At 41.6% G+C, this 72,089-nt stretch overlaps 1 protein-coding gene across 1 annotated transcript; it reads right to left on the reverse strand.

Moving 5' to 3' along the window:
• Positions 1-1,039: 1,039 nt before the first annotated feature.
• LOC104686235 (amine oxidase [flavin-containing] B-like) lies at positions 1,040-54,424 on the reverse strand. Its single transcript, XM_039552469.1, has 16 exons — positions 53,977-54,424; positions 33,894-33,988; positions 32,886-33,023; positions 21,788-21,892; positions 20,995-21,086; positions 17,637-17,778; positions 16,222-16,371; positions 15,417-15,576; positions 14,576-14,672; positions 13,772-13,825; positions 9,646-9,703; positions 8,639-8,736; positions 7,463-7,574; positions 5,813-5,875; positions 5,242-5,397; positions 1,040-2,564 (listed from the first exon to the last, which is right to left on the reverse strand). The coding sequence occupies exons 1-15, from the start codon at positions 54,020-54,022 to the stop codon at positions 5,248-5,250; spliced, it is 1,560 nt and encodes a 519-aa protein (XP_039408403.1). The 5' UTR covers positions 54,023-54,424; the 3' UTR covers positions 1,040-2,564; positions 5,242-5,247.
• Between the last annotated feature and the right edge of the window lie 17,665 nt (positions 54,425-72,089).

Below are 72,089 nucleotides of genomic sequence, written 5' to 3' on the forward strand. Positions count from 1 at the left end.
CTCTCACATATTCTCACCTTGCTCTTCTCTGGCTGCAATTACATCTGCACAATAACTTTTTTCCCTTCTTGAATTTGTTAGCACAGAGGTGTCACCATTTCTGATTGGCCCGGCCGTGCCCAGCGGTGGGTCTGTCCTGGAGCTGTCAGGGATTGGCTCTGCTGGACACAGGGGAAGCTTCCAGCAGCTCCTCACAGAAACCACCCCTGTAGCACCAAAATTGGCAGCACTCCTCTACCAAAATCAGGCCATGCAAACCCAGTACAGCAGCAATGTTTTAGAGTCATAACCACTTGCTGGCTGCTTTGAGGGCTGTGAAATGCATTGCTGGTTCTGACACATTTCTTAGGGGACAGATGCTTTATAGAGCGTGTGAAGGATTAGTTGTGGGTATTTGCTTTCATTGTATTTGTGCTCCTTTGTAACTTGTAATGCTGAAAGTTAAGCCTATACAAAGAGCACTGCACACTTTAGATGGTTTTCACATGGATGGTTACACTTTCTCCAGTATTCACGGCCAACAGTTTTGTGCAACACAGGTCCCTTCCCAGGAGCAAATTTGTTCTTCAGTTGCATTATCTTGCTAGCACTGACACTGAGCCAGTGGGTGAAATTAAGTGATTTTTGTCTCCCTTTTCTTCCAGGGTTTTTATGTTTACATCCCACAGGATTTGGTATAAGGTCTGCTTCTTCTTATGTTCAGTTTGAGCCACTTGCCCTACCGTAATAAAAACTAATTCTTAAGTGTAAGACAGTCAGTCATCTATACTACTACCAATTGTGGTTTGATTTTTTTTTAATTGTGTATTGGAGGGGTTGACTGGGATTTTTTGCACTGTTTCGGGAGGTTGCTTGAGTGGTTTTGTGTTATATTTTCTTTTATCCTCTCCTTTTCTTTACAGAGCTTTCTTTACTAAGAAAAGCTGAAGTTATCTCACAGGTTTCAGTATGAAATACAAAATGCTCTGTCAGTTAAGTAATACCACTACAACCAAGTCAAAAGGGGCTTCCACGAAAGAAAAACCTCAAACAACACATGTGACATGACAATATTTATTGATTCTAATTAAGGTTAAAAAAATTTCACAGCTGTCAGATAAAAATATCTGCAGAGCCTATTGAAAAGGGAGCTGAAGAAGGAAACCAAGGGAGACAGTCACCACAGAGGCACTTTAGAAAATGCTACGGTTATAAAAGGCACAAATTCATCACACACACAGCATATATATTCCTGCAAAGTGAAGTCACTCTTTTTTTTTTTCCCAAAACACAGAGGCAGGCACCACTGAGCACTGACCTGCACATGAGCACAGCAGACACGCTATAAGCGGCAGTCTATGACAACGCCTAAACGAATTCACTGGAGAGACACTTGGAAAGCAAGGCTGCTTTGGCTGTCTCATTTTTACAACCTGTTCTTCAACAGAAGGAAGATCAAGGTGATCTTAAGGTGGTGGAGATGGGAGAGGGAATGTTAGTTCATTTGAACACAGGTCAGGTTTATTTGTGAGCATTTGTAATCTGTGATTTGACGGGGTTTGCTTCTTGCCCAAGTGGCAGATCTGCAACTTAATCTTGACTCCCTAGTACTTCTGGGGGTCATACAATTCCTTCTTCCTCAAAAATATTTCTTTTTCATGTCTCAAAAAAGGGGAAAAATCTTAAAATTTCTGCACATCTGTAAAGCCTACTTCAGTGAAACAACAGTCCCACTGTGGACACAGAAAGATTTCTTTAAGCCCCATAGCTTCTTGTCCAGGCCATGGGTTCCAGTGATGGATAATGCTCAGACATGTACTTAATTACTTGATTAATGTCTTCATATTGAGAGCAGATGTGCTATTTGGAATCAAGATCTGCACCGGGTAAAAAAATGCACAAATTAAAGGGAAGACAAGGGGGCTGCCTCAGGTTGTTCACATCCTTGTTATTGTTGAGTAGTTTACACAATTAGATTTCAAGTACTTTGGTTAACACAGATTTTTATGCCATGACCTGTCATTCCTTGCAATGTACGGTGGCTATCAGGACAGAGTATAAGAAAGTAAATCTCTTTTTTTTTTTTTTTGTAAACTCTTAAGAGCATTACAAAATATGCATGGTAACACAGTTCAGTTCGTAAGAGACAAATACAATTATTTCCATAGTTGTTCCTATAGTACATTTTACAAAGCTGGTAAACTGGTGGAACTTTCATGATAGCAGTTGTCTCATCAAGTGTGTTAATAAATTGAGAATACAGCACGACTGGTTATCCATTAAAACAGACTTCATTCCTCTCTTCAAAGGGTTAGCATGAATTTTAGTTTCAAAAACATAAGCCAGTGCTAACAGTTCCCTCTACCCATAGGGAAGCAGCTTGATTCTCTACCTACATTTGTCAATTCACTCATCCTGCTGGCATCCACGCACACAAGGTGCCATGTATTCCTTTTGTGTTGAAAATGTTGAGAAAACAGCAGCAAATCCTTTTTTTAATCCCATAGTGGTGGTAAGGTCCACAGCACAATCATAGCAAGACACGGCTTTAAAGACAAAGAGAGCTTTCCTAAAGCTTTGGCAGTCTGAAAGGAAGAACACAGAGACTTTAGAGTGCTAATACAGATGTTACAATTCAGATCTCCCAGCTCCAACCAGACTTGATTAGAAAATTTCAGGGAATCCAAATTTAATTTGACATTCCAAGTCTCACCTACTTCAGTTGTGGCAGAATAAGATGAGAAATGCTTTGTGGGATTGCTTTATTTTTTTTTCCATTTTTTTTTTTTCACTTTGAAATGAAGAATATAGAAGGTTTGTAAGTATAGAAACTTTTCAATATTTTTTTAATTGGTCAATCTCATGAAAAGGTTAGGTTATAAATCAGTTCAGTTCTAACTACCTAATTTCTGGTTTTGATTGGAATTTCTGCCCCTGTGGCACACAGCAAGATCTTGTTAAATGGGGAAAAACTTCTGCCAGATTCAGGAGTAAAGAAGAGAGAAATACATTTTGGATGTGAATAAAACTGATTTATCCTCATTAATTTCATGAATCTGCTCCTCTTTAGAGAATGTGGAGTATTTCTAGGGCAGAAGCAGGACCCGAATTCCAAATAGTTCTGGCAGAAAAATCATCTGCAAATGCAGTAGTTCTTTATATGTAAAGTATGTATTCACTGTCTAGCACTTACAAATATTGGGGCCAAGACTTTAAAAATGTCTTCCCAAATTTAGGTTCCTGTGTTTATTTCTGGCCTGAGAATTGTGTGAGTTGCAAAAACTCTGAACTTCCCATTCAGCTTTCAGTTCCTAATTCATTTAGTAAATAAATCACAGGGACAGAAAGCCATGTAGAAGCTCTCTGCAGTAGGCAAATGTCCCAGCAAATTAGAGCTCGATGTGATACAACGAGAGAGGCCATATGTACACTGCTGCACTCTTCTTCTGCCTTAAAGATCTTTATGCCTGAAAAGTTCCCCCATGCATTTTAAAAGGCTGTTATGAGGATATTCATTTGTGATAAAATCCAAGCTGCTGCTACAAGATGATGTTTAACTGGCACATCAAGTTAAAAAGAACAAAACCTAAGGGCCGGAAAGCGAGGTGCTGCTCACAAATATTACAGCTTTCCAAGCAGTTTGGTAAATTTCCATGGGACTATTTGGAGAACAAAGTACTGCTCTACACAAGCAAGATCAGATGCTAGCCAAAAAAGTCTGCCTGAGACTGGTGATACAGTTCCTCCACCTTCTGCTCGCACCAGTTGCTGGATTTATTATTATACTTCCTTCCATGGCTCTTTACTGCAATCCATTTTTTTTACATATAAATTGGTACTCAGTGAAGGGAGAAGTGCAGCAAACAGACTCTGAAAAATTCCAGACATCTCCAGCTTCATGTGCACCAGATCTTGTTCTCAGCCATACCTATGTCTTCCTGTTTTGTCTTGTGCACAGGTAACACAGCAGAAATATCTAGAACAAGGTACCAACAGGCTGACAAGTAGGCACTGAGATCTTGGTGAGTGGATTTTCTTTTTACTTCCCCCCCACCCCTGCATCCTGCCTTCTTTATATCTTCTTTTTCTCCACTGTTTGAACAGCACTAACCTGTGAAGGGCAGAAGCACTTGCATGTGACTCTCCTATCCACGGCTGTCTTTGAGCTCACTATCATTTACATCATTAGTTACCAAAAGTGTATAATCAGTACAACACAGCACAGCAGGCAGAAGTGAAGTGCTAATCCCATGAATATGGTTGTTAGGAGAGACCAAAGCTCTGGATCAGCAAATCTGTGCTCAGCATGAAGCAAGAGTTTGGGCGCAGATAAGTTGGTGGGTTTTGTTGGTGGTTTTTTTAGTTTTTTGTTTGTTTTGGGGGGGTTTTGTCTTGGTTTTGGGGTTTTTTTTTGGGGGGGTGGGGTTTTTGTTTGTTTGGGTTTTTTGTTGTTATTGGGTGGGGGGTGCTGTTGTTGTTGTTGTTGTTATATTTTGCTTGTTTAATGCTAACACTACATTTTCAAGCCCATTTTGCCCTACCAGGCAAGAGACAGCCTCAAGGCACCCACAGGGACAGACTGGACTGGACCACATGAGCTCTGCTGTGCCAGGCAGTCACGAACACAGCTGGGGAGCCTGAAATCAACCACACTGCCAAACACAGCAAAATATTGTCCTTTAACTCACTGTAGGACACATAAGCCACTGGAAATGCCAGCATCCTATGGCTGTACTTGCATAGTTCAGGTGGATAAATTCAGCCTGACTTGTCCCTTAGATGCTCCCTGGGCTCTGGACATCTGGGTAAAAAATAAAAATACTAACAGTTTTTTACCAGTAATTTGCATGAACTATTTAATTATCCTGTAAGTTGTGGATTTCTTTTCTCAGTCTACCACACAGAAAGGCAGAAATCCTTTGTTTACAGCTAGAGATTTTGTTGTACAATACAAATAGGGCCTGTGGAGACTTGGAGTTCAGGGTCTGGTACAGATGTAAGAGTAAAACCAACTAGAAACCTCAAGGTGATAACACCTGATACCTCAGAAATTCAACAACCAGACAGTTACTGCTAGAAATAGGCCTGGACTCTAGGGGCTCTTTTTCAATATGGGTCCCCTTTCTATATCCCTTCCCTCCAACCTATTTCTCTACTGTTTTCACCTCTTCCTCAGATTTTGGAGACAGGAAAGTACATGACAAAAGAAAACCTCTGAATAAAAAAAGAAAATCCCTCAGTTGGGAGGCTTTGAGTTGGCACCTTTTTTCAGTTTCGAAGTCCCTTTTTGTAGGCAAATAACCCAGCTGCAGCCACAGAGGCGAAGAAAGTGGAAAATCCAATCAGCTTTAGCAGTCCTGGCACAGATGGCAAGTTCCTCTCCCAGAAGGTTGTAGTGATGGGCAAAGCTGGCACATCCTGTGGGGAGAGCATCCATTATCCACAGAACATCTCCACTGTGAGAGGCAGGATATAAATGGAGAGATTCTTGCAGCAGGAACAGAACTGGGTTGAAGCAGTTATATCTTATCAAGAAGCAGTATATCCAGATTTTCTCTCAGTTAAAGGGAAGAACACACACATGGAAAGGATTCACAGCCCAGTTAAAAAGTGCAGCTCTTTCCAATCCTGCCTTACAGACTTGTCAGATGGGTGCCCTCTCTGAGTTTCTATCCTCTTCCTTTTTTAGGGAAGGGCAATTTTGGTGAGTAAGGGAAAGTTTATTGTGGCTTTGATTTAGTGAACTTATATAAAAACAGCCAACAAAATTTTATCTCATCAGCAAAACAGCAGGAAAAAAAACCCAATCCATTTTATCTACATAAATACTTACAACTGATTCAGGTTCTGGCTTCCAAATTTCACTGTCTGGGATTTTCCTCATAGCAAACAGTATCTGAAAATAAGTAACACTCTCAATAAGTGCAATTGATTCTTCAGAATGGAAAAAAAAAATCTGGCTTTAATTCTTGTTTATAAACGGCGTGATGACTGAGTGCATAAATCAAAATGTATTCAAATTTTAGAAGAAAACTCAACCTTTTACGACGCATTTCTGGAGGCTTGATATTAATAAGACACTCCTCCTACTGGAACATAGAAACAGTAACAGAAAAATCTCTTTATGCTTAGTCCATGCAGGATATTGGAATTTGGCCAGTCCCACGGGAACAAGGTAATGTGATTATGACTAAGAGCTAAGCAGACACTCATGGCACAGTGAGGCATGAAGACACCAGCTACAAGGAGTCGCTTGTTTTGCAAATTTTTATCATGATGTAGGAAGAGGAACAGCATCCTGGGAGTGATGACAGACCACTACTTCCAGACAAAGAAAAGCAAAACTAAAATGAAAACTTTCTCAATGGGAAAGTTACCAATTTAAAGTATCAAAGCTAGCAGAGATCAGAAGGACAGCAAAGGCTATTTGAAGTGATAGTCAGGGAAGATAGCAAGATTAGCTTCTTCTACAGTGAAATAAAATGGAAATGGTTATATTAATGTTTTTCCTATTCCAGGCACTTGTAGATTTAAGATTTAATATCTTTTACAATGGGCTTTTACTGTAGACAAGATTCATGGACCCTGTCAACCCCTCAATGCAGAAGAGTGAGAAGCACTAAATTTTCAACACATTTTCCTCTCTTAAGTAAATGAGGAAAGGAAAACATCAAAATTTTTACCAGTCAAGTGCACTTATCAGCTCTTCTGCTGACGCCTATGGAGGCTCTGCTGTAATGTCCTTAAATTAGAGAGGTCATGAGGCACTGCCTCTGGAGCCTTTCAGGAGCAGTTCAGGTATAACTTTCCCAAATGACAATTTAGGAACAGTTAATCCCTGTTTCTAGGGGCAGGGGTATGGGCTAGATGAACTCTCCACATCCCTTCCAGGACCATTTGTGTTCCATGACTGTAGCTTTTAGCCACAAGGTTCCCTTCACCTCAGAAAACAAAAACTAAATTTCTTTTGCTGTTCCCTAAACTGTAATGTTCCTGAAAATACTTGGGGAATTGGCATTTTCTCAGAAGAAAAATATCTAAGTCCTTGTTTAGTGACTTTATGTTAAGGCTGTCTCGATGGAATAGCACTGCATTGGAAACACCGAGGAAGGGAGTGGCTTGGTGTGCAGAGCTGCAGGACTGAGCTGTTCCCATGCTCTAACAGCCAGGATCATTCAGTGTGATGATTAACACATTTGGGAGAAAAATTACTAGGGGAGAATTTGGCATTTCTGCAAAAGAAGAAAGAATTTAATCCTAGAAACAAGGGGAGAGTTTGACAAAATAGCCAGAGCCCTTCCTAACATTCCAGATCTAAGGGCAGAACCTTTATCCTTTTTGAAGTCTGCCCCCTTTGCAGGGATTTGCATCAAGATGCAGAACACCCAAAGTTGTCAATACTCGGTTTTTATTTCCCCTCCAACCACAAGATCTTTCATTTTCCACAGGACATTTGACAGTGCCCCCTGAGCATCTTCTGTACCTCTCTGGCTGCTCTTTCTCCAGCCTGGACAGCCCCCTCCATGTATCCACTCCACTCTGTGGCTGTCTCTGTGCCAGCAAAATAGATCCTGCCAACAGGTTGCCGAATTATCCTGGAAGGGACCAAGCAAAAAGTCACGTCAGTGTCAGGAAAGAACTGAAATAGTTGGGTTAATGTTGGAATAAAGTGTTTTAAATGACAGCAGGAACTTGAAGATAATTGCACTGGGTGAGTGGAGCTGGAGGAGGAGTCTGGGTTGCATTTAACTTACTACAGTGAACACACATTTTCTAAATGTTTACACTGTTCATAGGTGAAAAGGACTAGTTTGAGATGAGACTTACACTACCTCACAATTCCAGCCTGTGGCATAAATACCAATGCCAGGCATTACTGGCACAGTGTAGTATTCTGAAATTGCTCCATAATATTTGAAGCAATAAGTAAATAAACAAAAAGCATTGTTTAAACTCTATTTTTTGTCAGAATCTGCAATAATTATCATTTTAATTACTTTAAATACTAAGGCCTCCGTAAGCTCTTTGTTACAACTGCTTTATTGCCCTAAGTTACTTTTAAATTGTAAGAACTTAAGCTTCAAAAGTAGGGCTATTCCAGCACATTAAAACCTGTGTATCTAAATCCAGTCACAAGTCTGAAGTAAATCTTTCCCTTCTCAGTAAATCTTATTTTCATGCAAAAACTGAAGTGGGAGAGGACTGTATACAATGGCACACTGTATTAGGCTTTCACTGCTAAAAAGAAGGAATGGTCCAAAGAAATCTCTCATTACTATCAATGTTGGCAAGAATTAACTCTGTCAGTATTTTTAAAACATCACCTAAAGATGTGCTTGAAATGGTTACACTGATCTCAAATACCCAAAGCCTGTTTTGTAAGCAGACTGTGAAAGCTTCCCAGCTCCCTTCCCAGAACCTACTCAGCTGTACTCACCAAATAACAGGAGTGGATAAAAGGCCCTAATGATACTGTACTCATCCATCATAAAGCCCAATGGAGACAAGTGGAAGGTTGTATTGTCTGTTTAAAACATCCCCCAGTGATCTTAAAGGTGTAAAGCGAACAGTGACAGAGGATTTATGACCCTTTCTGAGGATATTTATTAACTTGGTCTTATCTTACCACTCCAAAGCCCACTATAAATAGGCACTGTACCTTCCATACTGAGTCATTACGCCTGGTGGGAAGTAGGCTGTGTAGCAGCCCCCAGAATACTGCTCTTCACACCAGTTCTTCTCTTCATAATGCACTGGCTGTAAAACAGAGATTAATTCACTCAAGGAAAGGACAGAGTCTCGAGGAAGTTAATAACAGAACTGAGGAGAGAGCAGAGAAGAACAGCTTATCATTTGTTGCATGTCAACGTGTGACAAAATGAGCACATTTAACAAGTCTCTTAATGCAACACAAACCCAACACAATAAGCCCTAATTTTTTAAAAATAGGAATACACTGTCTAAAAAACTGGTTAATCTGGCCATTGTAGAACACAATCCCCTTAATCTGTCAACATTAATTTATGCTTTGTGCACAAATTTATGCTTTGAGCCATGTAAAGCAAAATTAACCTCTGGTGTATACAGCTGTAATACTTGTAATGTGTACATTGGGTACAAACATACACTGTTAAAAGTGCAAAGTGTGGCACTTGTATGGCTCTGTGTTGAAAATCATGTGTTCTCCAGATTGGTGTCTACAATTTTTAACCTTGTAAAATTGTCCTTAGAAGTATAAGCAGTGTTAGTCCCATAATCTAAGTGTGAGATCACACCAACCCTAACAGTCATTTACCTTTACAGGGAAGAGAAGGCAAGGGGAAGGCAAAAGAAAAACAACCCAACATGTGCAGCGGTGGATCTTAACAACCAGTAAGAGAGAAGATACAGGATGGACAGAGGGGGAAAGCAAGCCTGTCACGTGTGACAGCAGCTGAGCTTTAGGGTGGCAAGCACCGAAAATTCCACCCATGGAGCTGGACAAGAACATACTAACAACATCTTTTAATGTTTCATTAATGTTCATAAAGCTTGTTCTTATCCTCACTGTCAAATCCAGCCCAAGACTTGCCATAATCTTCTCTCCATTCCTCTACCGAGGGCAGCAAGTGCTCCCATAGCAGGTACCTTTTCCAAAGGTATCTTTTCCAGAGATTTTGTGCTTACATGTAAAGCTTCCTCTGATCCCAGAACCTTTGCATAGAGCTCACATAGCCTCATCTTCCTGCAAGAGAAAAGCAACAGAAGACTTCAGTGTGGGGAAGAGAAAAAAAACCACCTCTAATTTACTCTACTTCCACGAGAACAAGTATTGTACCTGCTTGAATTTGAGGTTCCAGCTTCTTGGGATCTATCCTAATTCATCACCCTCTGGATCACTAGAAACAACCCAAGCTCCTGTGCTGCATAAATGCTGGTTTTCCAGCAGTTTCACAAGCTGTTCCCTTAAGATAACTCTAGCAGCCCAAACCCCAAAATTATCCAAATGTTCTCCAGGCTGTCAGGAAAGAAAGTAGTAAGGTAATGCACTTTTTTGTCTTGGCACATAGTCTAACTTAAGGTTTGCTCCTACTAAGATGCAGGTCTCGATATACTGTGGCTATGAGGGAATCAGTACTTTATTTCTGCATATATAAAATTTCCTCCTGTTTTAGTTTATGAGTCTACAAATCATTGAATATAGTTCATTCTGTAGCAAATCCCAAGTGCAATTAAGTTTGTTCCTACAAGCCCTTGGGTCTTACTCTTAGCCACGCTGCACCAATTCCCAAAAGCAAGAAGATCAGGATGAAATAACAATTATGAAAAAAACCCCTGCAAACACAGCTCTGGAAAGACATTTACTTCTGGAAGCAAATCCAGTGCTCCACAGAAAGCCATGCTGGGCACAGAAATACAGGAGTCCCAGCTCTGTAACTCTGAGGACTACACTTTCAGCTATGAAAGCACGTGAGGAAGCCACACATAATTGCTGTAAGAAGCAACCCAGCTCTACAGGAGCCCAGGTATACCCATGAGCAGCTGAACTCAAAGAATGCTATGGAAAGGGGATGAGGAGAAATAGGATGACTTGAAGGCCCTTGAAGGTGTCCTCACATTCAGGTTGGAGCTTGAGCAAGAAAGTGAAGGTTGCTACAGCTCAGGAAGAGCCATGGCCCTGGTGTGGATTTGCTGCTGGCAGGTGTCAAGCCAAGCAGCAGCAGCGGGGAGGAAACAGCCCCTTCCCTTTGCCCTGGGGCAGAGGACAATGGTCAGCCTGCTCCAGAAGCAGTGACTGGCCAGGAAGGCTCAGAGAGCTTCAGGACCTACGTATGAACATTCCTCTGCTGTCAGGGGTGACACAAATCCAGCAACAGCCATAAAGAAAAGGGTGATTTCCCAATTTCTCCGTAAGTGAGGTGAGCACTGTGCCCTGCAGACCACGAGCACCTACCCAGTGTCTGAACAGAACAAAGCCATTCCAACAGCAGGATTCAGCCAAGCCTCTGCTGAGGTCTGCCCACCACCTCTCACAAACACCATTGGCCCCGGCTCTCAGGGCAGGTCAGAAACACCACAGGGCGCCACAGGAAAGGGAGTTATCACCTTGGGACCCATCTGCTTCTGCTCCTCTCAGCACCATGGCAGGGATGAGAAGGACCCCTCTAGACCTGCCTGTGCCCTGCCTTTTTTCCACAATGACTTGCAGACCCTCCAGGGAGCCTGGAAATGGCATACCAGTGGCAGGTAGATACTGTCACTTGTGGCCAACTGCAGGGCTCCACGAAGGTGCAAGTTCACAGCTGTGTGCTGAGCACATTGCCAATATAGATTAGTTAGTTTAAGAGAGCTGTGCAAAGGAAAATATTAAGCTTCAGGTCAAGGGCATCTTCAGACTGTTAAGAAGTGTCGACATTGGAAGGAATTATTCACCGGTAATAGGGTATTATTTGACAAGAAAAACAAAACCCAAATGAGCAAACAAAAGCAAAACCAAAAGTTTCTAAAAGATTGAATTGTAGCAACAGAAATCAATCACTGAGGTCATCACCCCTAATAAGAGCAATCTTTGCATCTGTGCTGGTCTCTCTGCAAGATCTACACTTTTTGTCCTAGAGCAGTTTAAATAAATTTGTTTTAATGGACTTGTAGTTAATGCTAACATGGAACATACAGAATATACAGTGAGTAAAATATGGCATATGCAGTGAGTAAAATCCTTCTTGGCTTTGGGCTCAGCTGTGAAATTGCTATAAGCACTAAATAAGAGGAATGTTATGCCCAGAGCTACCAAGGTAGGGTCCTGTTGAGTCACACTGTGTCCAGTGTGGAAGAAGTGCACATGCAGACACTCAGCTCTTTTCCTGGTCTCTTACTCCACAGCAGTGTGTGATGCCATGGCCTTCACTGCACAGCTCTGAAAGGCAGGGCACAATCTCACTATTGGCACCTGGCCTGGGAAGACCAGCTGGAAGGCAGCAGTGATTTTTATTCCCTTCAGTCTGGCTTAGCTGTAAAAAGATTTCCATCCTCTCCCACAACTTCCAAGTCATGATTTAGGATATCTGCCACAGACTCTACATCCTACTCTTCATATCCAAGGATTACCAAAACCCTTACCCTGTCCTCAGCACAAGCTCAGCTTGTGTTGGTAGGTGAGCACAGCAAGATACACCCTCTGCAGGGAGTCACAAGAAGTTGTGCTCAAAGAGATCCCTCCCTGCAACAGCACAGCCCCCATCTAAATTATACAAACTTGCTGCACCCTGAGCGTACACTGGGAGAAGGGCTGTGTTCGTGTTCTGCCTTCTCCTGGACCTCAAATTCCACTGGAAGGAGACTTGTGCTCTTGGGGAGGACAGGAGCTGCAGTGCAAGCCCAGAAGGTTCCTGCCTTTTCTGGCTGTGGCCAAGACTACGGGAGCCAGAAGCACCCCTGCACCAGGGTACAGCCAGCAGGTACAAACCTGGGCATATTTCATAACTATTCTTTACCAAAGCAAAGTCCTAGTCTAGGGTTTATTCCTCAAAAGACAAGAGTTCAAAATTCAACAGAGTCAGATAATTGTGCCAGTGCTTTTAGTGCCCAGGGAAAAGGACGGTGCCTTGCAAACAGCCAGGACAGACCCTAATTTCATAGAAAGAAAAGCTGTTCTCAAAGACTGCAAATGCTCAGTTGTATCAAGGATATTCACACAATGTAAGACACCATTTGGTGTTTAGGATGACTCAAAATGCTGAGCACACTGGGTTTCAGAACTCCTGCATGACTTTTATCATCTGGCACCTGCTGGACCTCTATCTCAAAGCCTCAGTGCTTGTCCATTCCTGCCAAAATTAAAAGGGCTCTGTGGTACCAGGCTGTCATTTGAAAAGACTGGGACATAAACAGTTCCATTTAGAACCATTATCCACAGACTGCCAGACTATTTGAGATGACTACATCTTCTCTAGTTAGACCAGCTATTACTGTAAAAATATTTACTTGGGCACCGTATTCCTTTTATCACAGTTTAAAATCAAATGTATTTTCTCCCTGTCAAACCAAGGTTTTCCTCATAGTCCACACTTTCTAGTTGCAGGTTTGATTTGATCAGATACAGTGAACCAGCGTGATGGAAAATAAAAAATCATTACTTTATAAATTCTATTTTAGTAATATACCAAAGAGCACTACTCTATGCAGAGATTTGTTTCAAGAAGACAGTAAAATGACGTCCATCTGTGCCTGAAGGGCATTTTTTTCCCCACACTGAGGGTGCAGAGATGGAGGCAGCTTTCTGATCCCTTCGTGATGCTGAAGCTTGCTCATGGCAGCTACAGATTAAAGTTGCACTAAGTTACAGACTTCCCTCCAGGGTGAACAGAAAATAAAGATAAAATCAAACACAGAGGCCAAGCCTTTCCCTTCTGACTAGCTCTCCAAGAGCTCAGGGCACCTGCAGAAAGCCAGGGAGGCAGCAATGGGGGGCAGGTCCTTGGCCCTTTCCAGCAGAATGTCTACACTATTTTCATATTCAGCAGCTTAGAGCTGCTCTTTAGCAAGAGTCACATAAACAAAGCAGCCCTGAGGGAAAATAAGAACCAGGACCAGAGAGTTTCCAAAGGGATACCACATCTGCCACCAGGTTGTGAGAATTCTGTGGGGCCTTCATCCAAAACCAAGACATCTTCCTGCTTAAAGTGACATGTCTACCTATTGGCACAAGGTTACAGACAACTTCTTTCAAATCAGGGCATTTCTTTCCTGCTCTGGTCATTTATAAGAAAATTTTGACTTGAATTTCACACAGATCTCCAGGGTTTGTACTTACCTTTCTTCTTTCGTGAGACCCGTCAGTCTTCTGCACTTTCGAGCAAGAATGAAGCTGTAAGACCACAAACAATTTACTCCCATTATGCTGCTACATGTCCTGCATTATTTAAAATGCCAGTAACTTATGATGAGATGCCGTGATTCACAGTAATAGCTTTAGGGTCTCTAATAAAAATATCCATTTCACCTCTCTGCATAATGCTCTACCTGCTGCTTGCAGGACTCATTTAGAAAGGAACCACTCTGAAATTCATGTTAGAATATTTGCATGAGCTGTTTCCCAATTACTTTAATTTTATACAGCCTTGGGTGCAGGCATATAGCAATGACGTGAAGCCTGGGATTGAGCTGGAAATTATTTTTTAATAAAACTTCTAAGAGTGATCGTACTCTCTGATTGCTAAAAAAAACCCAGAACAAAATAAAACTTAATTCTAGAAAACAAATTTTCATTTAAAGAAGTGGAATACTTGGGAGAAAACTTTTCATTTCTGCTACCACCCTCTTTTCTCTTCTCTTCTCTTTCCTTTCTTTTTCTCCAAGTTTGTACTTTGCCACACAAAAAGGCAAAAGATAACAGTGATAAAAATTAGAAAGAGAGAATTTCATTTTTTAAATTAGCAATAAAATCATAGAGGAAAATTTTGAAGTCAAACAAACATAGAGCATCACCATACACTGAGAAACTCAACCTTTAATTATTTTAAAGTATCTCCTTTCAAAAGTATCAGGTTTTCCATTTTAATTGTTGCCTCTAAGACAAAATAAAAAGCATTAACTAGACACTTTCTTTGTCCCTTACCCTATTATGGCAGGAAAGCTGCCATCAGGCTTAGTGTCATCAAGTGTCAGACCAATTGCAGCATCCTCATCTTCAATGATCATGGTACCACAATACCCTGGTAAGAACAAGGTGGAAAAGCAGTCATGATCCATGTATCAAAACACAGGAGTTTCCAAGAAGTTGTGAAATATTCAGTCACCTCCTGCTGATCCATCCCAAAAACAATAGCCAGAACATGACAGGATCCAAACCCTTAAGTTCATTAACAGAGATGGGGGTGGATGACATTTGTGGGCAAACAGATGTGGGCTCATATAGCCAAGAATGAGAAGTGGGTGTTACTACATTGCAGTTCACCTTGGATTCAGTAAATTCCAAGAGAGAGCTGAGGAGTCATGATGGAAGCATTCAGCACGTAAGAGGAACCCAGGATGACTAGCCCAGCTGGGGATGTTTGTGTGAAGACACCTTCAATTACTGCTGCCCAGTCCATCCAGAAAGCAGAACTTTTGCAGACATTTCCATCCCACATCACCTGCACCTTTACATCCCCATACAAGTGAGACTCATCTCACACCCAGGTGGCACTCAAGGAGAGGACAACAGAGAACAACCAAGGCAATAAGCAACAGGCATGAATTCTCCCTTCATGACTACGCTCTTTTCTTATTCCCTCATCCACCCTCTCCTCCCAACCAATCTCTCAAGCTTCTCTCACAGGGGAAGGCAAAAATGGCATAGAAGCACATGAAGTCTCCTGCTAAGGTTTAGCATCCTGTGAACAAAGAGTCTGCTCTGTTGCCATGTACTCTCTTCCCTCTTTCTGTCACTACTATTCCTTTCAATTAAAATGCAATACCCTTCTTCCTCCAGAAAGTTTCCTTGTAGTACACGATGCACTTGATGACTGAGCCCATGGGGATTCTGTTGATGAGCTGGTTTCTCATTGGGGGTAAAGGTGGGTTGAAATGAATCTTCAAACCAAGAGCTGGGGGAATGGCACTGATCACGTATTTGCCCTGGAAAAGAAATTATCCGTAAGCCAAATACATTCTCCCCTACTTCAGCCTAAGTATACTGCTGAAATGGCCTTGGCAGACATCTGGGGAGGCTGCAGGGTGTATCTTGTGAAGCAATTTTGGCATTTAGCAGAAGAATTGCAAAACTAAATCCTCACAAAATCCTGCTCATTAAACAACAAACAAGCGTTACATAAATAGCCATCTGTTCAAATGATGGGCAGCTGCCCTTTCCCCTGGTGTATAAAAGAAATCACTGTGCTCTAAGAGTCCACTGGTCTCCCTTCCATCTGGACTGCCCTGTTACAACTTGGAAGCAAAGTCTGCAGGTTTTTTCACTCAAAGTTTATTGCTAAGTTACATTTTACACCTTACAATTATCCTCTAATTCAGAAGGTAACTGAACACAAAGAAGAGATTCCAGCAAAGGAAAAGTTTGATTACACGCTTTGCTTTTAGGCATCACTTTAAGGCTCCTACATTGCAGTTACTTCAGGACAATGAGAACATGTGACTGTTTGCCATGGTCACTTCAATCTCTGCTGCACTTTTGTACAGGATTTTGGAGAAGTCAAAAAGGAAAAGCTAAAAGTTGTGTAGCCACCCATCCCACCATTAATGACTTCTTACTGGACGTGCCATTACCTCGTATAACTCATGGTCTAGGGTTTCCACGATGACACCGTCCCCCGACTGGTCGATGCGCACGACCGGCTTCCTCAGCCTCACCCGCCCCCCCAGGCGCTCCATGATCTTCTCACTGATCTGCCCAGAGCCCCCAACAAACTTCCTCTCCTGAAACACAAAAACAACAGCTCAGCAGAGCAGTGCTTGCGGAGCGTGCATCAGGACCAGCATTTCTCTTGGCATTCAAAACAAACCCCCTTCTTCCATCGTTATCAGAACATTTTTGGGAATTTTGGCAGTCTCACCTGGAAATGGACCCATTTTACTTTCTCCTTCTGTGAGCTTCTCAAATACTTCCCCTATTTGCCCACCATTTGAACTCTAGTCAAAACTAAAAGTAATAGTAACCTCATAAGAAAATCCCTTCTCCAAATGTGATCTCCAGAAAGATTTCACAGGCCTTGTGAATCAGCAGGACTTCTGAAAAGTGCTTAAACTTTCAAACCTTTCTCTGAGTTCACTCATCCCTGCAGAGCTCTGTCTATCAGAAGTAGGAAACCTGATCTTCATAATAAATAACAAGGTGTAAGAAGTAACATAGTTCACATCAAAAATGTCTGCTGCAGTACATAATCCAACCCAACTTAAACTCAAATCATCTCTAACATAGTACAGAATTCAAATAATATTTAATTGTATTTAACTTAAATTACCTACAGTAATTGCTTATCTATGCATATTTATGCATTTTAATATGGTTAATGGATTTGCATTTTTATTTATGATTAAATAATTAGCATTTCTAAAAATATACCCATCTCTAATACAATTAGTGAAATTTGCACTTCTCAAGTAGAAGACCATTAAGGGAGTCTTTACTTTCTTCAATGCAGAAGCAGCTCTAATATACCAGATTGCAAACATTTCAGAACAATACCATATTTGAGCAGAGGTGTTCATTTTCTTGAGACTGATTTTAAAATTTTAATGGTGTTAATGCTTGGAAATGTGCATCTTAGGAACCCAGCTCTGGATTACATTTTCAGTATTAACTCACAGCTGACATTGTCATCTCCATTAAGTGATTCTGCAGTGCTAAGGATGGCTTCAGCCTTGTGACAGAAATAAGCATAAGTAAAATTTTCTCTTTTCAAAGTGGATAAGCAAAGCACGTGTTCAATCTGTATCCAAAAGAAAGCCAGATACAAATCTACTGATCCCTGGGGGCAATGCCTTCAGCATGGGAGCAGATTTCAACACTAGTTTGGCAAGATCCAGATTAAAGACTAAATGAATAAAGCTAGTTATCAGCATGCTACTGGATCAAAAGTCATGGATGTCTCAGTTGGCCCTCTGAACTAAAATAAACCAGCAAAAGAATGAAGTTAAAGCAGGGCATGCCAAGAGCTGCAGGAGGTGATGGCTGACAGTACCTGTCCCCCGTTGGTCGTTGAGAATATCCTCGCTGTGCCCCCACACTGCTTCACATACCACAAAAACCAGAGGGCAGAGATCTCGTGGGGTTCAGAGGTGACATCCACATTCACAAACAGAGTTGCAAAACTCTTGGCAGCTCTGCAACAAAGACAAGAAAGTTAGCTAATTTAAAAACAGAATAACGCTGACAGGATTGTTCTTGAGTAGGCAGGAGGCTCTCTTTGGCAACCTTTTCTTTCATGGTGCGGGCAAAGGATTCCTTAATTTCAGCTGAAGTAAGGAATTATCAACTGCTTTTATGCAACATTTTTCAAGTAATCCTGAAAAAAAATATTAATGAAACACTCCTGTATTCCACAAAAATTAGGGCATTGGGAGACACAAAAGCCCAAGATTATATCACTTTATGCTATTAATGCAAAGTTAGCTTGTCATCCTAGCCTCAGGATTAAGGAGAGCAAGCCCTCCTGTCTTCACTGGACTCCAAAACCACCCTGTACCCAGTTCCTGGGTTACAAACCAGATATGCATCTCTGTCTGCCCCTGCTGAGTGCCTGTCCCCTCAAGAATACAGCATAGAGATTATTCAACACCTGTCACAAAAAAAAGTTAGGGGTCTTTTCTAAGCTAATTATCTAAAATCTATGGATTAGTCAGCATCCATTCACTGCCCAATCCTCTGCTCAGGGAGAGTTTTGCAGCTGGAACACAAGGAAAGAAATGTAAGTCAGAAGCCATAGCAGAAGAGCCAGCATTCATGCCAGAGTCTGTCAAGAAAAAGGAAAGGAAAGGAAAGGACAGGATACTTTTGGTAGCTCAACTCAGTAATTTAAACAGTGCCCTGGTATCCAGTGGCAATGAACACAGAAGCAGAAAATTGAAAAGGGATCACTGCTTCATGTCCTGTAACCTGTGCTTTCATAGCAGCTCTACTGTAAATTACTGTATAAGCCTGTACAAGGTTTTGTGGTACACTAAAACAGAGTTAATTAAGGCTCAGGGAAATATTCCTCCTGCTAAAAGTAAATACTTCCCTCTGCCTTCATTCTGAGGAGGAATTTAAAGAGACATGGACAGGACCAGGAGGTGCTCAGTTTAAGTGCACTGTAACAGATAGGGATGAAGATTCTATAGATACTTCATATGCAAGACATCAAAGACAGTACAGAATCCACTTCTGGTTGCTTCTTTATATTTTTCAGTCTTCAAACTTTCAAAAAAAAAAAAAAAGTAACTCTAACATGCTATTTCAAAGAGCTCTAGATCTACATAGAGAAAGGCATCTTCTTTCTTGTCTAAAAATGCAAAGTCCCACTCAAGTACAAAGCTGATCCATTTTCTGAAAATATTTTGAGAATTTTTTTGTAAGTTTTTCATCGGTATAAATACATACTGTAAAATATGATCAACTCTCTAAGAGATTTTGCCTAATATACATGTATTTATTAACATTTTATAAGCATATGCTATTAGAAGGTGGTTACATTCTACTGGTTTCTGCCACCTTCTCCCATTGCTTTTCAGTTCCTGATGCTTTATCTAGATATGGCAGTATGATTTCAACCAAGAGCACTCAGGATATTTCCAGCACACAGTTCTAGCCAAAAGCAAACCTGTACAGCCTGTTGGATAAGAGGAAACAGTAGAAGATTGCCCTTCTGGATCATTACCTTCCTGGGTGGGAAGTTTCTGCAGTATGTTACCTAAATCTTGAACAAACCAAGCAAATCAAGCCGAGATGCACATATAAAATCTGAAAAGCATCTTCCAAGTTATACCAATATTCAGGTAAAATGTCAAGTCCTATTCTATCAGAGTTGGAAAAAAACGTGACTGTAGTCACATGAGCTATTGGAGATTGAGTGACCACTGGTGTGTGGTGTTTTGGTCACTTGGACAGCTCCTCACCCTGTCCGAGGCTCAGACAGCCAGCACAGCTGTCTGCACACATTTCCATCTGGTTTTACTGAATATGGACCACGGTGCAAATGAGAAAGGCTTTCCATATGCTTCTGTGCCATTGTCACTCTCGTTAAAGCAAAACTATGAACCAGAAGATTCCAAGTTTTTGGACAAGAGGCTGTTGTCCATTAACAATCTTAGAACTATAGAATGGTGAAAGACCTTAACATGTCCTTTATCACTTCCAGTTCCAACCTCCCTGTCATGGGCAGAGATACCTTCCACTAGACCAGGTGGCTTCAAAGCTCCATCCAGCCTGCCCTTGAACACTTCCAGGGATGGGCCATCCACAGCTTCTCTGGGCAACCTTTGCCAGTGCCTCACCACCCTTGAGGTAAAAAAGCTATTCCTATTATTTAATCCAACCCTTCCCTCTTTCAGTGTAAAGCCATTCCCCCTTATCCTATTCCTAATGTCCTTGTTCACAGTCCCTCTCCAGCTCTTTTGTAGCCCCTTTAGGCACTGGAAGGTGCTCTAAAGCCTCCCTGTAGCCATCTCTTCTCCAGGCTGAAAAAACCCCAGCTCTTTCATCCTGTCTTCATAGCAGAGGTGCTCCAGCCCTTGGATCATCTTTGTGGCCTCCTCTGGACTCACTCCAACAGGCTCAACACAAACAGCAAAGGCCATGCTGCTCTCTAGAGACTGCCTGAAGCCATAAAAATGACCCATAAAAATGTCAATGACAGCACCAGCTTTAGTGGGCACTAACAGGCTTCTTCACCAAGCTCCAGCTCGTGGCAGCCACGTGTCAGGTGCTCAGCAATTCTGAAGAGGTTGCAGGAGAAATCAATCTGCTCTACAGCAACCAGGATTAATGGGCGCTGGTTTTTTCCCCCTTCAAGGAGAAGAAAAACAATCAAACTGCTGTTGAATGGCAAGTAAAGAAAAATTACTTTGATGTATACATAAAAACAGGACACATTTTCAGTTTCCCTGGGTGGTACATAGTGCAACAGCTAAACAATAAAATGATGAGTGCTAAAGTGATTTAGTGTTACTGCAAGACAAATGTTATCTTTATAGCACTTTGGTCAAATCAGCTAGTCCAGCACAGAATAAATGTGTATTGTTCCATCAAGAGTTTGATTCAAAAACCTGCTGTAACCATAACATTTTTCTCTTAAAGGCTAAAATACAGTAAAGAGCAGGAAGTAACCTTTCACTAAAATATTTTCCTTTATTTTAGTCTAAAAAGTTAGGGGAATATAAGAGAATCTACTGAGTGTGCTGACAAGTGTCATGGTCCATTATGACAGGACTTTCTCATCCCTTTTCTTTAAAAGGGCTGTATTTTAGTGACAGTTATATCTGTTTGAAAAGCAGTAATGCTTATTTGGAACCCTAAAGTATATAAATATAAGCCATTATATTTCATATTAAAAAGTTTCTTACTTTGTCCAGCATATTTTATCTATGAAATCTTGCATAGTCATTTTGTCCCATTCTTCTGCACGTGGAGCCTTCCATGGAGCTTCATTGGGAATCTAAGGAGACATGAAGAAAAGCATTTATCAGCAAGTGAATGAGTGACCAAGAAATACAAATAATCTTGTCTTTAAATGCTAATTCAGCCTGCAAATCTCTGGCAGGTAACACAGTGAGCTTAATAGAGAATGCTTTTGGGGGAGGGGGGTTGTTTGTTAGCTTGTTTTAGCATTCTTCTTTTTTTTTAAGATTGAAAAAATAGAGAAGTAGTTTAGAGTTAAGGACTGTCTCTAAGTTATTCCATATCTCTCACATTTATTGATACAAGAGCAACCCCTTCTCAAATTTTGTAGCTCATTCAATGGAAAACTGGTCACAAACTAGAACAGACAAGTTGAATTTGAGGGTAGAAAAGAGCAAATGTTTGTGGTCTGCAAGCCTCTTAAAATATTACCTACCAAATCATCAGGAAAAGTGCTAAAAAAACTAAGGCATAAATCTTGACATTCCCATAAACAGAAAAATGAAGGGATGAGTGCAGACAGCCTCAGCAGCACAGGACTCAGAAGAGCTTGCCAGGATGCCACTCGCAGATGTGGCTCTGGCCATCAGTGTGTACCAAAATGTGTGGCTGCTCTTGCCAGCAGTGGGTTTGTTCAAGCCAGAGCAGCTTTACCTGTCTGCATCCTAATCCCTTCCCTCTGCCCCTCATGAAGCCAAGCTCAGCTGAGACAGTCAGCTGCAATGCCTCATGCCATACCTCCTTTCCCATTTCATCCATGGTCCTCCACAGGTTGTTGTAGTCCAGGTAGGCCAATGGATTCCACATAGGAGGGAATGGCCCTTTAAAGGGGTAAGATTTACCCTGCAAGATGAAAACAACCCAAAAACATCATTAAAAACCCCTAAAGACGACCATAATCACAGCTTCCATGTGTGGGAAGCTGCACCAAAAGGTTAAGTGTTCAAAAAAAGCACAGATTTAATCAATCCATGTGACAGTTTCTGACAGGTCGTGGCTGTGTGTGCAGGACACAGGACAAGAGGCAACAGGGACAAGCTGAAACACAGGAGGTTCCTTCTGAACATCGGGAAATGCTTTTTCACTGTGAGGGCACCTGAGCGTGGGCACTGATTGTCCAGAGAAGTTGTGGAGTCTTCCATCCTCAGAGACACTCAAAGGTTACCTGAACATGATCCTGGGAAACCAGCTCTAGGTGGTTATTCTCTCATTCCTGTTGTTCTGCATGTGCAATTCAGGTGTCATACACAGCTGAATTAGCAAGTCAGATGTGCAGAACTGATACTTTACCTTCAAAGCTTTACATTTGGCACTTATGGGCAACCAAACTAACACCCTGCAGTAGAGTCACTAAGATCAAACCAAAACAATGAGATGAAACAGCATTGTTTGAGTTGAAAAATTGGTTATTCACTACTGAAGATATATATATATATATAAAACTTTTTTTCCTCCTAATTGTTCATGAAAAGACTGAACTGTTAATTGCATTTAGCAGTTTGGGGTTTTTTTCTTTCAAAGTCAGACAAGAGTAGTTGTGGTAAGCTTTATTATAAACTAAATCACAGCTCAGAGATCTTCCTGGGGGGAAAAAATATGTTTCAACTTACCCGCCCTGCAGAAACTGTAGCATTTACTAATTAGACTTATTCTTTCAGCCCAACACCACTAGCTGTAAATTACAGTGGGACAGGGTGACCAATACCAATGTCCTAATTACATCATTACATACTTAAAAGTCAGATTTTTTGTATCTCTATCTCCACTACTAGATGTTCAAAAATTCTAGCTTAATTAAGAGTGGAAGACAATCGGTCATTTGCAGATCTATTTTATTTACATGGGTATTCCCTGGCTACTGTATGGACAGCAGCCTAATATCTTTAAAAATTCACAAAGAAAGGCTCATTACCATTATGCGGATACTTGTTTTTTCACAGTGCATTCTGGAGTCCATAAGATAGAAAAATAACAAAGGCTATATTGCATGCCACAGCTGATTTTTCAAAATTTGTATTAAATTATGTATTTAAGCATGCATTGCCTGAGCATGAATGTCGAACAGTAGAAGTACTAACTTTTAATAGATTCTTGATGTAGTGCCACACCAATACATCACTAAAAGAAGTATTTACACTGGCTTAACAAAATCATACTGCACCAAGATTTAATATTTATAACCAGGCAACAAAAACAACACTGTGTCTTTTTAAAGAAAGTATCCAAAGACAACTTACTCAAGAAATGTCAGGCCTGATTTGATTTAGCCTCTTTATTAATACTGTGAAAGAAGGGACAGAGGGCACATTATTCAAATCTGCAGGTGTCTGCAAGCACCAGAAGAGACAATAAAAGGGCACAAAGGGATCCTGCAAGACTCAAAACTTGGTCTGGAAATAACAAAATGAGATATATAACCTTGAAAAGAGCTTTGAGGACTTTTAATTCAAAGAGAAAGTTACTCAGAAATCAGTAAGGAAAAAAATCAAACCTATGAATAAGAGAAAATTAGTTTACAAAACTCCCAAACAGGTTAGAGGAAGTGAAGAAGAAACTGGTTTTTCACCTACTCTTTATGTACAGAAGACTCTAATGGAATCCTTGTCAAAAACACCAAGGCAGTGAAAGTTAGGAAGAAAGCAAAATGGAGAGGAAAGGATTTAATTCTTCGGTAAATGAACAAGAAGTAGCTACAAGACAACAATTTAACTCCACAGTGCTTTTGAGGATAAATTGTGGTTTTTACAATACCAAAACAAAATTTTTAGAAGTTTTCAATCAGAAGTTCTGTCACAGCCAGAGTAGATCTCCAGTCATTTTATGTGCCAGAGGTACCAAGGTTGAAAACCTAGCACTTCCAGTTTGAGGATGGACATTATGGCACATGTTTACCCAGAAAATGGAAGGTTGTCTTTTTTTTTTCGTTCTGCATGAAACAGAAGTGCATTTCTACATCTTTTGTGCTCAACCATATGAAAATATTGGAATCAGAAAACAAAACCTGAAATTAGGAAAACACACCCCTGTAGATGGAGATGAACGGCTCAAGTTTGCTTCATCAGAGGCATTTGGTCCCAGCATGAACATTTGGGTATTATTATGGAATCTCTTAACATGGAATCAATTTATACTGGGGCACATATCAATTCACACCTGGCTGCCAAAGGGCTGTGTGAGAAGAGCAAAACCTCTCAGACCAAATGCTTTCCTGTCCCAGGTGATAACACCTGAACCATGTAGGAAATTACCTTTCAGATATTTGGGGCACATTAAAATTCCATAACTGGCTCTAGGGCCTCAAGAAGTCAGTTTTACTGTACTTTCTTCTGAACTCTGGAGCCTTCACTAGTATCAGCACCATGTAAGTATTCCAAAGCCAGAGCTTATCAGTTTGGTTTCAAGTACTACTGCTATTTCCCAAATTTAGGTTTACGAAACAAGCACACTGCTGTGCTCAAGAAAACCAGGACAGCACCAGAATAAGTTATTCTAATTATTGATTTTGTTCTGAGCTTCCTGCTCTGCCAGAGGCAACCCTAACCCAGTTATCCCCTCTGAGTTAACTGAAGTCTTATGAATTCCCAGAGGTGCTTCCTCATGAGTGCACAGCTGAGAGACACACAAACCATATTTCTGTTTTACTGTTCTTCTATTTCACTGCATTTGAACTGCCGAAAGGAAAATCTTGGGTACGTCTCTTGTGTAGGAATCTGGGGCGGTAAGTCTCACAAAGAACAAGAACAAACTTCTACCTGAAAAAAATAAAAACAGTCATCAAAGTTGGTGAGTTTCCTGTGAAAGTTACTTTCAAGAGCCCCTAAGCCATCTCCTACGGCCTGATCCTTATTTCTTGCACAAACAAAACTCCAGGAGCTGTCAATCAGAATTTTGTTTGAGAAGAGACTGCCAGACATGGCTCTACACAGAAACAAAAACAGCAGCAGCAAAGAGAGACTACAGATGGCTCTAAGTAGTCACCAACAAACCAAAACATTTCAGCTTTACTGGTGCTGAATTTGCATTTTTGCAAACACAAAAACCTTTTTGATATTTAGACAAAATTTGCTTATTTGCTGGGAATAGTATTCTCTGTGCCTCCTGGTGGTGTGTGAACTCTAAAGAATAACAAGGCACTTGCCTGCCCCAAGATGCATGAAACATTCCCTTTCCAAATATTTTTATACCTAAATCAGAGCTGTATAAAACCACCAACAATAACCACTCCTTCCAATCATTTGACATGGTATTTCAACACCAGTTCTATGATGCTCAGAAGTGTTTCTTATCCTTTTAAAATTTATATATATACAATTTTGGGAATGGTTTCATGAAGCTACTTGCAATGCTTCAAAAAACACAACAGCAGCATCAGCACTTGCAGGTCTACCTGCCACTGTGTGGATCACTTGCTGCTCACAAAGCCTGTTGCTGCAGTGGGGGCTAAAGCTCGCTGAAGAAGCTGAAACTCAAGGGAGGAAACTCGTGCAACCCAGCTATCCCAGGAATAAACCAGCAGGGAAATGAGAAATCCAGTGTTTGTCACAAACTTTACAATTCCTGAGAGATTTTTCTCAGCCATCTGTTCCACGTCAACCAACATTTGGCTGCGTTACGATGGACCCGCGTAAGTCGTGCAGAAATAAGCTTTCTTTATACATCAGGTCTATTTCAGGTCAAGTAGCTGATAGAAGAAATGTGCTATTACAGGGAAAAAAAACCCCACAACATGACAAGTGAATATCAGTAGCCCCTTGAATATCAGCCCCAGCACTCAGGAGGGCACAGGGACCAGGTCTCACGCACTTTCTCCTGTGAGGGTGACAGTGAGTGACTACTTAGCTGAGAAAGGACTGCTAGGAAATATCAGGATCTCAATGCAAAGCGGGATTCTCAGGAGAAAACCTGCTTTTTCAGGCCCAGGACAACTTCATGCTCCCCTAAACATTATGTACACAGGTAGTGCCACAGTGAGATGCAGTACTGTGAACTGAAGCCCCTGGTGACAATGATCCATGCATTTTTCATAGCACAGGATAAACATCTTATAAATAAAGTCAGCTCTCATTGGAAGATACGAGAAGGCATGCATTCCCTGCATCCCTGAACAAGCACAAATATTCCCTCAGCTAAACCATCCAAACCTTGGACTAACTGATGCTCACTTCACCAAGACTGTCACTCTGCATGTTAATTCACAGCCACACAGGTTTATTGGCACGTAGTGCCCTCTGCTGATTCACAGCACTGGTATGTCACACACACCCTGTTCTCTCAGCTTAAAATCCCAGTAATGTCATTCATACAAAGCTCAGGAACCGTAAGACCACAAGCTGTGACAAGGAAAATCAAAACCAGAAAAGCATCACTTCAGGCTGCAACTCTGTACCTGTCTCAGATGCTGTTTCTCATCTGATGCCTTGTGGAAAAGTATCACTTTGGTTTTGTTTTTTTGTGGCTGTTTTTTGGGGTTTTTGGCAGCTGTGTGTGTTTGTTCATTGTTTTTGGGGGGTTTTTTGTTTGGTTGATAGAGGTTTTTTTGTTTTTAATTTATAACATCTAACAAGACATTTTTGAGACTAAGCCTCTTGTATAATCACAATTCTCAATTAAAAAATGGCAAGTAGCTGGACCAAAATGAGAGATTATACAATCTACTTCAAATCTGTAACAGTGCTGAGCTTCCTTGAAACTCCCTTCATTGCAAAACTGTTCAGTATCTCAAACACTCAGCTGGTGACTATACTGACAGATACTCTAAAGGTAAGAAGATCTATATGTTAGAAAATATAAATGCAAAAAAAAAAAAAGCATAACTGATGCTGCAAAGCTACAACATTAAGACCTGCCAAAATGTCCTCCAAATATCTTTCAATATTTAATTTGATTTCATCAGCTGTGCATGCCAACACATCTTGGGAATTTCATTACGAAAACTAATTCCCTTTTGAGTGTTGCACAGCCAGACATGGTGGCTTGAAATGTGCATTCTGATAAGGAAAAGAGCGAATTGGGAACAATTTGTTTCTGTTGTATTATGGAAATAAAGTCCATCTTCACTCTGCCACACCAGTCATGCAATCTGTTAAATACTTGTCATGCTTGAAAAAAAAGGAGAATGAGAGAAACACGACTGAAGAGATTTAGAAAGTAAAATTGAGGATCTTGAGAATCTGCTCCGAATTTAAAAGCTATATAACTATTTGTTCCAATCAGCTGTGAAAATAATTAACCAAGTGTCCTTCCTGCTAGAATGAGATTTTTTTTTTTCAGACACCAAGAAACACCTTTAGAAAAAGCCTTAAGGTATCTTATGAAGCACAGATTCATAGGGACTTTGTTTCTAAATACTCTGATACTGGCCCTGCATGTGGCTTTCAACACCTGAATTAAATCAGTCAACGAAGTGGATAAAAGCAGTTGAAAACTTGTCAGTATTTCTAGAGCAAGTCTTAAGAAAAATCTTCCTTCCCTTCTACAAAGCAGATAAATGGGGCATAAATAAGTGAAAACAAAAGAAAAGTGGAGCTTCATTTGGAAGAAAGCCTTTAAAAGAGCATCTGCCCACAGTATAACTGAGTAGGCACACTGTCCCACAACTAGAACACTGGGTTTAAGTAGAACATGACTTTGGGGTCACTAAAAATATGAAAACGTACATAAAATTTTACAGATATGTGAAACCCAGTATGCTCATTCAGTTGTTCCTGTATTAAATACACATTTCTCTAATTCTGTTTTCCCATAGACATTAATCAGCTTCTCAAGGGAATCAAAAATCAGTTCTACAGTCAGATGCAATTGAAGATTTTCTCCCAGCAGCCTCAATTAAATAATCCAGGTGGGAGCACAACTCCTTTTCCTTGTCTCCTCTGGAACAGACTGTGGAGTCTGGGAAAGCTAAGACTCAGGAAGATTTTTTTCCCCTCAAATTTAATTAAGAAATGCATACTTTATCTATAGTTCATTTTTCTTACTACTTTCATCCTCATGCTACCATTAGGTCACAGCTTCCAGCCTTCCAATCAGTCTTCCTGATCAATAAACACTCTTTGCAAGACCTTGCTTTACAGCCCCCCTTGACAGAGATCACTTTTATGGATTTGCTGTCCATAATTGCTTCTTTTAAGCTGCTGTAATACAAATATCCACATTTTAATTTAAAAAGCTCTAATTAGGAAATTTCTTCTTGCAAATACTGCTGGCTGGTTAGCATGGAAAAAAGGGAAGATGCCCCTCTATTTATAGGGCGGGTCCAGTGAGACCAAACAAGTCCAGCTTTTCCTATACTCCTGCCAAAAGCTGCTCTTCATTCACAGACTAAAGGATATCCCTTCTGGGGGTCTGGAAGATGCTTTCACCAACTTCAGCCTGGTCAACCTCAGACTCACTTTGAAGCTACAAGTGAGTGTGATAATGATACAGCATCTTGTGGCCAGAATGTCTGCATCCTCATCTCCAGTAAAGAGTTAAAATAACACAGATCTCTGTTCCAGTAATGACAGTGAAACTATCACGGCCCTGTAGCAATTTAAGTGTCTTTGAATTTACTTAGCTTCCCTTTCAAGACACCAGACACCCAGCTTCTTCAAGATTCAGATGAATTCTCAGCTCCCAAAGTTCTTGTTTACAAATTGTCAGCGAAAAGGGGAGAAAAGACATGAGGCTATTTCACCTCACTTCAACTGAGAGCTACTGAGATTCTCACAGTCTTTTAATTCTCTGACTGCACTCTAATTGAGATATACAAAGAACAATGAAAGCACTTTTATCTAGTCATTCAAAAATCCATTTAAGCAGTTATGCTCTATACTACAGACTATGCCAGGAGATACTGCTCTTAGACTTGCAGGTGAAAAGCTTAAATAAATCATATTTTTTAGCTTCTCTGCATATATCATGGATATCACAGAAGAAACACCACTAAACTCTGTAACTTCAGATACAGCAGTCACTTATCCAGCTGCTAATTAAATCCCAATACAACACAACCATCATATTTCTAATTCATGAACAAGACCACTGCAAACTGCATTTTAATAAGCACAATAGTGATGAAAATGAATGACACCCAAGAGGGCTGTAAAATTTTGTTCTGCAAGTCTGCTGTAGATCAGTATGTAACCTGGCAAAATCAGTGCAGATTTGGGGTCCTGGTTAAAAGCACTGTGTGCATAGGATTAAATATTCACCTTCATGAGGTGCTGCAGGCAGGGTTCCCATTATCACTCTCCCCAGAGCTGTCAATTACTTGTCCTTGTTTTAAAGTGGTACCAAACTTCAAGTGGGCATGGCACACACTCAGACACCCCCAGCCAGTGCTGCTGGCAGAGAGATGAGCAGGAGAAAACTCCATTTTCATACAGGGAACTTCACTGAGGTAATGATGTAGTGGTAAGTGGCTGTCAAGAACTTATCCAGTCACTAGGGAAGAGATGCTTCATGTTTCCCCCAACATCTTAACCTGAAAGACCCCCCCAGTATGGGCACCATGCCCATGGGGCCTTTTGGTGCTAAAGAAACAACTCAATTATAACCACATGAGGAAGTTTCAGGTGCAACAGGCTGTGAAAATAGCCAGCTACCTCAGCCAGCTGTTAGCACTATGCACAGCCTGCACTGAGACAACCCAGAGATGAGAAGGAATAAGTGTTACCACCATTTTTTATAATAAGGAATTTCCAGGAAGCCTCATGGCATTATCCCATAAAGAGATCTGATAGAAAATGGGACCAGAGGATGTTCAGTGGGCACCACAGCTGGACAAAGAGTAGGTCATCCCCACAGTATATAAAGGAATCAAGTTCTAAAAAGATTAACTGGGCAAACCATTCATATAAAGAAGTGTTTCCTCACAGAGATTCAGGACAGCAGAGCAAACCAGTTCCACAGTTATCCTGGACAAGGAACCCACCTTACGACTGAAAATATGGTAAATTTGTGTTTTAAAATGAAAGTTTAAAAAAGAAAGTTTGTGTGGCTAAGGAAACTGCACAGAAGTGAAGTACAGATTGAATTAACAGGGAAAATTCGTTAATTAAACCCTCACAATAGTTGGCATGTTTTCATATTTCAGCACTTCTTTCCAGGGACTCTTACATGGAGAAGGTAAAAATTGCCTGGACTATATGCACTTAGCTTTCTTTGCTTTTTTAAAAGACAAAAGCTGTCATTCTGGTGAGGAAAATAAACAGCACTAGTCAAAAGTTGTAAATCTGCATATCTAAGGTAGGACCCTGAATCCTCTCTTGGGCAGCTAAGGAGAAGTTAGCTCATTTTAAGAAGCATTTTTACACATTTTACATCTGCCTACCAGTCCAGTGGGAGAACTGTTAGGAGAGGATGATTTCTCATACATTTCTGCTTTTGCTTCTTAAATCTGGATTTATGAACCTAATTTCAGTTAGGCTATTGAAAAATCAATGGCGTTCAGGCAGCAATTTGCCTACCAAATACTACTTACAGAGCTATACTAATTTTCTCACTAAGGCTGATGAACCAGTATTTACAAAAATGAAAAGGACATACTAATCTCTTTTCAAAGACCATGAAAAAGGCTGCTTAACAAGTGGAGGGAAAAGAAAAAAAAATGTAGGGCAAGAAACATAATTTTGAGTTTCTCTGAAGATATCACATGCAATATAAGCAAGACCAAAAATAATCTCACAATAGAACCTGACATTAAAAAAGATTAAAGGAGAAAAAAACCACACAACCCAATCAAGTTGGTAAAGCCTAATTAGCAGAGACCCACCCAGAGATCAACAAAATGCATTCTTTTCATTTTGCAGTACAAAGAAGCTGCATATATTACTTGTATTAAAAAGCCTCTAAAATGAATTTAATTAACTATGAAAGGCTTGATTTTGCCTTTGGGTATAAGTAAAAACAGCGGCTGATTTTACAAGACACACTGTGATGCCTGATTGTGTAGCAAGAGAAGAATTAAAACCTTTAGGTTTCATTGCCTCTCTGGGCTCAGATAATTCTGTGGTCCAGAATTTAATTACATTTGGCCACGGTTACAAAGCTTGGGCCAGCATGTGAATTCAAATCCACACAGGGGACACAGCCCTTTGGGTACTTTGGAATGTACACAGCCCTTTGGTACTTTGGAATGCTTGGGAGCACTGCTTAGATTTCAAGGAGCACATGAGCATTGTCCATTTTCAAGGAAACCATGGACAAGCCACATGGCTCAGGAACCTGTGAGGAATGTGTTGAAGGTACACATTTCACTGTGATGGAATGCTGAAGATTTGGCCACAAGACAGTGCATATGTTTATTATATAGTGCTCACGTGCCAATTATTTAACTGTAATTCTTCAACTATGTTAATACTTTCCCACAGCTGTATAAACACAGAAGGAAAAAGGAAATAAAGGATTTAAAAATGAATTAAATCAGGAGATGCAAAGGATGTCCTACGGACTGTGGAATTACCTCCTCTCTTTACCTCTTGCTTGGCTACCAGGGAGTTCTGGCACACAATTCTCCCCTTCTTCTCTTCAGGAACTCCTACAGGCAGTTGAGCCTACAAACTGTTTCCATACAACCTGTAGGCTCTTAGCATAGCTTGGGAGCACTCAGCCAGCAGCTGGGATCTCTCTTCTTGGAGACTTTCAACACTTGACTGTGAACAACCACAAGAAACAGAGACTTCTGGAGGTATTTTGGACAGCCACCATGCTAGGACAGCAGGCTGCCCTGAAAAGCTGGGCATCCTGACTGGCCATGTCAAGGGTTTCCCCTCGTGGCATGACCTCCTATCACTGTTGGGGAGATTTGAAGGCTAAATACGGTGAAGAAACAAAAAACTTGGCTTTGAGGATGATGCCAGAGGCACACAAAACAGAGCAGTGTGGATGTATCCATTAGTTCTACCGCAGAAATGGTAATTACAGGCAATCACCATAGCAAGTCATTTTGAGAACACTCTTTTATAACAATTGAGCAGAAAAAATAATGGAAAACATGACAGGACATCCATTCTCTATTGCTGTTTTTAAATCTGGCAGTGTCTTCTTAAACCTTTGATCAAACACCAACTACAAATATTTTGCTGGTCACTGCACAATGGCTTTTCCTAAGCATATAATGAAACCCAGAATTAACTTACTTGGGTCTAACAAGGAAAGTTTCCTTTCTGTGGGAGTGCAACACTGGTCTATATCAGGGAAGAAGAAAGGAGGCTCTTTTGGAGAATGACTAGTGAGAATAAGTGGGCTTTTTAACAGCTTTGCCATAGCCGTTCTATTTCAGACCATGAATAGATCACTTAAATCTACCTCCACAAGACTGTCTGATTCCCAGAGCCTTTTTCAGACACTATTTTGCTACTCTGCATGTTGAGTTTCCCCCATCAGCAAAACCAGACATAACCTTTCACGTTTCTTTCTGTCGGCACAATAATTGTCACTGGTTTAGGAAGCCCATGCTTAGAAACTTTCAGCCTGCTTGGAGATACAGCCAGGAATTCTGAAAGGGATTTTCAGTGCACATCAGAGCTGACCTGCACAGAAGAGTCACAGGTGCCCTGCTCACAAACAAGGAAGACTTTTGAGAGCTTCCAGCTAAGAGGTGAGACCTGAACCAAGGCATCAGCTGGCAGGATGCACCTACAGCATACACACATAAATATGTGTGCATGTCATAATTTGTACTAGTATAGTAATTTGTTGGTGATTTCATTAACAACACACTTATTTTTTTAATCAACAAACTCAGATGCTGCACACTCAAACAGGTATTCTCCACTGCAGCAAGAGTGGAAAACAATGAGAAAGGATATCACTACAACTTGCCTGTTTACAACAGCAGCTTGAAAGCATCTCTTACCTTGACATGATGTATCAGGTGCTCAACTTCATTCACTTTGTATGTCTCTATTCCCAACTCTTTAGAGAGCCGCAGGAGACGATTCTGGGTTGGCCCCACGTAAGCCCCTCCAAGGTCCACATATTTAACTTGCTTGTTCTGGTTTATCACACACAACACACAAAAGGGAAGGAAAAAAAAAAACAAACCCAAAAGGGATAAGCTCTTTGTAAATAGCACACAAAAGAGCAATCCAGAGGAATGAAATTAAATTAAACACTCCCAGAGCTTTTTGGCTAAGATTCTTCCCCCCATGGAAAACAAATTCTTTGGTAGAGTTGTGGTATGGTGATCACAGAGCTCAAAACCAGCATGCTGGTTATAATCTGGAGTTCATAACCAGAATAGCTAGCCCATTGTTACATTACAGCCTTAACAAGAACAAGAGGAAAGAGCCTGACAGGAAGGAAGAGGACAGAGACAGAGACATCTGGGCTGCTCTTGCCCAGTCAGGCATCTCACCAATAACCAGTTTAAATCACACTGTCCTAGGAAGCAACATGGGCAAGATTCTCTAATGGGCAGAGTATGAGGGGGTGTCCCAAGTCAAGACAGAGTAGAAGGGAAAGGAGTGAAGGGAGACGTGGTAATTCTAGTTGTCAGCTACCCCTGACGCTCCTCTGCCTTACACCACTCGGTATGGGCCATGTTCCAGTTCAGCTCAAGGCTCTTCACACCATGGGTGGCCTCATGGGTGTTTTTTCCACAGGCATTTCTACAGTGTCTTTCCCCAGGAAATGATTTTGAAACTTAGCTCATCACGTTCTCCTTCCCACATGGATGACTCCAGAGCCTGCAGATCACACAGAAATATTCTGTCCCCACCATCATGCCAGTCTTTCCCTTCCTCTCCTGGTACAATATCAGGAAACTTCCCACCTGCTGGTACTCTAGACATTTTCCCCCATACGTATGGCATGTACTGTAAGTATGAATATGCAGTATACAAATGGGTTTGGGGATAATTACCCTCACAGTGAAAGTTCTTCCACCAACCCTGTCATTGGCTTCCAGCAACACCACATTCAAGCCTGACTCAGTCAGTAGCTTGGCTGCTGAGAGACCTAAAAGATAAAAAGAAAAGCAGTTAAAGAATACTTCTGTATGTGCACTGCACAGCTTTTGTGACTTGATATTCTCATAAATAAATATTCTCGTAACTGTCCATCCAAATCCTGATTCTTTCAAACACTATGCCAGAGTGGTGAGGTGGTGGAATTAAAACCCTCAAAACCCAATAATTGTTAAATGGAACAGAAGCCAGCTATTAAAACAGTTTGTGGTCCAATTTTACATGTGCTGAGCAAGTTTTGCACCACCTGCTCAGGAATTCTGATGCATAAGCCAGCATTTGCTGTGATGGTCATCCAGCCAGGCAGAGAACTTACAAACTTTACTGTTTGTAAACAGAAAGCTGTCCTCCCCAACATTTCATCTTTTATAACTCCAACAACAACAAAAAAGGAAGTTTTATTAGCACTGCCCTACATTTCAAAAGTTTTCCTGACACTTATTCTATCTCTCTGCTTTCCAGTTCTCAATATCTTAAAGTACAGTAGCAAAGTTCCCACAGAGCCAGGTCACAGGTTTCACCTCTAAAAGAACACATGGCCTGACTAAGAAGAGACAGAATGTGCAGATGTGTGTGGCAACCAGAATTAAAAATATGGGCAAGTCTACCCCAAAAAATTGGTTCCTCATCCATTTTTTAATACATTTTATTTCCATCTTGCAACTCTTGAAGCTGAGACACCTAAGTGAAGGAACTGTAAAAATAGAGGAGGCAATATATCTTTTTAGTCCTGATGTCATGAATTCTCAAAACTACAGTGGAAAATATCAGTGTCAAGCCCTGCAGCCAGTGTGTAAAGCTGCTGTGGGAATGAAGGGAACTGGAAAGGGTGCACATGGAGGGAATCCAGCCCACAACCTCTCAAAGTCCTAAGACCATCTCTGCCTTTTACTTCAGCACACAAACTGAGATTTAAATAAACCAAGGTGCTTACTTTGGCCACATGTGAATTTCTAGTAGGACACGAGTTATATTCTAGCAGGCTGTATCATCCTTTTGAACCAACAGGATGTGTTGAATAAAGTTCAGCAAGAGGCCAGGCTGGAAGCCACACTCATACATCATAATTCATCTATCCTTTCTGGCTCTCTGCCTTGTTACCATGAGAATGCAATCAGCTCCCTCTGTATGTCCTAGTACATGCAGTTTTTGAGTTGTCATCCAAGCAGATTGTTCCAGGCAGAAGGCAGCCGTGGAAGAAATGGCAAAAAGCACTGGCAGCAAAAACAGATGGCCCAAGATAATGTGGCAGGACTGAATGAAATTAAAATGAAGAAAATATAGCAGTCCTGGGGAAAGGCTACAGAACATTCTGGTCACCAACTCATGGATCAAGAGTAGGAGAACATGGTCCTCCAGCCCTGTAGTGAAACTGCTGCACTGTGCTGGGTAAACCACTTAAGCTCTATCTGTCCCTGTCTGAAAAAAAAATGAAAGAAAGAAAGAAAAAAAAGATACAATATTGTAGACCTATCTATCTAAAAAATTTGAGATTTTCTGAAAAAAAGCTGTGGATGTTTCCATTAAAACATCATACCCTCCTGCTTTTTTTTTTCCTAGCTTCATTGGCTTATTTATCTTGGGTTTTCACATAAGCGTTGGTGAGAAGACCAGTAATGAAACTGACAAAGGTCTTTCCATACTTCCTACTGAGGAAATTATATTGCAAAAACATCTGGCTGGATTGGTGGCCTTGACTACACTCAAAAACATTTGTAGATACCAAGGAAGAACATAATACAGAAATAGCCATGGTATGTAAACATGGACAACCCCTTCAAACAACTTGCAAAAAGAGATTGGCTCCTGGAGGAAAAATAGGCAACAAAACTCCTACATAAATCTGGCTTATCTGTTAAAAAAAAAAAAAAAGAAGGTACTTCTCAAAAAAGACAAATATTTCATCAGTTGGGAGAGGATCAATAGTAGTTATTAATAATTTACAGAACAAATGCATAAACTGAAGGCTGTTGTCACTGAAGGTCTCTGCTGGCTTATCATGATAACAGGTATTGAGTAATCAATTAATAGCATTCAGTTACCAACACTGATTAAGGGATATGAGATTTGACTTTCTTTATTAAAATCTAATGAATAAACATTTCAGTACAGCTGGGAACAAAGGCAGTTTATTCCCAGGAGCTGAACCAACAGAGAAGTTTGTGAAAGGATAACTCTCTAGACTCCACTGAAACACAGCTGATTCGCAGCCCAGGTACAACCTCCTTGTTTGCTCCCTCACCCTTCATCCACCTGATTGCACCTACCTGATATTTATTCTCCAGTGTTTATTTTGGGGCATGTGCCACCTTTCCCCACCCCCACACATTCACACATGGACCTGTGAGAGATAGGTAAGGGTTTACTCTTTCCTGAAGCAAAAACAAAAAACCAAAACAGTGCTGAGGGAAGGATCAGGCTCATTAATATCTCACTGCCCCATCCATGCCCATCCTCCAGCAGATCTGATCTCTGCAGGGGGAGGGATGTGTCCTTGGGGCTTGCAAGATGCAGTCTGCAGGGTTCCCAAACTAAGCATATTAAAGCATATTAAATACTAGCATGTGAATATTGGGGCATGAGGTTGAATTTTGCTTTTCACAAACAACTGCTGCAGGAAACCCCCACAAACCACAACCTCTTTCCTGGGCAAGAGTCAGAGTGGTCTCTCTGTGCCCCAATTGCTCCAAACAGAGCACACACGATATCTGTGAAGCAAAGCCTGGAAAAATCAGTCACACATGATGTAAGGTCTCCTCTTGAGAAGTGTAACCCTTCTCACGTTTCACATTCCAGCACTGCCTCTGGCTTACCTGTCACTCCTGCACATCACTAACAAAAGGCAGATCTTTGATATTGCCCCCATTCCTCACAAGCGAGAGGCAAAGAGCCACATTCAAATGCAAAAGTCACCCAAAAACGTGACTGGTGTTATTATTACTCCTATTTTGTGCACAGTGTTTTGTCAGCCAGTGGCAGTTCTCCCTCCTCCCCAGGAGCATTTCAGTAGAATCAGATCTCCATTGTAATTTAAGTGCTCAGCCACTTTTGCCACCACTTCACAGAAGACAGAAACTGGGTCCAGTTTCCAGTGCAGGTCAGTTTTCTCCAAGGAACCACTGAGATCCATATATAAATAGATATAGATATAGATACGGCAGAAATCATGCAGTTAAGCAGCCTCAGCTGCAGTTCTGCTCAAAGAACTGAAAGGCAGGTAATTAATGCAAACAACAAAGAAGAAAAGATGATTATTTGAAGCCCCAGACTGAAAATACCACTGTGTTTAGAGGTTGCTTAACGGGGCAAGCCTCCATCTGTTACCACAGCAACCCGGTACCCAACGGCAGCCACCCAGAGATCCTGGTGGGAGATTGCCTCCCCCAGAATCTTACAATGCAAGTTCAAGTCATGAAAATAATTTCTTTCCCCATCGTGCAGCACTCTGCATTCACACAGATTGGACTCAAATGTAATCATCACAGTAATTATTTCATCTTCAGTTCCAACTTGTTTCTTCTTTGATGTCTCTATACCTACTAAACACCTTAAATTGCATCATTTCACTAAACAGCTTCATTACAACCTCACTTCCTAATATCAACAGTTTTCTTATCCTGAGAGAACAAATAATTCAAATTTTTTTTTTTAATAGAAAATCTTAGGTATTTATGCTAGGGTAAGATCCAAACTGCTATTTCATAGAATCATAGAGTCATTAAGGTTGGAAAGATCTCCAAGACTATAGAGTCCAACCTTTACTATATATACATATTAGTATTATATATACTTGGATAACATGTACTTGGATTATATATAACATATATATATTTTTATATATTTATTACATATATATTTGAATTGAAAAATGTGAGAAGAGTCACATTTTTCAACTGACCCCCATGTACACTACAATGCAGCCCTATGAGCAAATATATTTGGCTATCTAAAGAGTATTTTAAAGTATATTTTCTAAAAAAGCTGATTGCAATTTAATAACACCATTTTGATTCTGCCTAGAATCAGCCATTTCACTGATATACCCTTTAATCTTAGCATTTCAACAAAAAATCCACTAGAAAAGACATGACTGGAAGTTGCATCTCTGAAAAGCAGTACATTTATGAAGGCTTTCCTGTTGTACTTTCTCTGTATTACTCACTACTTTATCATGTTCCTCCATATTTATTATCTCCTTTCTAGGAAAAAAAAATTGCTTCTCTCATTTATCTAATTATAAAAAGCATCTACGAATTCTAAATTTTAATTCATGTAAGGAGCAAAGAAAATTCTAAGCCACAGGGATTCAACTAATAGCTTCTAAAATGGCTGGCAAAAAAAAAAATGTTCACCTTACAATCTTAAAAATTTCTCCCTTTGACTAAAATTGTACACTGAGCAGGAAGAAATGCTGCCATCGTACTTGTGCTGTATTAACTTGCAGGTCTTTCTGCAGAACTTCTTTCAATTCATGGAATTTGCCAGCATTTTTCTCCCTGTATTTATTTTGACACAAAAGATATGTTCGCAAAGGATTTGTTTCCCCTGGTTGTCAACCTGTCCAGCCACATCTAAAGCACTAAGTCTGCAGAGATGTCAGGCAGCAGATGCTGCTTTCCACAGAGCTACTGGGCAGAGCAGCCTTGGTGGAGTCAAGGGCAGTAAACAAACATTGCACCAGGCTCAGCATGAGGATGTGTCCAAAAATGCACCTTGGAAATGGGATAACACTCACCCTGCAGAACAAGCAAGGTCCTCTGCCCTGGGGTTAATGGAGAAATTGTGGGACGCAAAAAGGTTTCACAAGACTGACAGCAAAACAAGGAAACCTATGGTAATTGATTATATATAGACAAGTAAGACCTCAGTTCAGGGTTGTCAAGGTAGATGAACTCAATTATTTTTTAACAGAATTACTCAATTATTTGGCAGATGGATGTCCATGGGTATTTAACACACTGAAGCTGTTATTTTAGTAATCTTTGTATTCTTCTTCTTGATCTTGAATATAAGTTTCGTTTTGACCAGAGAGGCCATGAATTTAATTTCTTTTCTTAATTTAAGTGATAAGTCTCAAAAAAAAAACCAAAAAACCAAACAAACAAACAACCAAAATACCAACAACAACAACAAACCAAAAAAACCAAATAAACAAATGAAAAAATCCCCACCTGAGGTATCTAAAATGTTAAGAAATACAGGAAATCTGTCAAAACCTACAAAAAGTTATAGAAGCTGATATTGCTGTGGCATCACATGGGAAATACAACTTTCCTCACTATTAGATCTCTTTGTCCAGTATCCCTGACCTACCACCTCTGATGCTCAGGAATACTTGCAAAATACTTGCAAAATACATACAGAATGAGTTTGGCCAAAACTGCTGCACTGTACCCAAAGAAATAAAATCCATCTGTTAACACTGCAGAAGGACATTTGGGGAGAACACCATCGTTAGGGGTCAACACAGCTGCAGTGAATGAAGCCAGTAAGAAGAAACTCAGAGGAATATGCCCCAAGCAGCTGAGGTAAATTGTGGGGGAAAGAGAAAAAACCACTCCCTTTATGAGGAATTCAGTTTCTTGCTTGTAAAAATTAGATCAGCTAGCAGAAGAATCTGGTTTGCTGTTTCTTAGGCCTAATTACTCTAAAATTCAAATAAAACCCCTCCTTGTTTATACTCAGGGCTGTCTGAACTCCTTCCAAGAAATGTCCCCACAACATCCTGTAATTCAGTGCCATCAGCATTAGTTACAGTTTCCATGTCACTGTGACCCTGGAGGGATGGAGGGCAGGACCAGAGAAAAGACTTTGTCCTCACCCACAGCTAAGCAGCTATTTCGCACCAGTGGGATTTCTCCTTCATCCTCCACAGCTTCTTTACTGCATTGCTGTGCTAGAAACTGCAATTTAATAGCACTGGTCTTGTTTGTGCTCTAATGAACACAATCCGATTACTGCTCTGCCACTGAGAGATTGAACCTGGCGCTGGTCACCTTTACCTCTGTCATTCATCATTAGCCAGCTAAAATGTTTTAATTGAAATAATGGCTTGAGACAGTAATGCCTGTAAGGCATTATAGATAAGGATTGTAAATAAAACAAAAAGCAAGACAACAACAGCAACAAAAAAAGCAAAACCAACACTGGCCCAAGGATCTGGGTGAGTTAAGGTGGTACAGGATTGTTTCGTAACATTCCTCACATTATGGAAAGGTCAAGGAATTTTGCTCTTGTGAAGAACACTGTGCTTTCAGAGTGAAGGTAACCTTTTAACTTCTCTTATTTGGGCCATCTGAACAATGGTGCTTTAGATACCTGACTCAATCTTACGGAAGAAAGATACAAAAATCATAGTTCAGAATCTAAAACCACAGTCGAGCTGGGCGCCTGTAAATTGTCACTCCTGGTCATGCCTCACCTTCACGTGCTAAACAGTACAGTGAAAAGTATCACAGCAATTCTTTTTTGATCCAAGTATCTTGGCCATGGGGGGAGATACTCTGTCTTCCTAAACTGTTTCACCATGCTGTAATTAATGCCATCAAACTGAATATCATTAATTGTTGCAGTGGGGATACTGCAACACGCATATATCAAACCAGGAGTCCCGTGGAAAGGAAATACATATGGACAGACAGATTCTTGCTAGCTGTTTCAGAGATGTTTATTTCTCCAGCCGCATGGCCGGAGCTCTGCCCAGGAACTGTTCCAGTCACGGGACCAAGGGTCCTTCTGCCCGCGCAGGGAACACAAACCAACCCATGGGAACGAGGCTGAGCAGGGGCAGGGAAACCCCGTGTCTGTGCCCTCAGGGCCCCTCTCCCAGGGCTACACAGCGGGGGAGGGACCCCAACACCTCACCCGTTTTATTTTAATAAAAGGAGAATGAAAACAACTGGATAAACATAACAAGAACCGTTTCAAGACAAAACAAGCCACCCTCCTGAGTCTTTAAATGTCCAATCAGATTCTGTGGAACATCTTAGGGCTGACAGAAGGGAGACAGAATTCTCTGAGCATGCTTTCTGGGGAAACTGAGGCAGGAGAGGGTTTAACTTCTTCCCTTCCCCTTTTCATCCCCCACTCGGCATTGGAAAGGGATTTTTGGGGAAACAATTGGCAAAAGCATGGTTTTGTGAGGGAAACCATGGGTGAAAAAACGGATTGGGAATACACTGGGGGTAATAGGACATAGGGTAAAAGGGAAAGGTGGGATTAGGAAAGGGAGACTGTAGGGGGGTTTACAAGGGAGATATTGTCTAACGTGACTACGATTTTTAGCATATATACTGCCTTTTACAGAAACACCATCAGGCCCAGTGACCTGCGATGCTTGTAACCCTTTTCTACCTCGTATAATTTTGAATTCCACTACCTCTCCATCTCCCAAGCTTGGGATGCATTTTTCAGGGTTATTCTTTTTAATAGCAGTTCTATGCACGAATATGTCTTGCTGGTTGTCACACCTTGTTATAAAACCATAATTTTGCTTAACATTATACCATTTTACTATCCCTAAGGTCTTAGTTACTATGATCTTTTCCTTTTTCCGAGTGGCTGCTGTTTTCTGTCTCGCTGTGTCTTTGCCCTCTCTTTCGGTCGCTCCCGTGTTGGAATTGTCGGGGCTGCTGGTGCCTGCACGCTCTTCCCGGGGTCGCGTTCGGGCTGCGCAGGCCGGGCCGGGCCGCACCGCTCAGTTCTCCGTGCGTCGCCTCCTCTGGTCGCAGCTTCGCTGCCGCTGCCAGGCGCTGTACCCACGTCTCGGCCGGGCCCCCGAGCGACGACCCCCCCCCGCCCTGCTCCAGCGCACGTCTCGGCTGGGCGCGGCTCCGCTCCACCGCCACCGCCGCCCGCGCGCCGCCCCTCTCGGTCGGGCGTTCACGGGGCTCGCTCCACCACGCACTGCACGGGGCCGGGCGGGCACCGCCGGGTCCCGCCGCGCCTCGCTCCGCCACCGACACTGCGGCTCGCGTGGCTCCGCCCGCACGCGGGAACTGCCTCGCTGCTGCTCGGAGAGCGCTCGGTGCACGTGGCCTGGGCCGCACGGTCCCTGCGCCAGGCTTCCCTTTGCCAGGACACAGCTGACATTGCTCAACAGTCTCGGTAACTAAATAATATTCATGAAAATATTCTTCCATCGGCATATATTTTGACTCCAGTATTAACTGTGTCCAAACGGTTTTCCAAAAGCCCTTGGTAAGAATTAAATCCCAAGAAACATAGAAAAAGTTCTTAAACAACCATGCCAGGAAGTGTTTCAGTTCTTTTTGAGCTTGAATCAAGCTAAAATTTACAAATCGTTGTTCAAGAATCATTTTAAGTTTAAGATAAATGTCCATATGCGGCTCTGAGAGCCAAGAGTCTTCCCACCGTTCCTCCATAGTTTAGATATGGAATAGCAAAGCAAAACCAAGAAGAGGAATCCAAAGTTTCCAGGGTTTACTCACACAAATCAGTCGCTTAGGGATCGGGGATCGTTCTGCTCACAATTCTCCACCATTATGTTGCAGTGGGGATACTGCAACACGCATATATCAAACCAGGAGTCCCGTGGAAAGGAAATATATATGGACAGACAGATTCTTGCTAGATGTTTCAGAGATGTTTATTTCTCCAGCCGCATGGCCGGAGCTCTGCCCAGGAACTGTTCCAGTCACGGGACCAAGGGTCCTTCTGCCCGCGCAGGGAACACAAACCAACCCATGGGAACGAGGCTGAGCAGGGACAGGGAAGCCCCGTGTCTGTGCCCTCAGGGCCCCTCTCCCAGGGCTACATGGCAGGGGAGGGACCCCAACAATTAATGTAGAACATTCCAGAACTTCGGAAAACAACAAAATTACAGTTTCAGAAACACCAAGGTGCACAAAAAGAAATTATCAACCTATCTGCTTAAAATGTACATTTGCTTGAAATGTTTGTGCATTTGGACCTAATTAACATTTTTGCCTAAGATACGGCACTCTAAGAGCAAATATAATTTATTTCTGTTGGCATTTCATTGTCTAGCCAAGACAATGAGTTTTTCTTCCTGAGCTCCAATTCTGTAATCTTGTCACTGAGGTCAGTATGAGCACCCCATGAGTTAATGGGACTTCATGGGAGCATAAACTCTAGTCCCAACTTTCTGTGATCCCTTCTCCCTGCAAGAGCTCCTGGATGATTCATCCATGGTGCAGGGAGCAGCATTTGTTAAGCAGAGTTCTTAAAACCAGCATTACAAACATTCAGCCTACATTTGTCCCAGGCATTGCAGCTGGTTGAGTGATACAGAGCCTGGGCAGATATGAGTGAGATGACCAAAGTTGTGGGGTGTTAAGCTCAAGCCCTGCCAAGCATAGGATGAAGACAATTAGTGGCATTTGGGTGGAAATCCAACACCTTTGGTACAGTGGTACCCAGGCTTAAGCACTGAAGGCAGAGCTGTTCTGCCCAAGGCTTCCCACATTTCCACTTCACATGAAGTTCCCCATGAAACTTAATACTGACAAAACTCAGCACTCCAGCTTTTCAAAGGTTGAGTATTTCTAATATCAATCATTTACTCAGTGTTCTCTTCATTTTATGGACTTGCCACGTTTTACACATGGAGCAGAACAGCCAGGCATCACACTTCGAAAGCATGTCAGAAGTCTTCCTCTAGGCTCCAGTCAGGTAAAAAAACCAAACCCAAACACATTCTGCATGTCCTTTGTTATGGACCCAGGATATACTGAAGAGTTAAAGTTAGTAATAATAATAATAATAATAATAATAATAATAATGTAATTATCATTTTTACTCCAATACTATCACATGCCTTCAATCCCAGGGCCTCCTTTAGCTTAGGTCATCCCTTTCTGCTAGTTTACAATCTGGGCTGCCTCAAAACACAACAGACAGGGGGGGAAAAAGGACAGAGAGAACTGAAAGTGCTACAACAAACAGATCATAGCACTGGATTAAATAAAGCTGAGCACAGTGAACTGGCTGAGGGTCTATACAGGCAGTTTCCTAGAAGCATCCTTTTAGGCATTATGAAGAGATTATATTATGAAGAGATCTTCAAGCAAATAAAATGCCAGCCAGATTTACTCTGAAGAATAGTTTTGCTTTCCATACACAGCAATGTGGGGAAAAAAAGGCTAGGCTGCATCTGGAAAATTTTGCAAAATTGGGCAACACTTGCCTCAGAAGAGAAATGCTTATCTGTTTCACCAAGTCTTGCTTGTTCTCAAGCAAAGAATACATTTTTTTTAGTCCTCTGAGAAAAGTAAATGCTCAAAAAGTAAATGCTCAAAAGTAAATGCTCAAAAACCACGATCAACTAGAAGAAGTGAACTTTAAAAATAAACAGACTATCATTCTCATATCTTGACACTCATATCTTGACATTAAAGAATAAGATGTAACTTCCCAGATTTGTCAGTATCTGATCACTCCCAGGTGTTCACCTAGGCCAGGCTGGGCAACGGCAAAGCCCAGCAGAGCCATCACGTCCTCATTCCATGGCCATCCACTTTGTTTCATGCTTTAACTGATCTTCTGCTAACAATTTTCACCCAAATAGCACATAATAATTACAGATTTAAATCAAGCACCTCTCAATGTCACTTCCAAACAGCCACACCCCAGTGACTCCTTGGAAATTCCTACCATCATCAGAGCCCACATATACAAGTAGCTGTATACACACACAAACACACAGAGGCTAAAGTGTAAAGCCTATAAGGATTTGTGAACATTTTATCTATTTGAACAACTGAAAAATTAAGATGAACACTGCTGAAAGTCCAAACCATTCCCTGGCTGAGATACCAAAGGCTGAGAACCTACACGTCATCCAGAGAAGCCCAAAAGGGAACTACTAAGTAAGATGACTTGGAAGTGACTTCCATCCATCCATCTTTAAGTGCAGGCAGAAGGAAGTTTGAGCCAAAATGTTAATAAAAACATCACTGCCATCCAAAAAAAAAAAAGCTACCACTAGAATTGCACCATTCTGATAGATGTGTAGGGGCAAAAATGGTGAAGGAAGAATCAAAGACAAGATAAGTATCCAAAGTGGAAAATAAAAGCATTTACACCCTTTCCTTTCCTCATTTGTGCTCATTATTTAGCATAACTCACTGATTCAGCTTCTGGCCAAGCTGCCTCATAAAAAATTAATTCATATTGGAACAAAAGAGGTGTCTTGCTCCAATATTTAATACATTCAAACACAGATTTATCACTCAAGCACAAATGAGACCAGTTTGTACTCAAGCTATCCTTGTAATCCAGGCAATCATGGTGCGCAGGATGAACCTGCTGTTTGATCAGCTGTTGCTGTGTGCAGTCAACTGAACAGACTGAATTCAATGTTTTATATATGAATTATACCATCAAGATAAAGACCAGCTGCCTGGGAGGCAGGAGGCTACAGAGGTGTCTTTCCTTCCCACCCACCTCACTTCCAGCTGCACGGAAACTGAAAAATATGAAGTTGGATAGTACAAAGTAGTATCTGTAAGATGAACAGGGAACTTTGTAACCACCTGAAATATGAAGTGCCAACAGAAGCCAGGTCACCACCTGTCTTGGGGTGACTTTATGATGTTGTATCCCATATTGCCTGCCCTACACCCAGACATGAATCTTGTGCCTTTTTGTGTCTTTAAACTGAGCCCAAGAGGGAGAAGAGAAAAAAGCGAGTGAATTTTTCAAAGCAGTTGTGCAAGGACACAGATACACACTCCTCTGCGTTCTCCTGCTGTGGGGAGAAGAGCAGAGGAAGCACCCTTCTTGCTTTTCAGCCAGCTTTCAGCTCCTTTTCTCCAGAGGGAGACAGAGAGTGGAACTTTGTTTTCCTGGGACTTCGGTTTTTCCCTTCTTCTCTTCTGGACTGTTTCAACATCGGGAGAATTTTCCACCGAGGCCCCGGAGGTGGGCCCACATCGACCCAGCTCTGAGGAGGAGAGAGACCACACCTACAGAAGGACTCTCAAATCTTCCCAGGTTTCTCTCCACAGTGAGAGGTTTTATTTTCAGCATTTATTATTCTTTTCCTGTGTGTTTGTTAAATAAGTAGTGTTTATCTCTTTCACTTTCCTCCGAGGAAGATTTTTTTTTTCCCAAACCTGGTGGGGGAGGGATGGCTGTAACCCACCTTCTATCAGAGGATGTTCAAATTTGGACTTTCCTCCAAATTTGTCTCAAACTGGCACACCACCATAACTTAATCTTTGCAAGATGCCCAAGACTCTAAAGAGCCACAGCCAGACTCTTCATTGTTAAAAATTAGTGCATCTGTGATTTACTTTGCCATATATGCCAGTCACTAGAAGCAGCCCACAAGGTGTCAGACTTTCTAGACTGGACTACTCATTCTTCCAGGGATGGTTCTCACTTTGCATTCCCCCATGCTATCCCTTGCTCTCCTCTTCCCTGACCTCCCTTCCTCTACACAATCTCACACAGACCCCTACAAAAATCCCGATGCCCACCACTTCCTTGGGCAGTTCCCTGCCCTCCATCCATTGCTGCTGCTGCTCCTGATGCCATTGAGAACCCACAAAATGCACACAGTTGAGTCCTGTGGGTGGCATAGGAACAGGGGCCTGCTCTTCCCATAAATAATATTATCACTGTTTCTTGACTAGGTCAGTGCAACTCCTCTGTGGCTTGACAGGCACTTTTCAGCATTACTAATTTATCCAGAACTCAGGGTCTCCCCAAATGAGGCACGGATAACCATTCTTCTTTCTCCTCCCTTCCAGCCCCAAACCAAATGATGGTTTGTGTAGAAAATAATTTTCCAAGTGACTTTCTGCTGATTTTTCTTCTAAGCAAGCTGTTTGAATAGAACACTGACAGGACAGAGAAAGTTGCGCAAAATACAAGAGAATGGGTGGGTTGTTTAAGAGAATGCTAGGCATTCATGGTTTAAACACCAGTGGTCTGTAGTGCAGCCACACTGACTACTGAAAACAGCAAAAAAAAAAAGTTAAACAAGAATTATGCAGCATTACAAAATTATAAACCTTAGACACAAAACAGTCCATAAGGAAAAAAGCTAGTGGATTAGAAGAATGATCACATTTTGACCATCTTGAAAGGCAGCAATTGTAATAATATCTGACATAAATTTACAAGGATGAAATAGGTTATCAGCCCAGAAGAAAAATCATGTTAAGTTCAAAAATGGCTATATAAAAATTAAATGGTTGAAACTTTAATGAGATTAACATGATTTCCTCAAGAAACCAAAGCTTGGCTAAAGCTCTGGAGTCCTCAGCACAAAAAAGACATGGACCTACTGCAGCAGGTCCAGAGGAGGCCCACAAAGATGATCCAAGGGATGGAACACCTTTTCTATGAGGAAAGGCTGAGAAAACTTGGGTTGTTCAGCCTGGAGAAGAGAAGGCTCTGGGAAGACCTTATAACACCTTCCAGTGCCTAAAGGGGCTTATCAGAAAGATGAGGATTTTTACTAAATTTTTAGTAGGGCCTGTCACAATAAGACAAGGGATAATGATTTTAGACTAAAAGAGGGTACATTCAGATTAGATGTAAAGAAAGTAATTTCTTACAATGAGCGCGGTGAAACGCTGGAACAGGTTGGACAGGAGAGGTGGTGGAAACATTCAAGGCCAGGTTGGACAGGGTTCTGAGCAACCTGATGTAGTTGAAGATGTCCCTGCTCATTGCAGGGCAGTTGGAATAGATGACCTTTAGAGGTCCCTTCCAACCCAAACTGTTCTCTGACTACAATTCCCCAGGAATGATGACTGATTTTAGAATCATCCCTGAGTGCTTTGTAAGTACATCAAGACACCTTCTCAGCAAAGGAAATCCAAAGGAAGGTCTTCAATACCATAGGGGCCTGCTCAGTAAACTTTTATAACCATGATAAACTTCACTGCTGTATCAGTGCACTCTGTGAAATAACTGCTACAGAACAGAGACAGAACACAAAGGCAAACAACTCCTGTTTTGGGAAGGGGCAGCGAGACAACATGGCTTTTTATCATGAAATAACATAACTATTTAATTACAGTTGTCAGTTGTGCTATGGAGAAGGAAACTGTGCCAGTGGGAAATGTGCCAAAATCCCCAAGATTGTTTACATACAGAATAGTAACTTCCAGAGAAAAAAAAGCCTTCTCAGTTGATCAAATTAAGTGTAAGGCCTAATTCATTGTCATTAGCTGCTGTGGAAGCCATGTAAATATAGAGCAAACTTTCTGCTGGTTTATAATAATACAAGCAGCACTGGAAGTTTACCTCTGGGACTATCAGAGCTGTGTAAGCCCACATTGCTCAGGCTGCCTACTTAGGCAGTGCAAACATGAACACTTAGCTTTATGGCACAGCTCTCCAGCTTTGGATAAAACTACATACACACACCAGTTGCTAAGAGTACCTCCAGTAGTCAACAGTATCCTTGTCAACACACTATTAAGATCATCTTAGACAGCCTGAATACTCCAGAATGGAGCCAGAGCAGTGGGCTGCTCATCACAGCCACTGGGACCACAGGCACCAGTGTTTGACCCAGAGTTGTGTCACTGTGGTGTCTGACATCGTGTTATGTGCTGGACACTGACACTAATCACTCACTACAGCAGGGGAAGCACAATGAATTGCGATTCTCTAAAATTACTCCTGAACTTGATGGTGCCAAGGAGTAAAATGAGCAAATCATAATTCACAAGTACACAGAATGTGATCTTTTGGCAACCTCTTGACACTACAAGAAAATTAAAGAAAGAAAAGTAGCCGAGGAGAAAACAGAGAGGATGAAGATAGAGGATGCAGGTGCACATCTGTGGTCAAGATGAACAAGTAAATAATTTTTAACAGGGTCTTCGTGGAAGGAAGAAGAGCACAAAATTGAAATATTTACTCTTTCCATGTCACTACTTTTGATCAGGAAAACTAAAAGTTTCCCAAGACAACAAGCTGGCAGTGTCTATGTTAGCAAATAGTGCAGAACATCACACACTTGATCTGAACCAACTCCCTAGTGCAGATGAACACCAATCACCACCTCCAGTGTGACTACATTCTAGTCAAGTGCTAGACCAAACTCTGAGAAATCTCACCAACTAGAAGCACTCCTGCAGGTGGTTGTCCAAGAAAACAATGAGCAGAACTTGCTTACTAAGAACTTTCAGTCTCTCCTGTTTCTAATCTTCCTTGCCAAAAAATGTATGCAATTCAGCAGTACAGATAAGAAAATCCTGTGGACTTTCCAGTTTGTAACTTTAACACCAACTGCTACACAGAAATTTTGGTTCCCAATCAGTTATTTCCCACAGCAGCTACACAGCAATTCTTTCCCAAATTTTTGCCATCCTAACTTAGCTATTTTCCCCTTCCATAGTAATTTTCACATTTTGCTGAACACACTGAATGAACTTTTCCTAACAACAACCTTTCATAATGGTTAAATAAGCTAATGGAAAAGCTTTCCTTAATGATGCATCACCCTGAGCCTTGTGAGATGAGATGGCTCCTGCAGGTAGACTGGAAAGCTTCTTATCAAATCAACTCTCAGACCAATTAGGAGGTCTCAGACAGTGAATTACAAGAGCTGTCCCTGCTGCCTAGGCTACTAAACTATTTCACAACATTATGCAGCTGCTTTCTGTTCTGTTTACTGTGCATTGCCAAGTTTTTTTCTGTGAAATGTCTAGAAGTAAAATGCAGGTTCCATCTAACTGCCTCACACGGCTTTGCAACAGCCATGAGAGTGGTTGGGTACAAGAAGAATAACTCCCTGCTGTCAGATACAGAGACAGGTGATGGAAAATGTGAACCAAGAGCTTCGTCATGTCAACTGGCAGGAAAATGTCCCAGCTTCCCTTTGCCAGAGTGCATTCCAGAGAGGGTGATATCCTCTGGAGAGGGTCAGAGTCCTCCCACTGACCAATCCATTCTTGTTCATCATTCACACCTCTTTCATCCATGCCCTCATTTTGGCTGTGTGGGGGTTTTTCTTCTCGAAATGGGCATCTAGCATAGGACTCCCGGATTAGTAATGTTCTGCAAAAACAGTGTCTTGTTTGGTAAACCATGTTTTCAAAGGAGGAGTATTGAGACATTGTAATTTACTACCAGAGGGCAAAAAGAAACAAGTATCTACTGAATATTATGCACTTCAACTATTGTTTTCTTACAACGTGTCCCAGATTTGTTTTAAAAAATAATTTTTCCCTCTGCATCAATCTGTTTTTAAACAGAGAGAATACCTTCAGATAACAGCCCTCAAAATACCTGGTCTGTTTTAGGATGTTTTGATTTTGTTTCTATTTTTAAAGTAACTTGACAGTGGCTGACAGATGCAGCGAGAGCTACTGTAATTATACAGCACATTAAATTGTCACACAAATTAAAAGTGAGACTTAAGAAGAGCAGAGAGCACAATGACACCTCAATAATGCATAAATAGGTATGGAAATATTTTTAAAACCCAACATAACAATAGAATTACTTTATCTTACAGTATGTTTTGGTTATAAAATTACAGGAACATGAGAGGTTGCTTGTGAACAGCAAAACACCAAGCATACTTCAACTAACACCATAATTAAGAAAAGACTTCACCTTTAAGGAAAAGAAAAAATCAATTAACCTCGCTTTGATTGTAAAATCTGTGCCCTAGAGATTTAAGAGAAGCATATTCTTAAGTAGGACTGGCATAAGATTAGGATAAAATCCGACAATTTACCTGAAAACAATGCAAGAAAAGCAGTTCCCATGGCAAAAGCAGGGATAGGAAGACACTTTTGAAAACAAAAGGAGAAAGTCTTCAAATAAAATCTCTGAACAGAATCCAAGATTTTATTTGAGGAAAAATTCTGTCATCTGTGTCTCAATTAAGATAAACAAGTTTGATGACTTGCATAAAAACTGCATAGTTTTCTCATAGTTTTGACCCTCATGCTTGAGGAGTCCTTCAAAGTAAAAGAGAGGACTCTAAGCAAAGAGAAGAACCTGCCATGATGCACATTCCAGCTCTAAGAGGGTCTGTTACACCTCATATCTAAATATTCTTTAGTATCAGACACACTACACACAGTGTGTGGCTAAGTGTTTTCATATGTGCTTTCTTACTCTGGGAAATTTTCTTCTAAAATATTTTTTTTTTAATCTACACCATTCGCAAAACAATTTCAAGGACTTCGGCTGAAGTTTCACCTGTAAAGTAGAATCTACCCTTAGTAAATCCTTCTGTTCCTCAAAGGTCTTCACTATCATCAACTGTATTGAGATCACCTGACATCTTCCGAAAAGCCACCAACCATTTCTTTGACTTGAAAGAAATGAAGACTAATTTTGAGTAGATTTTCATTACATAAAATATAAATTAGACAGTTCCTTAGTTTTATTCTTCCCTTTTATCAAACCTGCAATAAAGGACACTAAAAATGATTCAGCAAAGGAAGTGGCATCTTCAGATAAAAGAACAGTGACCACTGAAGGCCTCTGCACTGTTACTTCATTATCAGGTTTTCACTCTTTAAATTTTAGATCCTACTAATTACATCTGGATAAAAAGACAGGCAGAGATGCTGCCAGAGGGTCTGAGCCTGCAAATGGACAGCTTGCATTACCAAAAGAAAAAGGCAGAAAAGAGATAGCCAAGTGGCAGCTCTGTGACACTTGCTTGTTTGCATCCTCCTGCTGGCACAGCAGGTCTTTGTTTGCTCTGCAATTACCTGCTTTGCTGAGGGCTGTAGCGGGTGGCTCGGGCACACCTCAACGTGACAAGAGCCTTCTGCTGTTTTACAGGCAGCAACCATGGAGCCTCAGTCAGCTGAGCCTCAGGCAGCTCAAAACCAGAGACTTTCCGAAGGAATGCACATCGGTTGTGGAGCAGCAACAAACCCGGTCTCCATGGAGTGCCTCATTTTAAAAATCATACACTCCCCTCTCTGGTGGACAAGACAAGAGATCTCTGCAGCAGCTGTGCATGTTAGCAGGGGTTTTCAATCAGTGTGAGGAGATCTAAACCCATAGTTTCATCACTTGGCTGCAAGTTCAATGATTTACAGGCAAGTGTGAATCAGAGGTGAAGCAGGAGTGGTACAAAACAGCTAAAGGAAAGTGACTGAAGAGGGGTACTTAGTCAATAGTAATTTTTGTGCCTGTATATTTTTCCAGCCTTTGTGGGAAGACAGGAGAAAAGTTGCAACCACATGAAACAGGAGCATTTTGGCGGGTATTTAGTGTAAAAATAAGTAAATAGAAAACTGGTTCCCCCTGGCACTTGCTGCTGTCTACAGGTGGCAAAGCACACGCTTCACCACGGCTTATGATGCTCTTCCAGAAAAATGTAAGTGGGCTGTGCAGGCCTGCCATGAAAATATTCCCATGGCAACCATGAAAAACAAGGGTATTTTAAAAGCTGTTACACTGGCTCTTTCACTCCAACTCATTCAACAGAGGGAATGTAGCACTACTGCTGTACAAAACCATGCCAGTGGAAATGTTTCTGTTTACAAGGCACGAACAGACAGTTACCACTGCCTGATTACTTTAATTGAGCTTCTGTTTCTCTGTGACACACGGTGTAAGTTAAAAATGAGCCATAACACCGTGTTCAGAATCAACTGTGCTTTATAGAAAACCAGTGGTTAATTTCTGCTGTTTGTGTAAACATACTTGAAACATTCAAACATTATTCAGCAGTTTGTTATCAGAGTCCTTAGGAAATAATGCCAATGATTTTGTCTCTGCATTTTGTAAATCATTCAAATTTCATGCTACACACCTTAACATGATGGTTCAATAGACACCTAGAATTATATATAAGTAAATAGTGGAAATTAAAAGCTGTGTGAAAAATGGAAGGACAAAATCACATTTTGTAACAGATCTCAAGTAATTTGTTTGTGGTTTGGCAGGAGATACGAATTGGATCTGTGGACGTATGCACACTCATTATGCTCTGAGGAGATTACCACATGGAACAGGAGCTATCACTCCATACCTCCCAATGCTAAGGCACCAAAACCCAATTGTTTGGTATGCCAAAGGCACGGGGGAAAAAAATCTACTGCACATGCACAATTTATTTGGTGTATCTCAGAACAAAATGCACAGGGGAGAGATTCACCATGGGCAGGCACAGAGGTCTTCTAGCCCTGATTGGATTACAAACAGCTGACCATTACTCAAGAGCAAAAAGGCTCAAGGCCCCCCGTGCTGCCTGTCCATTTCTGCCAGGCTGCTCACACTCTCAAATCCATACCTGCGCTGAAAGGGGAGCTAGAAACTTCCTAATCATCCAGCTGATTTCAGTCATTTTTCCTTTATGCCTCTACCTGCGCTAAACAAAAGGCAGCCAAGGATTTAAATTAATCATGTGTGACCGAGGGCCTCTGCCTAACACCCCTGGACTGGGTGCAGAGGATGAAGAGTGCTTCTAGGCTCGCTTGTCCAAAAGATACAGGGGTACTGGAAGAATTGCACAGGTTCAGGGGATGCCAGGACTGGACAGTGGAAGAGCCACAAAAATAGAATGTAAATCTATAGAATTAAATTGAATTTAAAAAAAAAATAGTAAAATGAAAAATAATAGTAAAAATAGATTACAATGGATATAAACAATAAATAAATTATAATGAAAATAAATAAAAAATGAAAATCAATAACAATACAAATAAATGGTAATAAAAGTAAATCATAATAGAAACAAATGGTAATAAAAATAAATAATAATAAAATAAAGAAGAATAGAAATAAATAATAATAAAACCAATAATAAAGTAATTTATAAAATAACAATAAGACAAGAATAACTAAAATAACAATACAATTGAAATTAACAACAGCTTAGAATAATAAAATACTGCCTGCACCATACGGCACGCCGCCCGAACGATGGGGACTCTACCGAGCCGCTGGGGATGCTCTCGCCCCGGCGGACCCGCTCGGCCCGGGCGGGGGTCGCGCATCCCCCCGCCGCGCTGCCCCGTCCCCGCCCCGCCGGCACCGCCGCCCCGCACCCACCTGAGATGCCGCCCCCGACCACAACCACGTCGCATCTCTCGGCCATGGCGCTGCCCGCTCCGGGCGCTCGGTGCTCCCGCGGCGGCTCCGGCCGGGCTGTGGCGTCCCCGCCCCGCCCTGGCACCGCCCCCGCTGCGGGCCCGGCCGGCAGGGACGGGGCTGCCGGTGCTGGGCACTGGGCCACCGCGAGGGACCGGCGTGCTGCTGGGGCTCTCCTGCCTCCCGCACGGCTCGGGGAGGGAATTTGCTCCTGGTTGAGGAGCGCAGCTCCCAAGGCGCAGCAAACGCGGGGTCTCTGCTTGGGTAGTCTGGAATCCACTTCTGCACCCTCTGCAGCCACTCTGGGCTGCCAGAGGGGACCGGTGGCTGCCGAGGTAGGACTCTGGAAGACCAGCTCGTGTTTTCCTTGTGAGAGCCTCCCGAAATAAGAGTTGGCACCTGGTGCCGTTTGCAGTGTGTGCTGTGTGACAGTGCCATGTGTCAGTGCCCCTCCAGACCGGCCTCCAAGCACAGAGCTGTCTGTGAGAACCCCCAAGAGACTCACCCACAGCACTGGCTCATCCAGAAGCAGCAGTGTCATCAAATTCACCGGGATGCTTTAGGCTGGTCCCCTGCACACCCAGCTGGGCTTTCCATTGCCCAGGTTTTTACCGTGAGGGTGGCACCAGCAGAACTGGCTTTGGGGATGGTCAAAGCATGGAAATGTGTTTGGTCTGGTGTATTTGTACAGATCCCATCCAGCCATCATGTCAGTCATACCTGACCTCCCACACTTGGCAGGCTCAAGGTAGAAGGTTCCCAGCTCCAGGACATCCTCTGAGCCAAAGACACTCGTTCAGTCTCTGTCATTCTCCATTTCCTGGGGCTGTTCATTGGACAAAGCAGGCCATGAGAGTCTGGAGAGGGTTCCCTGTCCCTCCTCCGTAACACCACAAGGGACAGCTTATGGGGTTCAGAGACAGGGGCATTTGGATGGAAGTCACAAATATTGGCTACAATGGGTACAGTCCTGCGTTTTTAGGGAAAATGGGAGGGAAGAAAATTAAAGGACCAGGAAATAGAATAAAATTAAAATACATCTTCTTAGTCTGATTAAAAGAATCTGTCTGATTCAAGGGAGGTTAAATCAAACTCCAAGACCTCTTTTTCCTGAGAGACACAGTTATCAAATTGGCAGAAATAATGGTTGCAGAGACATTTCAAATCCCATATGAAACACTGAAAATTGGGGAAGGCTGTTCCAAAAGCAGAAGTGAGGGATTTTATAGACCATTGTCAAGGACAGCTGTGGCTGTATCTATGTACCTAATGCCAAGTGCCACAGCTTCGGAATGTTCACAATATGTACAACTTATTCCTGGGATTCTTCTGGTTCCCATTTTTCTCTTGTGGCTCTAAGAATTAATATCTTTTTTTTTTTGCTTTAATGTGACTGTTTGAAACAAGGCTGCATTTCCTGCATTGGAGGGTATGTGGTACATGTCCTAGAGTCACATGAAGGTCCATGGGAGTGTTGGAAGGCAGAAAGCCCTAAAAGGGCTCCTATTAAGATTCATCTGTGTCATTAAGTCTGTGTTTGTATGTTCATGGACACATTATATAATCCTTCTAATGAATAAATCTGGCACTGTTTAGAGCAGGCCAAACCTCTCCCAAAACCAGGTTGGTGGTTTTTCCCTCCTCTGTCCTGCAATAAGTCTGGTTCAAAGGTTCATTTTTTTTCATCTCAGTAGCTTCTGCTTCCGAAATGTTTGCACCATGAGTGATGGCTTAACCCCAGCCAGTACCAAAACCAGCACACCATGGTACATTTAAACTGGTGCTGTATTCCCCTCTTTGCTTTTCTGTTTGCAGTGTTGTGATGCTTGTCAAGCACTTTAGGATCCTCATATATTGGGATACACACTTACACTGATCCTAATAACTCTTTTATACACAGGTCTCAGTCCAAAAGTATCTGTCTTCAACAGGTATGAGCAGAATGGTGTACATAATCCTAATAAAGCCTCTTTGATGGCATAAAGATGATTTTTTTTCCTGGAAATCTCATGTCTAATCACATTAGGATTCAGTTTCTGATTTTTATGGTGCCATAACTTCTCTCATCCCATGTAGTTCTAACTAATTAAACAGGTAAAGTGTGTTCTGCCTGGATTTTGGTGCATTGTCCTTTGAATGCATGATGTTAAAAGCAAAGCAAACTTTCAGTGAAAACACAGCGTCTGAGAGCCTCCGCATTTTCTCGCCTCAGACTAGAACTTGTCTGAGACAAAATATATTGTTTTCATAAATTTTCTTAGGCTTTCTGACACTGTGACAATGAAATGGCATAATAGCTATGCTGTCTGGTAGGAAATGTACTGACAGCCATGGACTAAATTTTGAGGACTTAGTGGAAAGTTGATGGAATAGGGGTCAAAGCCAAAGATCTCCACATTTACAAACTGTAAGAAGTAGAATTTAGGCACATGATTCATCACTGTCTGGTCAGTACCTGGTAAAAGCACAGTACAGCATTTTAAATTACACATCCTCTCATTTTCTACTCTTTAAATAGTAGTGCATTTAAAAAAACAGTTATTCATTGTTTTTTATATGTTACAGTTGTTCCTTAGCATGTTCGGGGGGAAAGTCTCTTCTTTAGAAAGAGACTGGTTCACATCTCTGAAATTTCCTGCTGGCAAGGAATAGGTTTTGACATCACCTTTAGTCAAAGCATCAGAATGGAATCTCTGTCACCTGCAGACTATATTAGCACCTGCTTCAGGTGCAGGGATGTGGTTGAAGCCAGGAATCTTTCTCAGTTCCTGGGTCTGGATGCAAACTCCCACTGTACCGGCTCCCTGTCAGTGACCCCTGGGTGTTCATTCTCCTCCCACCCTTTTCCAGCACTGTCCTGACAGACCCTGAGCATGCCCTGAGCCTTGGTGCTTTCAGGCACCCAGTAAATCTAGTGCTTGCACTTCATCCCTTGTGGAGAATCCCTCGAAGGAGGAGTGAACTTGGCTTGACACTTCCCTAATCTGCGACCAGGCCATGCTGTTCTCCTGCTAGTACCTTTGTGCTTGCTGAATACTGATGTTGCAGAGGACACGCAGGTTTAAATACATTTTTAAACATATATTTTACACAGTTTAAAATTTCTCTCCTGTCAACAGTGCAGAAACTGTGAAAGCACTTCAGTGCTTTTGAAATACTGCATGATGAAAGGAGCATAAGCTGCATGCCAGGCTTTCCACTAGGGGAAAACTGCTGCAAGGCGTCTCAGCAGGTTGTCTAGTCTGTCCCTGCACTCTACAGTGGCATTAGCCATGACTGAAACGTATCTTCATTAGCAGTGAGTGTTAACTGGAGAGGCAAAATGCTAATAGCCAAGAGTTTTAATCCAACATACACAGTCTGACATTTATCAAGAGCTAATAAGCAAAAATTGAATATTTTATCAATCAAATTGCATTCAAAGTAGGACTGATCACTAAATGTAAAATGTACAACATTAGGCCTGTTAGTAGAAGCGATGAGTGAATGTAAACATTCACATTCTGAGCACACACAGAGCCACAGCACAAGAACAGAACAAGGGTCTGAGTGCCACGGTGCAGCCAGGCCAGCAACTGCCTGGGATGGGGGCAAGGATCATGGGGACCCCCAAGGGAGGGTAACAGCCCAGGCCTGTCCCACCACCCAGGCAGGAGCAGCACCCAAAATTAGGTCCCTACTGATGTCATAACCATTTAAGTGCACAAGCTTTTAGAAAAAAAAAAAAAACAACTTTCTTGTTATTATCTGTCTATTTGGACTTAAGGGTTTTCCTGGTCTAAAGGGTATAGAGGCACTCTCCCATTCAGTGGAGAGAGGCCATGTAGGCTCTAACACAGCAAGGAGTCAGTCACGTGTCTCCTCATTTGGTCTCACAGAGAAGCCATTCATCAAGACTGTTTGTGTGATGAAACCCCAAGTAGGAGTGGAAGAAAACTGATGTGATGTCTCAAACAATTCCAGCTATCTTACTTTATAGTCTCTAGTTTCTTTTCCATCTATTTGTCCTAATGAGCCCACTTTTACAAATCTGTGACTGGTGTAACCACCATTCTGATGGAAAGATTAAAAACAATGATGGTAATCATGCAAATATATGCATACTTACTAATAACCAATGAAGAAAAAGCAGGGAAAAACCCTTAAACTAACATAAATTAATTCCCCGATGTCAAGCTCATCCTTGCACTATGCTAATCTCTTTCTGACAATTAGCTACAGCTCAGGCTGATCCAATTTCCTATTGCTTCTCTTTTTTTGCAAAATCTTCCTCCAAAAGAAATCCACTTTCAGGTTTGTGGTGGTGTTTGCTATTGTTATTAGCATGAATACCTGCATCCAGAGGTGCCTGGCACCACAATGGCATCTGTTTTGTGGACTTATGCCAATTTCTAACGATACTTTGCATTCATGCACAGTCAATGCTGGTTCCTGCCATGCAGAATTCCTAGGGGATGGATCCACAGGTCCCATACAGGCAAGGATAATGACAGAATGCAAAGCAAGGTTTTATGTGGATGTAAAGCAGTTAGAAAAGTTCAAGTAGCTTAGTAGGTACCATATTGCTGCTTCAGGAAAAGACAGACTTAAGGACAGACTTAATCAAAGTGTGTTGCTCAAAAATAATCAGTGTTTTTTAATAGTGACCAGAAGACATATTCTGAACTGAAAACCAACAGTCTTTGCTATGTAATGCCTATTTTTTTACTGACCCTTGTTTAGAGTCTATTTGAGCTCAGTTTTTTCACTTGAACTAGATGAGCAAAAGCTAAAGATGCAAAGCAGATGAGAGCAGTGAAATTCCATCTCCTACCTCTAACCAGACAGTGTCCTGTGCAAATTCACTTGCATACCTCAGAGCACATGAGGAAATAAAACACTTGCACCTCTTTAACAAAAAAGTCTACCATGTCCTTCACTGATAACCTAATTTGAAGAGTTCCTGAAGAGACAAGTTATGCCTCTCACTCATGCCAAATGTTTTCTTGTGAATAATGGCTGGTGACATTTTATTTTCTCTTGATCATGATGGTCCTGCTGCTTTGCATCTATGGAAGTCACAGCACACTGTTTCCATCTGTCGCTTGAAAGATAGTCCCCTTCCAGTCTGTCCACTACCAGCCTTCATTATTAATTCATTGCTGATTTATTTCACCTTTCTTGGAGTCAAAAGAAGCTCCTAGGTTTGCATTCCTCTGGTTCCTCATTATCTTTTCCCCCGTGTTTCTTCTGCCTCATTCCTGTGGTGAAACAGCCCATCATCAGTAGCAAACCTCATGCTATCCTGAAGGAAAAAGTATCCAGGAAGATATTCCAGAAGCTCCTCCAGTGCAAGCTTGGGAAATAATTAAAGTAATGAACAACAGGACACAGGCTCTCACGTATTGATAAGGGGGTTATTGTGCATGTATTAGGTATTACTATGTGTGTACATGGTAATGCTGCTGTGACTCCTGGGGGGATGTTGTTCCCTGCACACTTCCACAGTCCAAGATGGCCCTGTATAAATTGAGATGGCTTCAGTGAAAAGCCCTGAACATCATTAATAGATTCAGAAATATGCTTGCTAGTGAAAAAAAAAATCTAAATTTAAAGAAGAGAAAGTTAAGAGGTTATGGTTGTTACAGGTGGGATTAATTTCATCTTATGCTGCTCATCTGCGCTGTCTCACAAGATCCCTTCTCTGGGCCATGGGAGGGACAGGTAGTTCTGGAGACTGATTTATACTTTACTAGAGTAGTTGATCAAGACAGGCAAGACAAGTTTCCTCCTGGGATTCCTGGCTCTCTCAAAGGACACTTGATTGACTTGGACTAAATAAACTTTCAGATGATTAGAACTAGTGAACTCAGTCCCCCTCCAGGTATGTGCTTGGGGAGGAAAGAGCTGTTCATACTGTTCTCCAGTGAAGCTGACAGAAGTGCTGACTAATACTTCTAACCTGGGAGAAAAGGACAAATCAACACAAAACTTCCCTGGAAACTTACCACTGGGTTTATTTTGTACTGACCACAGGATCTCGTCTTTGCTGCTAAGAAGCAGCAGGAGGTTGTGAGTTTAATATGACTTGGCTCCTTGCTCCTCCAGGAAGGTTGGGACTACCTTGCAAAGGCCTGTGTTGTCCTGCTCATCCTCAGTGCCCCTCAGTGCCCTGGAACAAAGCTGATACCTTTGGGGTGGGCATGAAGAACCCTTTAGCATGGGAAGGCTGGGGCCTTGCACATTTTTAACATCATTGCACAGATTTTAAGCACCCACAGGCACAAAGAACATGAGCTGTGTGCTGGACCAGAATCAAGTTTTTAATCTTATAATTGCCCTTTGCTCTCTGTGTTTTCTGAACACTCAAAATCCCAGCATTGCCAAGTGCTGATTTTAATCCAAATCTTTCTGTGCTAAATCTTCTGAGGTCAGGACTTGATCTCGTTCTCTGAGGCTTGGATTAGATTTTCCATGCACATGTTATTTTTCCTTTCTATTCTATATACTGTTTTCGTTCTTTTGAAGACTAAACTTTCTCCAAAATCTTTAATTACCCTATAAATTCCAAAGTCCAGCTCCTCATCAATTTTTTCCTTGTGTTCCTCTCCCTTTAACCCATTTCCATAAACACAAACCTCTTTGAAACAATTAAAAAATGCATATGTATCCACTTACTAGATGTACAATAGTTTAAAATTCATTGAGTCTGGATCTGACAATAAGAAGGGCTTTTCATATTCATGCTATTTTTTGTTTCTCAAGGTATATAGGGCTATCTTTGCTTATTGTCTTCCATTTTATAAGTGTCTCCTTTTGAAGTGCTTGGTTATTTTGATAAGCTTAACTTGCAATGGTGTTTTGTTTATATTAGCACTTCTGTATTGGGCAGCTAGGATTACACATAAGTCTGTTTTCTGCAAAATGAGGCTGCTGTACCCATTTTTTGTTTACAGATCTCCTGTTGAAGCCAATCTTCTAATTTCAATAAATTAAAAATGAGTTTAGATACATCAGAATTTTAACTACTGTCACATGCAGACACTGAACAATAGTTTTCAGATAAAAATATTATTCAATCTACTCTCACCTTTCTCATGATCAGAATTTTGGTTTCATGAGATAGACAGCAAGTAGGTAGTGTTACTGTGGCTTGTATTTTACAAATAGTAGATTTTAGAGAAGATCAGTACAAAACAGGATATTTTAAAGTGCTGCTACTTTACAGATGTGATCAAGCAGCCAGACAGCATCAGGGGTCCTTGTTTGGTCCCATTCCTCAGCTCAAGGAGATCTAGTTTCTTGTTGCTGGTGACTGCATTGAATGGAATTATCAGGGCTGAGGTCAACTTTGACTATTTTACCTAAAGACCTCATGTGGTCCTGGCTCTATCTTCATGGACTAGATCCTTGAATCAGAATATCACCTAGAATCTATAATTTTAACTGTGTAGGTTGCGGTGTGAGCACAGAAGCTTGTCATGTTCAAATACCTGACCCTACTGTCTGCAGGCTTGGGAGAAGGACTGCAGGGATCCTCCATCTTCTCGCAATTGTCATTTAATAGTAGATGGAAAAAAAATCAAGGTGAGTGTTCTGTATTTCCTCTGTTGGGATTAAAATCTTGGTCCTGAGCCACTGTGTTCACTTTTCTGATTTGACTCTGATTTGACTTTTCACTTTGACTCCTTTCTGCATGCAGTGGCCATTGCTTTCCCTCATGCCTGTCTGGGGAATGGTTGATACCTTACAGGCTTGTGTCAGGTATTTGTAAATCTTTGTGTACAGGCACTTGGCAGGAGGGTGCTCTGAAGGGCTATTTCCATCCACTTTCAGACACCATTTTATTTTAAGTCTTAGAATCATAGAATATCCTGAGTTGGAAGGGACCTACAAGGATCATCAAAGTCCGACTCCTGGCCCTGCAAAAAACAGCCCCAAGAATCCCACCATGTGCCTGAGAGCGTTGTCTAATGTTCCATCAAAACTCCAAATGATGCCCTGGGATCAGACCATGCACTGATTTGAGTCTGTACTCTTTTTGAAGTCTTGCCTGCTTCCCTTACATCCTTTTGGTCTGTCTTGGTTTGCATTGTTTACTTCTGTTTCCACATTATTGGCATTCTCTTCCTTTGTTGTGTGAGCCTGAACTCCTTCAGTCTTTACTCTCATTCCCTGTACGGGTCTGCAGCATAAGCTCAGTGGCTGGGAGAACTGCTATGGCATCTTTCTGGGAACAGTAACACTCCTTACTGCTCTTGTACTTGTGGCTTGTTCAGCTGTGGGGTGATTCATCCGCTCTGTTTCCACCAGTTTGCAGATAGGCCACAAAATAAGTTTCATTGTTTGGATGTTTTTAGTCTTGCAGACTGTGGTGTGAGGGGCTGGTTTGTCTGCAGCTTCTGCCACATATTTTTGCTTGGCTTATTGCTGATCACTGATGTATTTTGCAGTCTTATTCTGGTGACTGTCAAGAGTCAGTGGAGTAATACCTGCTGGTGTCAGGGACTGCTTTCTGAAAGCCTCTGTTATGGTTTTTGTTGCTCTTCTAAAACAATTGGGTGTGAAAAAACCTGTTTTGCTTTTCAGGCATGATTTTAAAAGAAGAGAACCTTAACCTGTGCAAGCACACAGACATTTGTCTAAGTCACACGGTTTCTGGAACTGGTACCTGTTCAGAAATACCTGGACAAAGGTACAAGAAATATCTCATCTGGTAATTCTTTTGACAATTAAATATGACTTTTAAGCTATGTCAGTCAAGTGAAGCAATTGAAGCAGTTCTGGCAGTCAAGTCTTCTGAATTCACAGTCATAAATGCCTTAGCACTGAGGTAAGATTTTAATAAACCAAGTATATTTGCATACTTTCATACTTGGAGAATGTGTACAGACAACACCAGAAAGAACTGGCCTTTTGAATATTGGTTAGTGATTTCAAATACCCTGAGTTCATTAGAAAAGTCAGCATTTCATCTGGGATTGACTGGCCAATGAAAATAGTAGACATAAGCAAAATAAACACCATATTATTAATTAGCAAATATATGTGGTATTTTGTATTTCTGAAAAAAATCCTGACATTTTCATACGAGGCTCTGGGATTGTACATTATATAACCACGAGCCCTGCTTAATGAAGGAATGTATTCTGAAATGAGATTCTTTGATGTGCCTGTATCTTTTAGACTGGCTCTCAGTAGCCATATCCTCATGAACACTGGCTTTTACTGCATTATAAAGTATCATTCCCTTGAGAAGCAGGTACAGCTTTCCCCTTGAACCAGGTGTTGCACAGCATGGGTTACCACAGCTCCTGGAGAGCACTGTGCATAAAACCCTCTTCTAGGTTCAGCACCTCTGAAATCTGGTGGGCTGGCCAGTAGTGCCTGTATTTACTCAGGTTGATCAAAAAGTCGGTGATAAATTGACCTTTAAACCCATGCAGGCTTCATATGAGCTCTGTGTTGGTGGAGGGCCATGCCTTAAACCACAACAGACTTCTTCCAGGGAACTCTGTTCTGCCTAAAAGGCTGACTTTTCTCTCCCAGGTTATTGTCTGGAATTTTCCATAGCTGGTTTCCCTTTGTGCAATTCTTTGTGAACAGTGACCATGCCTTCTAAACTGGATTGTGACTTTTTTTTTTCCCTCCTCTAGTGGTGATACGGCAGTGCTGCTGTGCCTACATCCACAGTGGAGTGGTTTGCTGTGCCTACATCCACAGTGGTTTGCTGTGCCTGAGGAAGAGGTGGCAGATGTACAAGACTTTGGCAGTGAACAGCACACAGGGTGATGTGGGTAAAGCTTTATGGTGACAGGAGGACAGATAATGGCACAGGTATTGTAGAGGAGCAGGTGGTGACATTTAATTGATCCAGACATGGAATATTGTCACGACAGCTGTTCAATGTTGATTGATTTCTTCATTGGGAATGGCTGCCATATATTTTCCCTCCCCTCTGAAATGTATTGTTGAAAACAGCCTATACAAGGTGTCCTGAGCTCCAGAGGAAAGTTGACCAACAACTGCAGAAACAGGCATGTCACATGTGAATAGGACGTGTTCTAATAATGCCAAGTGCAGGGAGATGGAACCTTAAGGTCCCTTCCAGCCCAAACCATTCCATGGTTCCACAGACACAGGGCACTGTTCCTCTATCCTCTATCCTCTTGATAATCTTGCAGGCAAGCAGTAAATCTTATGTGGTCAGGGCACTCACTTTTGGATTTGAGGACCTTCTTAAACTTGGGGACATTGGAACCTGTTTCTGAGGTTTATATTTTAAGATGGCATTATGCATTCATAATAATTCTTCCCCAAATGACCAAGGTTAGACAATCATAGACTCATTTAGGTTGGAAAAGACCTCTTATGATCATCAAGCCCAAGTGTTAATATGCTGTAATGGACAGGAACTGTGTAATTTCTAAAAAGATAGTTTCCAACACTTATAGCCTGCCTTCATCATTCCACCAACTGTAAAGTGCATCTTAAATAATATCTGTGCACTTGATAGTGGTGTTGCTTATTAGCCACCAAATAATCTCATTCTGAATTCTGAAGGCTCCAGCCCTGGCCAGGGGAAATTTCTGCTCCTGCCCCTGGCACAGGGAGCACTGCCCACAGGTCAGGGAAGGTGATCTCCCAGGAGAGGTGCCTGACCTCTGGAGGAAAGTCACCATCACACCAGTCTTCAAAAGGGGCAGCAAGGAGGATCCAAGAAACTACAGGCCCATCAGCTTCATCTTCATCCCCAGGAAGGTGATAGAACAACTCATCCTGGATGCCATCTCTAAGCCTGTGGAATCAGCAGGGGTTAGTCAAAGGTGATAGTGCAAAACCAGAAGTCAGTGAAGCTGTCCAGGAGCCTCCTGAACTGGGATCTCAGAGATACAGTGTTTCAGCAGGGGCACACACAGAGCAAGGTTCCCCCAATGAAAAACTGGAGTTCACCCCACATCTTCACTTAACCTTTGCTCTTTGCCTTTAGCAGAGACTCCAGTCACCCCCACAGGGCTGCCCTGGGAGTGTAGCTCCATGTGCCTGTTCTCTATGGAACCAGCATTTACAGCTTTTTTTTTTTTGCTTTGTAGTTCCCTGTGCTCACCACTACCTTCTCCCCTCAAAATATTTTCTCTCGAACTGATTTCTGGGGTTTCAAAACACCTTCCCCCTGCTTTCTGGCTATCCCCTTGCCTATATATCTTCACAGATAAAAAGCCTAAGCCTCTTATGGTCTGGGCACTGTACTTCAGACCAGTGGCATAGCTGTTTAGAATCATCATTCCTGGAGAGAAAAAGTGGGGAAAAAAGGGGTAAAAGCACAAGTAGAGGCATCTTCAACACTATGGGTTCAATCTGTCTCAGGTCTACAGCCACCTGCAGCAGGCACTGACAGCTCATGCTCACAGCTGCAAGCTAAAGCTAGATTTTCTCTAGCCAAAGAAGAGTCAGAACAAATAGGCTACCTGAGCCTACACTTTAATGTGCCAAATGTTGCCAGGCCTCTGGAGGCCGCCCTGCTGTGTGAAACAAATTCACAGTATATTTACTTTTTCTAAATATTGTAGCTCTGCTGTCTTTTTTTCTCAGTTTCGGTGGTGGCAAAGTGATTCTCTTTTTCTGCTTCCCAATCAGAGTCATTTTGATGTAATTTTTCTGCAGCAGCCCCTGCACCAAGGACACAAGCCTCGACCTCCTCTGCTTAGTTTAGTGGCGCAATTGTTTTAACCCTCTCCTTGGAGGTCATGCATCATGAGCTTACCCAGGAGAAAGATATTGTGACAAAATGATCACGATGCACTGCTACACATCAGGGCATGGAAAGAAACTGAGGAGATCATCTAATTCACTGCACCATCTGGAGGTAGGATTGGCTACACCTAAACATTTTTCTAAACTTCTTAAAGGTGCCTAAGGATGTGTCTTAACAGCCACCTACTGTAATTATTTCCATGTCTTCTGTCTAAGAATGTGTTTTTCATTATGGATACTATGAGTTTAATCCCTGAGGCTGCTTATGTTCATATTTTCAACAGATTTTCCCTTAGCCTTCTCTTCTCTAGACTGTACAGCCCAATTCCTTCAATTCTTTCTTACAGGCAATGTTTTCATGCCCTCTGATTACTTGAATTTCTCTCCTCTTTATTTTCCCCAGTTAGTGAACATCTTTCTTGAGCTCAAAAGTGATCCCACTGCTCTGGTTGAAGCTTCACTAACACTGAATAAAGTGGAAGGATTGCTTCAGGTGCCTTAGCATGCCACCTAGTATTGCATTTCGCTTTCTCCTAACAACAGAATGTTGACTTCTGCTCTGTTGTGACCCACCATAATCCCCATATCTCCTCCTGGAGAAGGTTTGTATTTGTAGTGCTGATTATTCTTTCCTGTCTTGCTGCATCTTTCAGGTCTCCCTTCTGTTTGCTTTAGGCAGTGCCTTCAATTTGTCTGGATTGCTTTGAATACTAATTCATATTTGCAGCCCCTTCTGCTTAATACCACATGCAAATACAGTAGGCATCCTCTCTATTCCATCATCTCAGTCATCAGTGGAAATGTGAAGGGCCTCAACTGATGAAATCTCACACTTGGACAGTGTTAGTAGCTACTCTTGGTAGGTACTCTAGGTGTTACCTCTCAGAAGATCCATTTAGACCGTGTTTCCTCATCTTATTTGTGAGGATATCAACAGAGAGACTACATTAACAGCATCTCTGTGATTTCTGTTGATCTTCACAACTGCTGTATGGCTGTACATGGATTCTTTGAGTTAAAATTGTCCTTTTTTTTGTCTGTACTGTATATTGATCTGCATCTGTGACTTTCTGCTATAAGAATGATAGTAAAATAAAGTAAAATAATCAATTAGTGATGGAATTATGGAATTCCTCTTTTTTTTTTTTTTTTTTTTTTTTTTTTTTTTTTTTAAGAAAGAAATAGGTTGATTCAGGTGGAAGATTAAAACTGGAGAGAATATGTCTTCCTCTGCAATAGGTGTCTAGTTTCCTGTTACAGCCCACAAGCATCTAGTCAGGACAATCAGTCTAGAAGGTTACTCAGCTCACCCAGAGATTTACACTGAATGTCTGTTCAGGTGAGTTGACCTTAGGCTCAGTTGTCTCACCTGGATCTCCACCACCTGCAGTGGGAAGTCAAACTCAGCCCTGATTCTTGGCCTCTTAATCCAAGAGCCAAATCCTGCCTGCTAAATTCTGTGTAACACACAGGATAACATGCTGTCTTCAGGATGTTCTAGTCAAGTTTTGCTGAACATTTTTAGAGTGCAGAAGAAAGCCAGAGAAAGGATAATATTTACAGTGCAAGTTGGAGTAATGCTGCACCACTGGAATTTGGTTTTGCTGATCTCAGTAGCTGCTTACAGTGGTGGATGGTGATCTGTCATGTGAAAGGGGTAGTGACTCTTCCTAACTGACCCATGAGATCACCTTAAATTGCTAATGTTGCTTACAGTTATAGTAATTGGGCATTATCCTGTAAAAAACCAAGGCACTGGGGAGGAGAATAAAGCAGTAATAGAATGAGAAGCAACACTGTTAAAATTTGTTTCCCTTATAATTTGATTTTCTTTCAAAATATCTTCTCTTAAATACATGGGAAGGAGGTCAGGATACTGGTAGTGAGAGATCACAAAATAGTGGAGAATTTTTGCCACAGATGTAGTTTCAGCTGATGAAGTCTTTTCTGGGAAACATCTCACTAAACAATTTGCTTTTTCACAGATATTCATGATCATTAGGTTGCTGGGGATTTTTTCTTGCGCAAGTAGGGAAAAAGGCGAGGAACTTGTGAGACTCCAACTGAAATAAGCAGGCACTAAAAAGCAAGAAAGAAAAGTAGCATCTCCTGATCACTCTTTGATATCCATGCAGAATCCTCACTATCCCACATGTAGGAACCCAGAGTGCAGAGAAATATTCTCTGCACTCTGGGTTCCTACACCACAGGTGATAGCAGGATGCCCTCAGTGTAAAGTTGCTTTTGTAAAAGTTTGCTGTCCCAAACATCTGTTTATCCCAGGAAACTCTTGAGTGCAAAAATATGGTAGGCAAAATTTCACGATCTTCTGTGAGTAGGGTGTGATATTGCTGGCAGCTTCATGTGTATAAAAAGTGGAATGCAATGATTTTGCCTTTTCATGTTTTGCAGATTTAAGGACCATTCCTGTCCCCTGCTGCAGTCTAGAGCTGTCCTCTGATGCTACCAAGGGCACCCTCATTCTTCATGCTCCTAAGCTGACACAGGCCCTGCCTGTGATGCCTGGTATCACTTTTAGAGTGTGAAACAAATGGGCTTTTACAAGCCTGGATTTGTTAGACAAAATGTGACTAATTGCAGTCCCCAGTTGATTTGGGATTTGCTGCTAGCACAGAGCTTTCTTCCACTTATTTCTGCTACTGCTCTCCAGCATGCCAGATATCACAGAAAGGTTGGGAGGAATTAGGAACCACACACTTTGCAGCTGATTCCCTATGCTGAGCACAAATCCTGCTCAGAAACCTCCTCCTTCACGCTTTCCACTGCACTCCACAAGCACATGGCCCTCCTGTCCCGATCCCACAGTCTGCCCTCCCTATCCCACAGCCCAGCCTTCTCCAGCTATCCCATGGAATGTGCTGGATGCATCCACTGCCCCATGCTCCCATGCACACAACACCTCCAATCTCATTTTTTAGCTTGTGAGGATCATGGCTATTAACCCGAGCTGTGTAAAATCAGGAGATTATTTTCTCTTTCTCTCCTGCAAGGAGAGAAATAGTCCAGCAGGAAAAGCAGCAGTAAGTGAGCTCCACCTAAAGGCTTATCCTTGGCTCTCTCCCAGAAAGGGAGGAGGGATTCACAGGGTTTTCATCATGCCTGAGCCTCACGCTGTTCTCCACCTCCAGGGAAAAGTGCAGGTTACTCAGCAAAATCTAGGAGCAGTCAGTTAATGCCCTTTGCCTCCATTGCAGCCAGGAGTGCTGCTGACTCAGCCTCATTTTGTATTTATCACTTTCTATTTTATTGTTTTCAAGGTCATTCATGCAGCTATTTGGTCTGACAGCCATGGCACTATCGAGGCTTAAATGCATAAAAATATATTTATGAATATGTAAAAGGAGAGTTGTGCATGTCTCTGTATGTTTCTCTAACTCATTGAAAGACTGTAATATAAATTACTTCCAAAAAAGCTGTGATTATCCAAGTCAAGGCTAGAAACTACAGCTTTTTGCATCCCAGAATAAACAGTCTCATCTTCCCTATGTGTGTGTGCACATATACTTTGTATTCCTGTATCTATCATTGTAGTTTAAGGGAAAAATATCACAGTGTAGCGCTCTGAAATTCATGGTGCCTGCAGATGAAAAGCCACAATTAACACATATATTTCCCCCTTGAGGCTGTTTCCAAGCTGGAGAATACAGATGAAGAGTGTTGGACTATCTGCTCCTCATTGTTCAAGGCCTTCCTTAAAGGCAGCAGCATCAAATTTAAACAAAGAAACAGCATGGGAGAAATCAGGGAGCACGGGAATGGGTTCTCCCAGTGTAGGGACTCTCTTGTGCATCAAAGAGAATGAAATATGTGAGGCAGTAGCATCTCTAGTCCCTGGAGTGGTAATATTTGAACATATCTAGCTCATATAAGATTAGAATTGCTTTAAAGTTTGCACAGTCTTGCTGCAGCAGGTCACACTTCCAGTTACTGGGAGTGTTTGGGCAGTGTGGAGATGGGTCTGACATCAGCAGGGTGATTGTTTCCACAGTTAAGAGGTGCAGTGAAGGTGAGGCAGAGCAAGGCAGGCGAGAGGGATGAAGAAAACGAGTGTTTTCCTCAGTTAAGGGCTGCTGACTTGTGAATCTGATGCTGAGGACTGCCAATATCCTGAGCAGGTTCTTTGCAGGACTGGATCCTTTCCTCCCTGCCTCCCCCATCAGCCTTAAGCAGGAGGCTTTGCTGGCCAGGCTTTGCTCTCCCTGAAATTGCTGATTGCTCTTCTTCTGTGTGAATGAAAGTGGAGTTAAGTCAATATCGAGCCCCCTTGAAAAATCCCACTCAGAATTCATTTAGTGTTTATTTAGTTGAGTATTAATGATGAGATTTTTTTGGCTAAAGAAAATCCTTTACTGTCTTTTCATCAAAGTCTAGAAATATGGTGTCTTAGTTCCCCCAAGCATCCTCTGCTCTGTTTCATCTTCTGATGTATTTTCCCAGTTACAGTCTATAGAAGAGAACTACATTTTAAAATATTGTTCCAGAGTTGAGAAATGACACAGTTTCTAAACAAGATAAAACAATTTTGTTGAAGTTTCAATAATCTCTTTGTCAATAGTCTAAAGGGGAGCAAAACGAGAGTTGGGAAAATCTGCATTTAAAAAAATGAGACCCATAAAAAGCACAGATGGAAAGAGTAAACATAGACATGCAGTTTCCCATGGAATCACCCTGATCCCTTTTCTGCAGAATATTATGTCTGGAATATTTATTTGGCTCCAACAAGTGACCCCTGATGTGGCCACAGAGAGCTGTGTTTGAGCAGTCAGCTGGGGGACTCAGGAGGATTTGGGCACCAAGTATTGTTTCACTTCAGGAGAATGATGAGTGATTCAGACCACCTCCTTGCTAAATTTTGACCATCTTGCAAACAGTGGTGAAACATAGCTGCTTTCTAAGAGCAGTGGAGAGGGTCTAGTAGAGGTCTTTATTCTTCTCCAGTCTTTCAGAAATGGTAGAGGGCTGTGAGGCTGAAAAGAGATGTCTGTGAAATAGAGCCTCGTTTTGTGCGTGGATGTACATATACGCAGGAATATGACACAAAGCTCAAGAGTTACTACTTCTAATAATATCATACTGCATCTTGGTAAAGCTATGGGGCTCATGGCCCTTTTGAGTGTTTGAGTTCTGCAAAAGCATTTTTAAGTCATTTTCAAAGAACAAAGCAAATGTCATTGCAAAGTGAGCATGTTATTTTAAAACTTTAAATGCTTTACACGTGTTTTCCATCTATTGGGGTAAGTTCTTGAAATCTAATTTCTAATTCACTCAGACACCTACCTGGGACATTTTCAGCCTCACAGTTTTAGACAAAAGTCTCTGACCACCAGAGGTTGTCTCTGCCTTTCCTACAGGGACTTCCTGGGAATGTGCATCTGCAGAAAACTCAGCAAACTCAAGTGCAAAGAGCAGCTTAATATTTCTGCCAATGCTGAGAGCGTGCTTAGCTCTCTCAGACTGCACTGCATTTACTGACAATGGCTCTGAGGATTTTACCACGTCACTTATGCACAGCTTCTGTGGGAAAGCATGGTCACCCAAGGCAATGGGGACTCATCCCAGATCCTCCTCTACTCATATGAGGGGTTTTGATTCCCACCTCTTACAGTGTTGGTGACTGATGATTTCAGGGTAGAGGATTCAGCTCCGAAAATTATTTTGGAGGCAGAACTAGATCCAACAAGTCAGAGGCTCTAGTGCTTAGGGTAGGGAGTTGGGGGAGGTGAATGCCAGCACACAACTTACTGCAGCTCCCCAGATTAATCTTTTTTATACAGTGGTTGACTACAGTACAAAATATCAGTGCAAACCTCCATTATTTTTTATGTCTGAAAAGCCTCAAAAGAATGGAAAATTATCAAGTCTTGAGACCCATGTAGAGCTTGGAATACCAATTGTGCATCTGAATGAGAACTGCTGTAACTCAGGATTTGCTCTTTAATTCTTTCAAGAATAAAAGATCAGGTTAATATATGTAGATTAGCTGGGAATATGATTAGTTTTTTTTAATATTTCATGGGATGCACTGCTGGTTAACATCTAAAGGAAGTATTAATTCTGATTCAGACAAATGATAAATATCCTTTTGTATTTTCATACATGTTTTTGATTCCTCAACCTTTTCTGAATGGCCTATTAGGGGAAAAAAAAAAAAGGCATAACAAACCACTTTGATATATCATTCTTGGTGTAAGCCAAACAAGATTACTTATTCTCCTTAATGAACTCTGAATTTTTTTATCTTGATATACATAAAGCATATTTTTTGTATTATAGAACCACCAGGAACCATTTTCAGTGCTTTCACCTGCTTACTAACATAG

This window comes from Corvus cornix, chromosome 1 (assembly GCF_000738735.6).
Source record: "Corvus cornix cornix isolate S_Up_H32 chromosome 1, ASM73873v5, whole genome shotgun sequence".
NCBI lineage: Eukaryota > Metazoa > Chordata > Aves > Passeriformes > Corvidae > Corvus > Corvus cornix.

Bases quoted from the DNA above. Each gene is read 5' to 3' on its own strand.
- LOC104686235 (XM_039552469.1), bottom strand. From the start codon at position 54,022: ATGGCCGAGAGATGCGACGTGGTTGTGGTCGGGGGCGGCATCTCAG. The intron at 7,575-8,638 runs GTACAGTGCCTA...GGTCCCTTCCAG, and splicing joins GTAATGACTCAGTATGGAAG to GATAATTCGGCAACCTGTTG. The intron at 5,398-5,812 runs GTAAGTATTTAT...CTCTCCCCACAG, and splicing joins AGCCAGAACCTGAATCAGTT to GATGTGCCAGCTTTGCCCAT.